At 35.5% G+C, this 72,089-nt stretch overlaps 2 protein-coding genes across 2 annotated transcripts; both read right to left on the bottom strand.

Annotated features, from left to right (window-relative positions):
• Window positions 1-26,054: 26,054 nt before the first annotated feature.
• On the bottom strand, window positions 26,055-31,105 carry LOC146136233 (dolichyl-diphosphooligosaccharide--protein glycosyltransferase subunit TMEM258-like). Its single transcript, XM_083395811.1, has 3 exons — window positions 30,992-31,105; window positions 30,795-30,923; window positions 26,055-26,200 (listed from the first exon to the last, which is right to left on the bottom strand). Exons 1-3 carry the CDS (start codon window positions 30,992-30,994, stop codon window positions 26,081-26,083), a joined length of 252 nt encoding a protein of 83 aa, XP_083251937.1. The 5' UTR covers window positions 30,995-31,105; the 3' UTR covers window positions 26,055-26,080.
• A 1,220-nt stretch (window positions 31,106-32,325) lies between these two features.
• Window positions 32,326-71,096, bottom strand: LOC146136232 (ubiquitin carboxyl-terminal hydrolase CYLD-like). Its single transcript, XM_083394942.1, has 20 exons — window positions 70,964-71,096; window positions 66,438-66,553; window positions 58,480-58,627; window positions 58,098-58,209; window positions 54,236-54,393; window positions 53,654-53,803; window positions 51,043-51,227; window positions 50,845-50,908; window positions 50,627-50,781; window positions 50,356-50,404; window positions 50,168-50,295; window positions 48,907-49,054; window positions 48,126-48,306; window positions 46,572-46,659; window positions 45,152-45,313; window positions 40,383-40,582; window positions 39,453-39,606; window positions 37,743-37,846; window positions 35,892-35,993; window positions 32,326-35,443 (listed from the first exon to the last, which is right to left on the bottom strand). Exons 1-20 carry the CDS (start codon window positions 71,094-71,096, stop codon window positions 35,200-35,202), a joined length of 2,781 nt encoding a protein of 926 aa, XP_083251068.1. The 3' UTR covers window positions 32,326-35,199.
• Window positions 71,097-72,089: the final 993 nt, after the last annotated feature.

Below are 72,089 nucleotides of genomic sequence, written 5' to 3'. Positions count from 1 at the left end.
ACACGAAACAAAAACCATAATGAATTTGTCAGGTTGTTGCTCAAACCAAATTTTGCTCATACAGTAAATGCAATGTAACACAATAAACTTTTGCAAAATACAGTCAATGTGATAAAGCATTGTTTTGTTTTTGTTGCAGTACTTCAAACCTGTTAATTAGGCAGCAAATAATACTATATGACTATTGTCAGTAATGCATATGCATTACTAATACTTGACAATCACACTGTGGAGTAACGTCTCTAAATATTGGCCTGTTGTTTGCCTTGAGGAGGCTGGCAGAATCTTGCCAGTACAGCCTGGGGGGTGCACATGCTTTTCTTACTCTACAGATAAGCTGCTTTTGGGGAAACTAATGTGCACACATGCAGCTCAAAATCAGATTGAAAAGCGAGAAAAAATCTCTTAAATTTGGAGAAATTTTTTTTTGTTGAATTGGGAGAAATTTTTAGTAAAAAAATAACGATATTTATAATCCAAGTTAATAGAAATTGTTTGCCGAGATTAGAGTCACACAGTGAAGTGCAACATGCCATAAGATGAACAGTACCTTTTGGCTGAATAGATATGCTTCAGAGACACAACCATAGCAAAATTAGGCCGAAGTTCACGGGAAGCGCAAATTTTTTCACTACTGTAATTAAAAAACAGCCCAAAAACATAGTTTAAGCACCCGATCCGTTAGAAATCAGTGCATTTCTAAGCAAAAAGGTCTACGACAATCAGGGCATCCAATGGCAGAAAAGTCTAGACTTTTAGACCTTGAGGTCCTGGCAATGCACTGATTTGGACCTTTAGGTAAACTCCCGGCGAAGATAAATTAAATATATTCATTAAAAGTTCAGAAAAGATAACAAAAAATATGAGATAGGATTAATAACACTTGACCCACCTAAACCCTAACGCTAACCCGAATCCTAACCCAAATAATGTGCGTTATTTTAATAATTCTTTAAATGCTGGGGAAAAAAGCCCAAACTCGGATGGTTTCTCGTCCATTGTATTTAAGATTATTACGTCACAAATTGAGGTATTGGGGCCTGAAGCGTTATAATTATTAAATTATCGCACATTATTTGGGTTAGGGCGCTGGTTAGCGTTTGGGTTTGGTTGGGTCAAGTATTGTTAAACTTAATCTTCTTATACACATTTGTTAATGTAAATTAGTGCATTGTCCAAGACCTCAAAGTCTAAAAGTCGGACTTTTTGATCCTTTGAATGCACTGATTGTCGTAGACCTTTTTGCTTAGAACTGCACTGATTTCTGACGGATGGGGTGGTTTAAGCCAGTGTTTCTCAACCTTTTTTACTTGGGGGCGCACCTAGAGACATATACAAACGTGGCGGCGCACCTTGCGAGCGAAGTGAGTGCAAAAGTTTTGAGGTGTACCAGTATTTGTTTTAAATTGCTTGCAATTTTTCATTATATAGGTTTTTTAGTTGCAAATCTTTAAAGGGATTTCAGCCTTGAGACCGGAACAACATCAACTTCGGAATGAAAGACAGTTAGGAATAAGGCGTAAATAGCACTAATGCCTAATAGTCGTAAAAATGACGAAATTGAAATCAGACTAAATGGCCCAAATAAGGCCTAACCTTTTGTCTAATCCCAAATCCAACCCATAAATATTAGTGAGTATCCTAATATTTTCAGCCCTAACCAAATTGCTAACATCACCCATGAGCCAAAACAGGTGCAAAAAATCCGTGACTAAAATAGCTGCGCCCAAATGTCAACAGCGAACGGCCAATGCCAGACAGGTGTCCCCCAATCATCCTATACCCTTTCTCTACAGTCTTAGGCGTTATTTTGTTCATTAAGTCTTATTCAGGTTAACTTTGGACTTATTTCGACATGTTTAGGTCTTATCTAGACTATTTTAGATCTTATTCTGTCGTGGTTATTACTGCACATTTGGCGTTTATGTCGGTGGTCTCATTACTATGGTATCATAGATTATATCTGATTTAGATATTGCTGCTTTGTAATTCTTATTATGTCTTCTAGTATACTGTGAAATCAATGAGCTAAGCTTAATAGGAAAGTAAACAATATATAGATGTTTTATTTATCATTTTTTTCTTTTGCTCGCGGCGCACCTGGCAACCTTCCATGGCGCATCAGTGCGCCGCGGCTCACCGGTTGAGAAGCGCTGGTTTAAGCCTTAGGTGGAGAGGCATGGCCTGGTACATCTTTGATATGCCCATTGGAATGTCATAGAAATGAAAAAAAAAATGTTTACTTTTTTTTGACCAATTTCTTCGGGTTTCTATCTGATTCTTCGGCAGACATAGTCGCCAAGTCACCAGCATTGTGCCATACTGGCCTTGAGTAACGCTAGTGGATTTTGCAAATTTTTCGATAGATCGTTACTTTCGTAATTTAACGGCCTTGAGGAAATTGCGAAATCTCCGCACGCTGGCAGTGGTTCTCAAACTGGGGTCCATGGTCCTTTTGGTGGTCAGCGAGACAATTTTCTGGGACCGCAAAGCACCCAACAAAACATCAACATGACGCTCCAGAAGAAAAACATTTTTTGGGCAATAAAATTTTCAGGCCACTTACATTCTTACAGATGTCATAGTGTTGCTTACTGATGTCATAGTGTTGTCACAGTTTAAAAACTGTCATGGTTTAAAAAAAAAACTGTGTGTAACTAAAAAGTAATGTTCAGATATCGCTGCAATATGTCTAAGGGAGGGCTAAATATGGCACAACATTTTGACTTATGCCTAAACATTGCACTATATACCACTGTATGTTCAGTAAATATAAATTTTTAAAACATGTGATTTGCTTTTTCGCTTTTTCCTGTGATCGGAAAACATGGAGCTTACATAGCAAAACAGCAAAGGTGCTGGTCAATGGTCATACCCTTCGCTGTTTGTGTCTAAAATGGGTTAACTAAATGCTTTCCTACAATAAGACTAACACTTTATAAAGATTCAGCCAATGTTTGCTGAAATTTAAAAAATTAAATTCTTTGTTCACTCGCGACATACTTAAGAAATTTTTTCACACCAAAAGGCACAAAAATTTTGACAATTGTTACTTCTGTCTTATAAACTTATTGGTTAAGGTTACTTTTGTAATAAGTCAGCGGTTTTCAACCTTTTTAGTGTGATGGACCTTTTTATTGGATTGGCTGAAAGCTCTTGACCTAAACAAAACACTTCACACTTCAGGAGAGGATCTAGTGTTTTGTTTGAACACTTCTAACTTCAGGGGAGGATCTAGCGTTTTGTTTGATTTCCTGAAATGCATAAAGTTGCAAGAATATAATTACCTGGTAAAACGTACTAGCCTTGAACAAAACGCGTTACAGAGTTACTTAAGGTAAATATTCAGCAAGGTTACGCACAGCGTAGTTGTCAAGTATTGTTTATGCATTATATACTGACAATAATAAGCTTTTATTATTGCAGTAGAATATTCGACTGCATAACAGATCACGTTGGTCCAAAACATAGAACTAAGACACAACAATAATTTGAAAGAAACAGAGCTGAATTGCTAAAGAGTCCATTTCGTAGTGTTGCATTGTACTCACTTTTCGCAAAAATATTAAGTTTTGGCAACAACCTGGACATGTATTACAAACAGTTGTATTACAACTGTCTTAAAGGGAAGAACAAAAAATGTTAAACATTTGAGAACTTATTTTTTTATTACAATATACACATGTTCGCAATTTGTTTTGCGATTTAGTGCTGTAACTGTACCCTGTAGGGTTATTCAAATTAATCCATCCCCGCAAACAAATATAGGCTAAATAATTTAATAAAAAATACTAGGATTCAATATTCTTGATTCGGTAGTTTAGATTTGAAACCTAAAGTTCTAGAATCCCCTGGGATTCTCAAAAACAACGACAAGTTCTTAAGATAACTTGTTTTGTAATGAAAATTTATGACATAAACAAAAACCCTGCATGTGCTCCTCACAAGAAGAAGCTTGGGTCACAAAATTTATTCAGTTTTATACTTTCCTAAAATTTGAGTCACCATAAAAAAGGGTAAGAAATGCTGATCTAGATTAAACTTGCTTATCTTCCTAAAAGTTTAGTTACTTTATTAGCTAGAAAATTTTGGTTGAAATTGTAAATGCAACCGGTCATTTTCTTTTATTGAAAGAATGCAGTCGGGATTAATTGGGCACAGTAGCTGATGTATTTCCAACAAGATTTAGTAAATTTAAAGATGTACCCGATAGTTTCAGAAGTATTAAAACGGTTAGAACCTAGCACTGATCTTGAATTAATTATTATTTGGGAGGGCCATGAAACATATTTTAAGATTGCGCCGATCCCTGCACTCCAAATTCATTCCATAATGTTTGGCTGCAAAAGATTCACGCCATTTTTTTCCCTGAATCCCACTTTAAAATTATGCAATTTTTAGGCCAATATGCTATTCTTTATTGAACCACAACGATGCAACACGCAACTTCACTGGAGTGGTTTTGGGTAAGCCATTCTCCAACAAATAAATTTGGCAGAAAGGCATTGGAATGCCCGCACAATATCCAAAATATTCATCACAATCTGGCCGATGCCTAGCAGATCCCGAATTTATTTGTGCATAAAGCCAAATTTTGTTATCCAGCATAGTATTTTCTAATTTAATTGGTAAATTTCATAGAAAATATTACATTAAAAAAAGATTAATATGCCTAAGCAAACACAAATTTCTGCCAGTCGGAAAATCGTTATTTATGCCATTGCAGTTTTCATTTGCATCTATTTTGCTTATTTGACCATAGTATACATTTGTGGCTGGGGAACCGAAGTTGGTTCCCGAAGCTGCTGAGCCAAACAGTTTTTCTGGAGCCGGACTTTTCTTTTTGTTTTTGCGAAGCTGGAGTCTTTTGAATATTTTTGTTGACTCGGAGCTGAAACTATTAGGTTAGTGTTTAATGGCTTTGGAGTTAAAGCCAGCACTATCGCTTTTTTACAGTTGCTTCCTTTTATACTTGTTAGTAATGGCATAATTTGGTATAAAATAAGATTGTAATACCTTTAGTCCAAAATATTAAATAATAAAAACTTAGGTGCCATTTTAGCGACAAACTTATTTTTTACCTAATACTTTATTTTGATTTTGAATAGTATTTTGTCTGCAACCTACCCAATTTATAAATATTTATATTATGTCAAAATTTACACGTTGGGTCAAAATTGTTACAAGTCAAAATCGGGTAAAAATGCACATAAATCATTTACAAAATTGAAAAAACAAGAGTTAGATTTTTGAAATTGTCATTCAGTTAACATTTTAAAAATCATAAAAAAATTAATTTTGAATTATATTCAACAACATTTTAACTGCATTATATCTTCATTAGAAAATATACGGTATATGCGAGCCGGCAGAAACAACCACCCTGCCATAGTTTATCGCATTAGGTTCTTCTTTTTTGCTGTATATAAGTGTGTATCTCTGATTTGGGCAAATGTGTTTACACAACAATTTGCTAAAATAACCAGCGTCTTGTTTTTCTTTGGTATTTTTATAGTTGTTTATCTTTTTGATATGACAAAAATATCAACTACGCATTCCCAAAAGTTTTGCATAACTCCCCAAAATAACTGAATTGTGTTTCACTGGTAGGGATGTTCAAAGTAGAATATCGAATCCAATTCTGCCGTTTATTTCGGGTAATTGGAACCGATATAATTTAATGTTTTACCGCCGATTGTTGCGCCTAATTGTACAAGATTAATTCCTTCCCCAAACAAAACCAAGGAATAATTTAATAAAAATATACTAGGATTCGCTATTCTGGATTCGTTATTCTAGATTCGAAACCTATTATTCTATAATACCTTGGGATTCTACTTTGAACATCCCTATTCACTGGTAGCCAGTAAAACATCAAAACGTGTGGTTGACGACATCAAGACACTAACTTTAAACAACAATACGTTCTTTAAACCAATGGATTTCTTATAGGTCAAAATTTTGTCAAAAAAAAAAAATTTTTAGGTCAAAATTTCTCATTTTTTAGGTCTAAAAATAATCGCCTAGTAATCACTAATCAGTAGGGCTATTATTTTTTGACTAAAAATTTACACATTAGGTTGAAATTTGTCAAAATTATGTCAAGTAAGAATCAAATTAAAATGCACAAAAATCGTTTAAAAAAAAATATATATTAAGTAAACTTATTAAAATTGTCATTTAGTTTTTGTGAAATTTGTTGTTCAATTGTATAAAAAAATAGATTTTGATTTATATTCATGGACATTTGAACTGTATTTTATATTCATTAGAGCAATATATATATGGTATACGCAGGCAGAAATCTCCACAGAGGCCTCCCTAATTTAGACAAATGTATTGAACAGTATTTGCAATTACTTTTACCTTGCATTTCAACTGTTTACACCCTTTTTTTCTAATTTGGCATTTTCATAGTTGTTTGTCTTTTTCTTGATTGTTGCATTAAACCGAAAAATAACTGATTTGTGTTGGACCGGTAGTCATTAAACATCAAACACCTGTGGTTGACGATGCAATGACACTAAGGCACAACTTCAAACAACAATAGGTTATTTAAATCAATATATTTCTAACAGGTCAAAAATTTTTTAAAATGATTTTTTTTAAGGTCAAAATTTCTTATATTTTTTTAGGTATTGTGGGTCAAACAATGCGAAAACACATATTTTTACATTGTTTGTTATTGCCAAGTTGAAAAGAAAGGATTCCTATTGCTAAAAATCGTTGTAAGTAATTTAAAACTATATTAAAAACACAATAGCAGTGATACTAAAAAGCATCACTGTTTTTGCTATGATTTTGCAACAAAAAAAACAACAAAACATACCCTCAGTTAAATGATCATAACTCCAAAAGCACTTGACGAATTTCGGATTGTTTTTCAGTTTAGAGTTAATTAAGAATCATTCTAGATTACCTGAAAGTTTTACACAAATCTGAAAGTTACATTTTTTATTTTCTGGTGAATTGACATGGAATGACCCTCGGACATTATTCCATGAATTGTGAAGTCGGGTGATATTCCAGTGTTTTAAAGGTTACTAACAATAAAAAAGAAAAAAAAAATTTCTATTTACAAACCTGGTGCTCGTCTAGAATCCTACCACAACGAACAATATTTAGGTTAGGGTGCGGGGTTGGCGTTTGGTTAGGTTAAGCAATATCATTAAATAATATTACTTGACCCACCCTAACCCAAATACCCGAAAGCCTAACCCAAATATTGCGCGTTGCTTTAATAATTTTTTAACTATGTGGTAGGATTCTAGACCAGCGCCAAAACGGCAATTGCACCAGGGTTTCTCTTTTTCCCGGATTTTTTCACTCACAGGAAACAGGAAAAATGAAAATTCCCGGGAATCTTGGCGAAAAGATTATACCTAATTACGTCAATATACTGTTTAAAATTATTTTATATTAGCTCCAAATATTTAATTAAGCTCATTTATATGTTCTGTTGTATTGCTTCTCATTTTTATTGGTAGAATAAATTGCGCATTTTTATTGGTAGAAAAAATTTAATTAAGTTTTTCCACAAGCGCAAATAAAGCAACTCAGGCAACGACTTTAATAGGTTTGGTAATATATTTTTCTTTATATTTTTAAAGTTTTGCTATGTTGCCGAATAACCGGGATTATAAAAAAATTTACCGGGATTCGGGATCATTAATTCACGGAAAATCCGAAGAATTTCCTGTCGAAACTATCCGGAGGGGAACCCTAAATTGCACTGTGAACAATTACAAAAGTGCGTCTACTATTTAAACAAGGGGTTCTTAACTTTTTTGTATGTTTTACTCTCTAAACAAAAATGAATATCAAACTTACCCTCAATATATAAGTGGTGCTTATTTATTAAAAAATGCTAACAAATTACATCAGTTATAGTCAGTGCGGACGGCTGCCCTTGCTTTTTGGCAACGAGTTTCAATGTCTAGTAAATTAGTAGATAATGCACAACAAATATCAAATTCAACATGTTAAGTCGGTTTCGTGCTTTAGATTTGATAGTAAGCAATGCAGAGAAGCCACTTCTTCGCAGTGTTGCAAACAAGTCATTTTAAAATGACTTAAGTCCCAGTCAAGTTAATTATAAAATAACATAAGTCCAAGTCAAGTCTTTTTGAATAAATAACAAGTCCCTGTCCAAGTCATCAGTTGCGCAAGTCAAGTCCCAGTCAAATCATAATTAGAGCAAGTCAACTTCAAGTCATGTCCTTGTCATAAAAATAAACTAAACTATTAGAATTTTGAGATAGCGTGTGCACTACTTTTTGCAGTGACTAAAGATGTTTTTTGATATAAACCACAGTTTTTTTTACGGGTTTTTGAAGGTTTTATGTAAGGAATGTTATTTTAAACGGTTTAGCAGATATGATTTTTTAATTATTATGGAAATATAATCCAGGAACGGTTGAAAAGCCTTTTTCAATTTGTTCTAATTGTAATTAATAGGAATTTAAAATACCGTAATACAATTTTAACTTTAAAAGTGCTAACCTACGGCAAAAACTATTTTGACAAAATTCTTGCGCAAATTTGAAATTTATCTTCGTGTTTCAATACAGTGCGAAAAAAGTGTATAGAAAGAACCACCCTGTTAATATATTTTTATAAAATAATATCTTTATAAAACTAGGGTGTACCCAGCACTTATGTTGCCGTATAAACCGCTTATTACGTTTCCAAGTCCATAATTTTTCCAAAGTTTTCATTTCATTTGCTCCCGCCATGGTCATAACTGAATTATATAGCCTAGCTTTGACCAGTGCAAGTTTTGCCCGCTTTGTCGGTGGGGATTGCACAGAGTCGATTTCAGGCGCGACACGACAAGTCAACAGTCAGACCAGGTTGGAAAGTAAGGATAAATCCCCCGCGCAGTTTTCCGCTCAGCCGCGGTCATAGCCGCGCATTTTATGTAAAACCAACGCAAAATGCGTTCAGCCGCGAAAAATCGCTCAAACGCGCAAAATTTTCGTGTACGTAAAAATTAATAAAAAAATTTTTTCTTCAAATGCCGCATACCACAACACATATTGTTTGGGTTAGGGTTAGCGTTTGGTTGAGGGTGGGTCAAGTTATTATTAATAATAAACATAATATTACTTCACCCACCCTCACCCAAACGCTAACCCGCACCCTAACCCAAACAATATGCGTTGTGGTATGCGATATTATTATTTTTTTTTGTGCATAACTTTTCACGTACAATAGTGAAAGAGCGCCGGATTTTCAGTATAGTCTTTCAATTTCAGCCGTGCAAGCTTTGCAAATAACGTTATTAATTACAGCCGCGCAAATGTTATTACAGCCGCGCAATTTCAAGCTGCAAAATCGTCTCCCCCGCGCAAAATTCAAAGTTTCCAATCTGGCAGTCAGACATGTTTCGTCGCGTCGTGTCTTAAGTCCGGTGGGGATCCAGCTTAATATAACACTTACGACATATTTGAATAAAACAAAAAAAGCCTAAAAAGCCAAATTTCATTTGGATTTTTTTTTTTTTTAAATAAAATCCAAGGATGTTTAAAAAAAGCCTAAATTTTTTAAATTTGGCTTTAAAATATCCCAACTGGCAACACTGCATTTTGGCTACAAACAAATTTAGAGAAGCGCGATGACACGCTTCACTGCGCGTTGTAATAAGATGTTTTATAGTTGTGATCAGGGTGGATCAAAGAGTTTTTATAAGAAAAACTTTTTGGGTGGATCCTGGGTGGGCATCAAGCCATGGCCCCCTCTAAACTATATTTTTGTAAACTTTCGCTTTGTTTTGTCAGTCAGAGTTTTTAATCGTTGGAAGCCCATAACTTAGTAACTATTCAGGTGTTAAATAGGTATAGCGATCTTACGCCTAATACGCTGACAGCGTTCAATTCGGTGTTACAGTCTTGAACATATAGCGACTCTGGTAACCGCAATCCGAACACGTATGAAGGCCCTTGGAGCACATTAAGTTTGCGAAAATCCGCCACCAGTTTGTAACTTGTGTTAAATTTAAGCCGTGTGAAAAAAGAGACTCGTAACAAAGTTTTTCTGAAAGAAAATAACATCACGGTAGCTTGTCATTTATTGATGGTGAGCAAACATAAACCAGATGAGAACTTAACTGATTCCATGTATGCTTTGCATTAGATACCTAAATCCTGTAATTGCAGGATGTTGATGCAGTTACTCATCGCCAAGAAATGGCTCGCGACTCCTTTATTAGTGGCATGGTAGTCTCTGACATCCGACAAAGACTTGTTACCTATCAAGAAAGCCTTCGATCAAGCTTTGGTGTTAGAACGAGCAAGAAATGAGGCCGTAACCTTCATTTATGGAAACAGCAAATATGACCGTTGCAGCTTCAAAGACTTCTGAGTCTATTGCTTTTCAATAGTGAAGAAATAATTTTTCTACTGTGGAGGTTCTATGCATCCTGGAGGCCGCTTCTTTTGTCCAGGTATAGAAGCCACTTGTAATTCTTGTGGTCTCAAAGGTATGCTTAAAAGTGCTTTTCAAAAATAATAAAAAAGTAATTCGTCTGCTTCAATTACGCCACAAACAGAAAATGGAAAGTCTACTTTTGCACAGTGGCGTATCCAGGGGAATTGAAGGTTAGGACCCCCCCCCCCCCCCTTTTTGTACGGTAAGTGTTGTTATCGTTTTTTGTTGTTTTTTGTTAGGGTTTAGCAAACTGTCTGAAGCGGCAATGTTTTTTTCATGTGATTGGGTAACGCGTCTTAGGTTAATGCGAAACCTAAATCAAACATAAAACGTCGTTTTTGCTTTTGTAGCGGATTCTTTGGAACTCTGTGACCCCGTCAACTCTGGCCGCCTGTAAACAGCCTGCCGGCTGAATCGCTCATGCTGTCACTCTAATTTCCCGTCGCGTATTGTAATTTCGTTGGTCGTATGGCCGATTTCCTAAGTCATCTGTCCGATGTAGGCTATATAAGAAATGTTGTAAATCGTTAGTTGAGCGGTGCTTACTGTTCATTGTGGAGTCCAGATCGCGTATGTAGAGAAACGACGCATGTCTGTTTATGCTTGTAATTATAGCGTGTTCGCCTGGTAAAGTGTTAAATATTTCACCTAGATACTCATTTCCTTTCGTGGCCGTTCTGGCAAATCTAGCCGACATTCGACTCAGCTAATCTCCATTGCAGTCGCTCTTGTGCTATATAGTGTCACGCTGCTGTTGGATTAAAAACTACAGTCAACTGATTGAAAAGCGAGCTATGCTAAATTATTTGAATGTACAATAAATCTATAAGCGACCTGACAGTATGCACTTTGAAATGCTATGACAGTTTGTTTAGTTTCGATTTAGTGGAATTCAGATAGCACGGTGGTCATGTCTTGGCCCTTTTGCGCCAAGGTTATTATGTCTGCTTTAGGGAACCCATCTAATGTGGACTAGGCGATGTAATTTGTTTTCGCGTTTTTGAGATTAGCACCTTACCCCCTTTTAATTGGTATTCTAGAGCAAAAGACTCTAAGCAACTAACTTCAGTTTTGCGATTTGAAATTCGAACTGCGTTTTAAGACGATAAGTTTCTGCATTATAGGCTATTCAAAAGTGTTTTGCATTGTTGTTTATTGTGCCTTTTAAGTACCATTTCAGACTTGCATCGTGTCGTACGATCAGCTACCCCTGGAATTGTCTGTTTGCCGCCAAGACATGAAATTCATGAACATTTTTCGCTCTATTGAACACCACGATTTCTAATACGTGCTGGATCGATATTGCACAAATGTCAAACATTCTTCGTTTGCTGGTCGACTCGTGATCGGATCCTGGGAAGATTTTAAAGAAGAAGCGCGGCCCAACGAACTACTCGAGACCTTTTTCGTTTTCCAGGGAGGAAGGAAATGATGTAGAGAAACGACGCATGTCTGTTTGTGCTTGTAATTATAGCGTGTTCGCCTGGTAAAGTGTTAAATATTTCACCTAGATACTCATTTCCTGTCGTGGCCGTTCTGGCAAATCTAGCCGACATTCGACTCAGCTAATCTCCATCGCAGTCGCTCTTGTGCTATATAGTGTCACGCTGCTGTTGGATTAAAAACTACAGTCAACTGATGCATGCCTTACTTGCGAAACCTGTTTTACTGCGCTGTAAGCTCTTTTATTGAAAGCGAGCTATGCTAAATTATTTGAATGTACAATTTAATCTATAAGCGACCTGACAGTATGCACTTTGAAATGCTATGACAGTTTGTTTAGTTTCGATTTAGTGGAGTTCAGATAGCACGGTGGTCATGTCTCACCTGTTGAAATATACACGTACGTTACGGAGGTAATTATTGTACGTATATCGTAAGTACCTGTAAGTACTGATTGTCGTTTGTATATTTGCAATAAACATTATTCCATTGTGGCTGCGACCAACACTTTGTTGTTTGGACGACCGTAAACGCAGGATTTTTTTCTCGAGCGTTATTCGTTTAGGTTGGCTGATTAACAAGTGCGTATTCCATTCTCACTAAAAACGTCGAGTTAGGCGCAGTTAATGTTCCTTGCTGTTCGCTCTCTGCACTAATATCCGATGTTGGTGTAACAACGGGATTTGTTTTAACTCAAGCGGTTTCTTAAAACGTGGTAATGCTGACTGTTGTGCGCATTTTAAAGTCGCCATTTTTAAGTTATGAGAGTTAACTTATTTTGTATAATATAATTCTAAGACCACGTGGTTTTAATTCTAAGACCATGTGTTACGATTTTGCTGGACGTTAATTGGCTGTTTCTGATTAGTTTTTTTTATAAAGTCATTACAATCACTATTTAATAATGTCATACCCGTCACCTTCTCATGACGTCATAATTTATTACGTCAGATGGAAATAAGGGGAATTTTCTAAGTTGAAAATTCGGGGCCTCCTTTTTTTAATTTTCTGGATACGCCCCTGCTTTTGCATCTATCTCAAGTTCTTTTGTATATAACATGATGAATGGGCACCCTGGTCCACATTCCGGTTTATGTTCTGCAATTGTTAAAGTATCCCTTGTTGCCAGGATGATAAACGATTCGGTGGATTCTGGAGCAACTGGATGTTGCTTGGATAGTCGCGTATGTCAGGAACACCACTTGTTTTGGGGCAAATATCCAAAGTAGGTATGGCTTCACGGAAAAGGCTTTGGCAGAGGTAATTAGCACTACTTGGCTAAACAAATCCCGCTATTCTTTAACATTTAAGGTGGTTGATGAATTATGTGCTGAAGTTATTCTCGGAAATAAACGTTGCTCAAGCGCTGTCCCACAAATGTTCACTTGTTGTAAATTGTTATAACATTTAATCATTGTATGTATCGTCAATACAGTAAAATGTGTAACCGCTATGAATATATCGCTATGTATGTAATTGTATTGAATCGCAAAAGATGCAACGTGAGTAATTACAAATTACAGTAATTAATTGTCTCAAACTTTAAATATAACCTACAGCGCCTATATGTATAAATATAAATATATGAAACTATAACCAAAATGTTAATAACCTGAACCGCAAAATATTTTGCATTTTTCAGAAAACAAACAAACGTTGGACAAGCGAAGAGATCCGCACGCAGCGCATAAAAAGACAGGCTTTCCGGTGACGTCAGAATTGCAACGCACTGAACAGGGACTTCCCCTGCAGCCGCACAGATTTCCTGAAAAGCAGAAACCACAGCAATGCTATGGCGTGTCAAGCACACAACAATTTCGAGCGAATCAGCGAACGCTGACATCAAAGTCCTCGGTTGCCAGTTCAGGCACCTAAGAGAAAACTTTCTCGAGGAATCAGGAATCTGACCAAAAACAATTGCGCAAATGCGTTATGTGAACGAACAATTTTTGCGTCCAACGTTCCACAAACATTTCACAACAGCTAAACATAACTCACAGAAACAATTTGGCAAAGAAAGTCGTTCCTTTATATTCGGAACGACGAAAAAAAGATTTGCAAAGGGAGTGATTTGTAGCGACACGTCATCACATTGTTATTTATCACAGAGAATTTCTTGTATCGCTGTTTCACTGTAAAATGTTTCATCATGGAAAAATACTGTAAAAAAACATCAATTGCCGATCTAGCAAGATTTTGCAAACTAAGCTTTCTAAACACCATTTTTCACTGCGTCAGGGCTTGCCGGCTAATACAACATCCGTTTAATGTTAACGCATGTTTTGAAATTCGCAATATTGTCAACAAATAACCGTTTTATTGCGTATGTACATCTTGCCTTCTTTATGCACATCTCTTTTTAAACTTCTTTATAAGATTGAGCGTTATATGATTTGACAATCATTAACATTATGATTATTATGAAGCTCCGTATCGAATATAGCAACCACTTCGTTAATTGTTGTTTTGCTACAGAGAATTTTTGTTTTAATCGCTGTGTCGCGTAGTTTTCGGTAAAATTCCGTTGCCTAGATTTATTGCACCCGCATTACAATGTTTGCGTTATTTTTGCAGCCAATGTGCAAACGAAACATTATTGACCCCAATTTTATGCGTCAGATCAGTTTTGAAGTAACGTTACATCCGTTCCATAGAAATAACATGTGTTTTAAAGCGCCGTCCAGCGCCGTCGTGCAAGCAAAGTTTATGTTTCCAAAGCTCGTGAATTATATATTGTTGATGTTTGTGCGAGTCGAGAAATGATTTTGCAATCGTATTTTGACGTAAAAATTGTATGTTTCGCGTCAGAAATAAGTGTAAAAAAGGTTTTGAAGGCACCGCCCTTGTCACGTGACCTTTTGTTAGATATTGTAAGAATTAATGACGTAAATTATTTTTTGTTCACAGAAATTTTGTTAACTGATTCTCGTCTATAAATAGCGTGTTCAATCGATATACAATGGCTTTTACTCAGACAGCAAACTCGAGTGCTTTTGTGACTGAACCAGATAGGGGCTAATCACCTCATCCCGCAGGGAGCGGACAGAACAGGCTTTGTACGCCGAGTATCAGAGTTCTCGCCAATCAGTTCTGCAAGCTCAGACTCAAGCAGAAATTCTCCAGTCAAGAAGATACGTAAACCTTTCATAGATCTTGATAGACTTCAAGCATCTACTTCAGCAGCTGCTAATTATACAGCTTGAAAACGACAATTGATTGAAAAGACAATTGAGGAAGCCATCTCGAGGTCCTAGAACCCCACCTTTAATCAGACGAATTTCAGGATCCAGATCGCCCAAAAGATCTAGATCACCACCAAGCAGAAGATCACCACCAAGGAGAAGATATCCATCGGAAAGAAGAAGCACTTACAGAAGAAATAGCCACGAACGTTCTCCGGAGTCCGAAGATTCTTACGAACTGTATCTTCCGCCAGCTCCAAGACCTTCCTGGCGAATTCACGTCCCGTTCAGCGCAGGCACATCAAGAGAGCAAATTGCTTCCGATCGTCTACTTGAAAACCAGGAATTGTGTCCCTTTGTCGATTCGTATTTCAAGGCTCGTGCAATAACTACTCAACAGATTAGACTACAGGACGGCTCATTTGAGGCTATTATAAAGAGGACGGCATTCGACCATTTTGCTATATCTAGCATCAGCGAATTTCGGCATATCAACGATATTGACAATCTTGGAATTACGGCTGTGCATTCTCTGCAAGCCAACAACAAACCAGGAAACGTGTTCGTGTGGCAATCAAGTCATACTCCAACATCTATTGAAGGCAAGGTCTTGATAGAGGCATTCTTGGCACTAAGAATGTTCCTTAGTGTTCCATTACGTCTTATAACAAGTCTTGTAACTTCAGATGCAATAATTTCAAAATAGAGGTTAAGAAAAACGTTTGCATACCTGGACAATGTGACTGTGGTGGGAAACTCACAGGAGGAACATATGACAGAAATTTTGAAGCTCAAAGGACTCTCAACGAAGAGAAGTCAAATTTGCAAAGAAGGAAATTCAACTGTGGGGATACCTGGTAAATTAGCGTTTCTTAAACTTAGGACGAAGAACTATGTTGCGGAGATCATTACCATACTGGCTACTCCAGCCTAAAAAAGTTTTAAAGAGACGCTTTGTGACATAATTCGCCTCCCCATCCTACTAGGCCAGTGGTTCTCAACCTTTTTTCTTCCGTGGCCCATTTTCATTGCACAAAAATTCTGTGGCCCAATAATTTTTTAAGAAAAAAAAACAACTATAAACTAGGTTTGGAACAAAAAACAGCTGACATGTTCCAAATAGACTATTTCTTTAACTGCGCCATTAGTGAGATATTTGCTTCTGAACAACAAATTTACATTCCTTCTCAATTTCTCCCCAAGCCATTATTCTTGTAAAATTAAGTATAGTGACATAGGCCTAAATGAAACTAAATTCTGTAGTAAATCTAGCTTTTTTAAATGTGTATGTGGCCCACTCAAATTGTTCCCATGGCCCACCAGTGAGCCATGGCCCACTGGTTGAGAACCGCTGTACTAGGCCAACAACAGTTACAATAACAGAATCTGTATTGGACAAATCATCGCTAGAAGATGTGGCTCATTGTACAAATGAGATACCTCTTACTTCATCATATCCTCCTGCATTTTCCAGCTTACCCTACTAAATTGTTTAAAGAAATGATGCTCTTTTTGGTGGGTGTACAGCGTACTTTCATTATTTAGAGGGGAAAATGTGATTAATTTGTGCTGTGTACCTTATGTTATGTTATTCATTACGTTATGTTTATTTGTGCCTTGTTGTGTTGCAGGTGATGTACACTTAAAACACAGTTATTAAGAGCCTAGCAATCCCTAGGTCAGCACATAACTTAAGTCCCAGTCAAGTATTTTTGAATATATAACATGTCAACTCATCATTAGAGTAAGTCAATTCCTTGCCATAAAGTCAAATGTTAAACTAATAAAATTGGTAAACTCTTTCGATTATTATGAGCACTTGTAAAAAACAACAAAAATGCAACATATAGCAAGCAAATTGTCTTATTGCCAAAATTGGAATAAATAATAATCTAATTTTATTCAAAAAGTATGATTAATGAAAACAATTAATCTCGTCCCAAGCCGTTTGTTTTACAGACTTAATTAAGCCAAGTCAAGTCATTTTGCCCAATTTTTTTGGTCGTATATCAACCGAAAACCAATTTTTATGATGATGTCGATTTACTCGGCCTATTTGGATTTAACATTCATTTTCAAGCTATATTAGAGATCTGTACATAGTTTATCTAGAAATAGATTATAGTTATATTTAGAGAGCGAGCATCTGTATTTGTTATTTAACGTGTTTGTTGAGCGTGTTTCGAGACACTTCTATTTCCCGTATGCCCTGCTGAAACCAGTAGCTACACAGCACAAAAGACCAGAAGCTACCAGCACAAAAGCCAGCACAAAGAAATACAAAGGCCAAAATAAACATATTTACGACGAAAATTAAAAAAAAAAAATTATACCACAATACTAAGAATTGCCTATACATTATAAATTTAATAAAAAATTATAAAAATTAAAAAAAATATTAATATTCATAATTAATATTTGCAATAAAATAAGGAAAAAAAGCTTGATCCATTATTTTAACTAACAAATTCGGGTTGCGCAAGAAAATACCTTTCCAGTGATATAAAACTTGCTATAAGTTTAAAGGGGGAAAGTATTTAATAGCGCCGATAACCGATATTAATATTCATAACCGATCGCGGCCATCTTGATACTGCTCCAGACTGCTCGATTCTAATCCTTATCGCGGCGATTTTTAAGCGGCTCCAGTCTAGTCAATTCGACTCGGAATCGAACAAGATTTTACACGCTGCTTTTGTCTACTCTATCTTCTTAGAGAAAGGAATTTTGAAGAAAAAAATTAAAGTTTAAAAAATTCATATTTACAACTACACAGACGAAATATCATGATTTTTCATCCTGGTAACATCCGGCCAAAACGATTCGATATTGCCAACTGCCCCAATAATGACCTATATTAAGAGAAGGACAGTGGTCACACCTTTCTAATGATATCCCATTTGTCACAATTTTGGCTTGGATAAGTGGTTCAGTCGGCGATAGACGATAATCGATATTAATATTCATAACCGATCGCGGCAAATTTTCAAATGGCTCTAGATTGCTCAATTCAATTTGAATTTGAACGAGATTTTCACACGCTACTTTTGTCTACTCTATCTTCTTAAGGAAAGAAATTTTGAAGAAAAAAATTAAAGTTTAAAAAATTCATATTTACAACTACACAGACGAAATATCGTGATTTTTCATCCTGGTAACATCCGGCCAAAACGATTCGATTTTGCCAACTGCCCCAATAATGACCTATATTAAGAGGAGGACAGTGGTCACACCTTTCTAATGATACCCCATTTGTTATAATTTTGACTTGGATAAGTGGTTCAGTCGGCGATAGACGATAATCGATATTAATATTGATAACCGATCGCGGCAAATTTTCAAATGGCTCTAGATTGCTCAATTCAATTTGAATTTGAACGAGATTTTCACACGCTACTTTTGTCTACTCTATCTTCTTAAGGAAAGAAATTTTGAAGAAAAAAATTAAAGTTTAAAAAATTCATATTTACAACTACACAGACGAAATATCGTGATTTTTCATACTTATTGAAGCAATAGTGTGGTTGATTCGTCGAGGCAAATTAGTTTAATGAGACTTGCAAATTAAACCCGCCTGCTTCAGCTCTCTAACGGAATTAAGTGTAAAAAAGAGTTGTCGATCCTAGATGGCAAGAACTATGCGCTATTTCCGCAGTTAAACTCTTTTCTTGATAAAAGTGAACACAAAATATTCTCGAAGTGACGATTTGTTTCAGTTCGATTTAAAAAAAGGAAAATCTAGCTTGAAACTGGTTGTTCGGTTCTCAACTAGTACAATTTTAATCACCAGAATGTCTTGTGGTTGGCTCGCGACTAAACGAAAGCGTTGACCAATTAGAATGCTCTTCAGTTGAATTAAAACAGTTAACTTGTAAATTCAATAACTTAACTCAAGCTTCACAGTATCACAGAAATAATCAAGAAACTAAGATGACCCTAAACTTTTTAGTAAAAAAACACAAATGTGACCTTGCTAAATATGGTAGTCGAAATTTCCGGTCATAGAAAGTATTTCCGTAAAACAAATACGCTTTTTTTTCTGACCAAACGTATAAAGAGTTTTCTTCTTTTAAAGGTAAATTTCCGAAAAAATATTGCTTTAAAATATATATTATTTGTCTTCATAAAGCAATGCCAATGGGATGCTTTCTGTTAAAAGGGAAGCGCGGGCCGATTTAGATGAAGTCGCAAATGTTTAAAGAACGAATTCCCAGTCAGGCGCTCGTGGAATGCGGAACGAAAAAAGGTATTAGTAAAAGAACTGTATAGAGCAGGGTTTCTCAACCGTGGTCCTCGGCCCCCCTGGGGGGCAACGGAGCGGTGATTGGGGGACCACGGGCATAAATCTCTAGCTAGATATTGCGAAAACCAAAGTGTTACTATTTTCAAAATTTACCAGTTAACTTAATTTTGTGTTTTTTATTATGACTGTAAACCTTTCTTGTAACGTTTTGTAACCCATTTTAAGTGGAATATTGGTCATTTTTATTAGTTTTATCGCGGAAACGCCTAATTGATCGTTCGCGAGTAACAAGTTTGGTTAAGGTCTGCCGCTGTGGCGAAACAATTACTGTTATTCTTCATAAATTGCCATGCAGTGCGGTGTCAGCGTTTTTTGGGGCCGGCAATTATTACTTGCCAATACCTTTGCCTAATCATTAAATCTCCGACAAATGCTGTTAGGCGAGCAACTAGTGTGCAATGCCAGGTGCAACGGTTTCGCAATTTCCTTTAAGAGCGTTCAGTTGCAAAAGAAACATCCATCGTAAAACGCATGAAGTGCGCTACAGGGTTATTCAAATATTCAAAGTCATTTTTAGGCCAACATTCAGCGTTCCATGCACAACTTATTTATCAAGTAGGCTAATAGTAACGCATTATTCAAACGAAAATCGAGAAATCATCTCGAAGAATGTAGTGACACTCGCTTGGCTCAGTACAAAACAAAGACGAATATAAAAAACACCTTGGCGGCGTCGAAGAACAAGATTTGCAATGACTAACTAAGTTAATTTAAATTAAAATGAGTTATTTGTACATTTTTTAAAAGTAAGGACATTTATTCGTTGATTAATGGCTTTATTTGTTATTAAAGTGAAGAAGTATTAGAGAGGAAACACTAAATCCTATGAAAAGTATTAAGTTTCAACTTGTTGGAAGAGGACACAACACAATGTTGATACAACTTGCTCCAATGGATAAAATGTACCTACTGTAACTCTACACAAAGCTCTGCGTAGCAGAGGTAGTCAAATATTTTAAACCATATGAAAGTGACAAGATCAACATCGACGCGACTCGCTGCGCCGGGCCACTATTAACTCAGCGTTAAAATATTTTTGCTCAATAAAATAAATATTTGCCCAGTAGAAAATTTTCTTAGAGGGAACACTGATCGCGAGCGACCCACTTGAAACGTAGCGCCGTCGAGAACTTTGCTTCGCCTCTCCGTTTGCGACTTGCGAACATAACGAAAAGTATATATTAAGATCACACACGATTTCCATTTTACCAAGGTTAAGAAAACCACTGGTATGTTATGTGGGCCAGCAAATGTAACGTTTTTTTTATAAAATAAATTTTCATAATGCACGAGTGTATTTCAGGGCTTGGCTAAGTTAATTATACATAACCCACAAAAACAGTGACTATTCACGTATTTCCCTTTTTTTAGTACCATTTTTGGACCCTTTAGTCCAGATTCCAAAGCAAGAAAATGAAAAATAAAATCTTCTGTAAGGAGTTTGTGAAACGGTTGAACAACATTACTGGTAGTTATACCAGGTCTGCGAAGACGGTAAAAAACTTAAACGCGACTCTCCCTTTCGTCGAGTCGCGAGTCCGATTCTGCGCCGACTCTACCGCCTGTATTCCGACAATTTACGTAACTAAATACGGTTGATATTCAGCAATTTACTTATAGGGGTGTCATATATATTAATCCACTCCACAATACATCGGACCACCACATGCCATTCCACCTTAACAATTTACAATTGGCGGCCATACCACTTAAAAATTTGGTACTACCATTCGCTTGTCGGACCCGGGACTCCGCTAGTTTTACTAGAGTCCTACCCCGATCCTGCAGCCCTGCTTTATACAAACAACTTTACATGCTAACCTACGACAGAAATCTGATATAATTATGGCCAAAGTTTTACAATATTACTTTATTACTACACATAAATTCCAACCCATAAAAGAAGAAACAAGATTCCAAAACCATTAAATACAGAACCGACAATAGACATCAGCAGTTCTTTGTGAAAGTCCCTTGTGTACTTTGTTGAAGTAACCTAGAAAAACAAGCATACATTATTATTTTAGCATTGCAACTATAGTGTAAAAACAGATGTACCAAAACACCTAAAAAAGCTTTATTGCTGCATTACTGTAAAGACTAATCAATGAAATTTAGCAAATTTGTTAAGGGAATTAGGATGCCCACCAGAAAAAAGTTGCCTTGGTTGTCGTGCCTCGCACAATGATTATGCTAAAATAATTACTTGCCCTAGAATGTCTGAATTTCGTACAACATTTCAATAGAAACTCTGCTAGATCTTGTTTATAAATTAACAGTCCTAGTGGTATCAGAAACAACTAATGTTTAGCTTTAGCTAAACAAAGCTGCAATAATCAAACTACCATTTGCATAATTTGCCAGTTTTACATTTCATCGCCTTTTTTCACTATCTGTGCGGTGTTTTCGTTTACCCTAAAACACCTCTTGTATAATACAGATTTTTGTGGGTATTAGGGATGCTCAAAGTAGAATCCCAAGTGATTTTTACCCAAAAACACCTCTTGTATAATACAGATTTTTGTGGGTATTAGGGATTCTCAAAGTAGAATCCCAAGTGATTCTAAAATGAAGTTTCAGATCTAAAATAGCAAATCTGGAATATCAAACCCTAGTATACTTTTTTATTAATTATTCCAACTCCTATTTTAAGTGGGTGGGTGATTAATCATAATATTTCCTATTGTGACGGTAATTAATCACAAAACAATTACAAATACCTGTAGTTGCCAAAAGTTAATTTTTTGCCAATATACAACGCAACACAAAGAACTTTTCAGCAATTCAGTCTGTTTTAAAAACTTATGTAGTGTTTTGGTTCTATTTTGCTACGAATTCGATCTGTTATGCAGATAAATGTTGTGCTGCAAATAATGCAAAGTTTCTAGTGGCAGTAATGTGCAACCAATACTTGACAATAACGCTTTGTGTAACCTAAATTAATATTGGCCTAAAATTGACCTTGAGTAACCCTATAGTGCAATTTGTTCAATGATCGCATGTTATATGATTGCATGCATAGGCGCCGAACTTTAAAAATCCCAGGGCGTTTTTTGAACCAGTTCTTAAAAAGACAGTCCCGAAATTTCAACATAGGGAATTCCCCTATTTTCCGTCTGAAGTTAATGAATAATGACGTCATAAAATAGTGACGGGAATGACGTCATAAAAATATAACCAGACACAGCCAATTAACGTCCAGCAAAAGCAAACCTTTTAAGACGCAAAGCCAATCGTGCTTTGAAACCGCTAAGTGTGCAATCGTTAACTTCAGGCGAAAAACTACACCAAGACGGTGAATATGTATGATTGATTAGAATCATGTTTTGACTATCAGCAGCGCAGTTTCCCAAGTTTCATGTACAGGACCACGCTAAATTGCAAGCACGTCTCTCGCCACCTGCAATACTAAACGAAGATTGTTTTTCCCGGTGTTATTATGCCACGATTTGCGCAACATCTGCACACTAAACATGTGGTCTTTGGATATGAAAATAATTTTGCCGTAAATATCATTACATAAAAAAGGGGACTTTAAACAGTCATAATTAGACCACCTTCAAGAGAATTTGTGTTAGTTACAAAAATTCCGTTGTTCCACCAAAATCGGATACTAGCGCGCGACCCTAACTTGATGTTTTTAGCGAGAAAAAAGGACGAAGGCTTGACTTAGGGTTGTCAATGGCAGAATAAATTTTTGCTAATCAACCAACCTGAATGAAAGGTGAAAGAGAAAAAACATCCTGCGTTTACAGTTGACCACACAAGACACGAAAAACGGCGTTTTACGTTTAATTTTGGTTTCATATTAGCTTAAGACATGTGACCCTACTGACCCAATTACATTAAAAACATTTCCGCTTTGGACGGTAAGTTAACCCTGACAAAAACGAACAAAAAACGATAATATCACTTGCGAAAATGGGGGGGGGGGGGCCGGCCTCAATCCCAAGCCCGGCCCTCAATACGCCACCGCTCGTCACCAACAAAACGTAGCAAGTCTCGCTAACTGATTTTGCAATTCGTATATTATGTTCAAAACAACCGTTATATCTCATGTGATTTCGTCAGAATTAATTGTACTTAAAGCTAATGCGTGCTTTGTCCTGTATTAAAATGATGAAGGATGAAGGTTAGTGCCAATATACTTTAATCAGTGTTTACTTGCAGAAGGAGCGAGCAAACCGAGGGCGAATTTTTTGGCTATAGCGATATTAAAAATTAAAGAGACTTGTGCGAGAGGAGTCGGCGTTATTGAACAAGGATTTTTATATGTGTTTGTCGTTTAAAAGCTTGTGTTCGGAATGTTATGCTTATTTATCGATTTGAGTGACCAAACGTCTCAGCATATTAAACATTAGGAATTGTGACGCTAGACAAAGCACTGTGTTATATGGCGGTTAAAAGTTAGGAAATAGGTTAACACTTATCTTTTTTAGCCTCAGTAATTGGCTTGACGCATCTTTTATCACAGAAGATTTTTCACTAAACACCAATTTCTTATCAGCTTAAGCTACGTTAGCACGACCTGGTATTTCGTACTTTTAGCGCAGCTTCGGTTTATTAATAAGTTCAAACGAACACTTTCGCAGATGGTACTTCTCCCCATGTTATTCAGGAAAGTCGCGCATACTGTTAGTGAACCACGATTGTGCTACTTGTGGTGTACATTGCACTAGCTGTAATATAGTGTTTCACAGAAGTGGAGTTGCACATTAATTGCACGCGAAACTTCGGCAAAATCCAGGGCGTTTTGACGCCCTGCAAGAAATCCAGGGGGTCAAAAAACGCTCTGCACACCCACATTTGGCGCCTGATTGCATGTTATATGATAGAATATTACTTTTTAACTTAACACATTTAAGGAAATTGCAAACTGCATCTGGCATTACACATTAATGCAGCGCCTCTTAACCGGTGGTCGCATGAGGCCTAAAATATAGAAACGTGTAGGTATTTTATAAGAATACCAGCCTAACCAGAAAACTAGAGATTGTTTTGCTCGCCAGATGCGCTGTGAGGTAAAAAGATTGAGAAACCATTTAGAAGCACAAATGTGAAACATTCTGCCTCAAAGCAGGCTTTTCTGCACCCAGCGTACTTTAAAGCCCAAACCTTTAGTTATTATTTTGTTACACACATCTTTGCGAGCAAGTGCCTGAGGATATATTAGACTTTGTTATTGACAGAAAGTTTTGCCATTTAAGTCACTTTTCGCAGATATGGTCACAGCTGAGCAGGCAACCAGAATTATTCCCCTGCCCAGGCCTTAACTTTTCGACCTGGCCTTTTTCTCACGATTCTGCTTGTACTTGGTGCATTGTAATTCCTTTCAGTCTGCATAGTATGGCAGGTGCAAACCACCCCCAATTTGTTTTAGGAAATTAACATATGGCTATACATTCTTCGCTCGACCATTACTAATTTAGGCCTTAATTTGTTTATTTTGCTTTAAGGCAATTTGTATGGATAGCCAATAAGTAAATTGTACACCTATAAATGTTCATGTGGTGTTAACATGAAACGCCTATGAATGTGTATAAAACTAAATAAAAAAAAATAAGGAAAAAACATTAATACATGTGTCAAGTGTTTCCTCTAGGGTGCGCAAATGCGCAATTCCGCAGCCACACCAGACAATTTGTGCAGAAACTTGTGCGCATTTACATCATTCTCGAATTCACAATAACAAAATCTTTACATTTATTGCCACAACAGTTTTGAGCATTTCACATTGGCCATTTTTTCATTGAAGCTGGTATAGTTCAGTTAAAGTTAACATATCAACTCAACTACTTGCCCTAATTCTAACTTGCCAATCGCGTATTTAAAATTTGGCGCAACTTTCCCCAGTAAAACGAATAAATTATATTGGGTTCCAATTATCATTATAAACGGCAAAATTGTTTGAATTCAGTTTGGATTTGAAACGAAGGATCCAATATTGCGACCCACTTGAAACGTAGCGCCGTCGAGAACTTTGCTTCGCCTCTCCGTTTGCGACTTGCGAACATAACGAAAAGTATATATTAAGATCACACACGATTTCCATTTTACCAAGGTTAAGAAAACCACTGGTATGTTATGTGGGCCAGCAAATGTAACGTTTTTTTTATAAAATAAATTTTCATAATGCACGAGTGTATTTCAGGGCTTGGCTAAGTTAATTATACATAACCCACAAAAACAGTGACTATTCACGTATTTCCCTTTTTTTAGTACCATTTTTGGACCCTTTAGTCCAGATTCCAAAGCAAGAAAATGAAAAATAAAATCTTCTGTAAGGAGTTTGTGAAACGGTTGAACAACATTACTGGTAGTTATACCAGGTCTGCGAAGACGGTAAAAAACTTAAACGCGACTCTCCCTTTCGTCGAGTCGCGAGTCCGATTCTGCGCCGACTCTACCGCCTGTATTCCGACAATTTACGTAACTAAATACGGTTGATATTCAGCAATTTACTTATAGGGGTGTCATATATATTAATCCACTCCACAATACATCGGACCACCACATGCCATTCCACCTTAACAATTTACAATTGGCGGCCATACCACTTAAAAATTTGGTACTACCATTCGCTTGTCGGACCCGGGACTCCGCTAGTTTTACTAGAGTCCTACCCCGATCCTGCAGCCCTGCTTTATACAAACAACTTTACATGCTAACCTACGACAGAAATCTGATATAATTATGGCCAAAGTTTTACAATATTACTTTATTACTACACATAAATTCCAACCCATAAAAGAAGAAACAAGATTCCAAAACCATTAAATACAGAACCGACAATAGACATCAGCAGTTCTTTGTGAAAGTCCCTTGTGTACTTTGTTGAAGTAACCTAGAAAAACAAGCATACATTATTATTTTAGCATTGCAACTATAGTGTAAAAACAGATGTACCAAAACACCTAAAAAAGCTTTATTGCTGCATTACTGTAAAGACTAATCAATGAAATTTAGCAAATTTGTTAAGGGAATTAGGATGCCCACCAGAAAAAAGTTGCCTTGGTTGTCGTGCCTCGCACAATGATTATGCTAAAATAATTACTTGCCCTAGAATGTCTGAATTTCGTACAACATTTCAATAGAAACTCTGCTAGATCTTGTTTATAAATTAACAGTCCTAGTGGTATCAGAAACAACTAATGTTTAGCTTTAGCTAAACAAAGCTGCAATAATCAAACTACCATTTGCATAATTTGCCAGTTTTACATTTCATCGCCTTTTTTCACTATCTGTGCGGTGTTTTCGTTTACCCTAAAACACCTCTTGTATAATACAGATTTTTGTGGGTATTAGGGATGCTCAAAGTAGAATCCCAAGTGATTTTTACCCAAAAACACCTCTTGTATAATACAGATTTTTGTGGGTATTAGGGATTCTCAAAGTAGAATCCCAAGTGATTCTAAAATGAAGTTTCAGATCTAAAATAGCAAATCTGGAATATCAAACCCTAGTATACTTTTTTATTAATTATTCCAACTCCTATTTTAAGTGGGTGGGTGATTAATCATAATATTTCCTATTGTGACGGTAATTAATCACAAAACAATTACAAATACCTGTAGTTGCCAAAAGTTAATTTTTTGCCAATATACAACGCAACACAAAGAACTTTTCAGCAATTCAGTCTGTTTTAAAAACTTATGTAGTGTTTTGGTTCTATTTTGCTACGAATTCGATCTGTTATGCAGATAAATGTTGTGCTGCAAATAATGCAAAGTTTCTAGTGGCAGTAATGTGCAACCAATACTTGACAATAACGCTTTGTGTAACCTAAATTAATATTGGCCTAAAATTGACCTTGAGTAACCCTATAGTGCAATTTGTTCAATGATCGCATGTTATATGATTGCATGCATAGGCGCCGAACTTTAAAAATCCCAGGGCGTTTTTTGAACCAGTTCTTAAAAAGACAGTCCCGAAATTTCAACATAGGGAATTCCCCTATTTTCCGTCTGAAGTTAATGAATAATGACGTCATAAAATAGTGACGGGAATGGCGTCATAAAAATATAACCAGACACAGCCAATTAACGTCCAGCAAAAGCAAACCTTTTAAGACGCAAAGCCAATCGTGCTTTAAAACCGCTAAGTGTGCAATCGTTAACTTCAGGCGAAAAACTACACCAAGACGGTGAATATGTATGATTGATTAGAATCATGTTTTGACTATCAGCAGCGCAGTTTCCCAAGTTTCATGTACAGGACCACGCTAAATTGCAAGCACGTCTCTCGCCACCTGCAATACTAAACGAAGATTGTTTTTCCCGGTGTTATTATGCCACGATTTGCGCAACATCTGCACACTAAACATGTGGTCTTTGGATATGAAAATAATTTTGCCGTAAATATCATTACATAAAAAAGGGGACTTTAAACAGTCACAATTAGACCACCTTCAAGAGAATTTGTGTTAGTTACAAAAATTCCGTTGTTCCACCAAAATCGGATACTAGCGCGCGACCCTAACTTGATGTTTTTAGCGAGAAAAAAGGACGAAGGCTTGACTTAGGGTTGTCAATGGCAGAATAAATTTTTGCTAATCAACCAACCTGAATGAAAGGTGAAAGAGAAAAAACATCCTGCGTTTACAGTTGACCACACAAGACACGAAAAACGGCGTTTTACGTTTAATTTTGGTTTCATATTAGCTTAAGACATGTGACCCTACTGACCCAATTACATTAAAAACATTTCCGCTTTGGACGGTAAGTTAACCCTGACAAAAACGAACAAAAAACGATAATATCACTTGCGAAAATGGGGGGGGGGGGGCCGGCCTCAATCCCAAGCCCGGCCCTCAATACGCCACCGCTCGTCACCAACAAAACGTAGCAAGTCTCGCTAACTGATTTTGCAATTCGTATATTATGTTCAAAACAACCGTTATATCTCATGTGATTTCGTCAGAATTAATTGTACTTAAAGCTAATGCGTGCTTTGTCCTGTATTAAAATGATGAAGGATGAAGGTTAGTGCCAATATACTTTAATCAGTGTTTACTTGCAGAAGGAGCGAGCAAACCGAGGGCGAATTTTTTGGCTATAGCGATATTAAAAATTAAAGAGACTTGTGCGAGAGGAGTCGGCGTTATTGAACAAGGATTTTTATATGTGTTTGTCGTTTAAAAGCTTGTGTTCGGAATGTTATGCTTATTTATCGATTTGAGTGACCAAACGTCTCAGCATATTAAACATTAGGAATTGTGACGCTAGACAAAGCACTGTGTTATATGGCGGTTAAAAGTTAGGAAATAGGTTAACACTTATCTTTTTTAGCCTCAGTAATTGGCTTGACGCATCTTTTATCACAGAAGATTTTTCACTAAACACCAATTTCTTATCAGCTTAAGCTACGTTAGCACGACCTGGTATTTCGTACTTTTAGCGCAGCTTCGGTTTATTAATAAGTTCAAACGAACACTTTCGCAGATGGTACTTCTCCCCATGTTATTCAGGAAAGTCGCGCATACTGTTAGTGAACCACGATTGTGCTACTTGTGGTGTACATTGCACTAGCTGTAATATAGTGTTTCACAGAAGTGGAGTTGCACATTAATTGCACGCGAAACTTCGGCAAAATCCAGGGCGTTTTGACGCCCTGCAAGAAATCCAGGGGGTCAAAAAACGCTCTGCACACCCACATTTGGCGCCTGATTGCATGTTATATGATAGAATATTACTTTTTAACTTAACACATTTAAGGAAATTGCAAACTGCATCTGGCATTACACATTAATGCAGCGCCTCTTAACCGGTGGTCGCATGAGGCCTAAAATATAGAAACGTGTAGGTATTTTATAAGAATACCAGCCTAACCAGAAAACTAGAGATTGTTTTGCTCGCCAGATGCGCTGTGAGGTAAAAAGATTGAGAAACCATTTAGAAGCACAAATGTGAAACATTCTGCCTCAAAGCAGGCTTTTCTGCACCCAGCGTACTTTAAAGCCCAAACCTTTAGTTATTATTTTGTTACACACATCTTTGCGAGCAAGTGCCTGAGGATATATTAGACTTTGTTATTGACAGAAAGTTTTGCCATTTAAGTCACTTTTCGCAGATATGGTCACAGCTGAGCAGGCAACCAGAATTATTCCCCTGCCCAGGCCTTAACTTTTCGACCTGGCCTTTTTCTCACGATTCTGCTTGTACTTGGTGCATTGTAATTCCTTTCAGTCTGCATAGTATGGCAGGTGCAAACCACCCCCAATTTGTTTTAGGAAATTAACATATGGCTATACATTCTTCGCTCGACCATTACTAATTTAGGCCTTAATTTGTTTATTTTGCTTTAAGGCAATTTGTATGGATAGCCAATAAGTAAATTGTACACCTATAAATGTTCATGTGGTGTTAACATGAAACGCCTATGAATGTGTATAAAACTAAATAAAAAAAAATAAGGAAAAAACATTAATACATGTGTCAAGTGTTTCCTCTAGGGTGCGCAAATGCGCAATTCCGCAGCCACACCAGACAATTTGTGCAGAAACTTGTGCGCATTTACATCATTCTCGAATTCACAATAACAAAATCTTTACATTTATTGCCACAACAGTTTTGAGCATTTCACATTGGCCATTTTTTCATTGAAGCTGGTATAGTTCAGTTAAAGTTAACATATCAACTCAACTACTTGCCCTAATTCTAACTTGCCAATCGCGTATTTAAAATTTGGCGCAACTTTCCCCAGTAAAACGAATAAATTATATTGGGTTCCAATTATCATTATAAACGGCAAAATTGTTTGAATTCAGTTTGGATTTGAAACGAAGGATCCAATATTCTACTTTGAACATCCCTACTCTTCATAAATGCAATTGCTGTCAAGAATACAGAGTTTAACATTTTTTTGTGCTTTACGCTAATCTATAACCTCATTGCAATATCGTCATTGTATCAATCTTGAAATTAGCATTTTTTCTTTTTAAATTTTAACGATTCGCCCTCATACACAAAACATTCATATGCCCCGGTTCCCAGCTAACTCAGTCTTAAAATATTTTTGCTTACTAAAAAATGCGGCGCTCTTTCACTTATGTACGTGAAAATTAATAAAAAAAACTTTCTTCAAATGCCGCTTACCACAACGCATATTGTTTGGGTTAGGGTTAGCGTTTGGTTGAGGGTGGGACAAGTTATTATTAATAATAAACATAATATTACTTGACCCACCATCACCCAAACGCTAACCCGCACCCTAACCCAAACAATATGCGTTGTGGTATGCGGTATTATTTTGTTTTGTTTTTCGCATACCTTTTCACGTACATAAGTGAAAGAGCGCCAAAAATGCTTCCTTAGAAAATTTCTTTAGAGGGAACGCACAGCGTTTGAACAATCGTCAACTAACACAGGAGCCAGTCAGAACGCTAAAAGTTTAAAACGCTATATGTGTATAGGCTTAGCCCAACTTCATGCACGCTTTACCTCGTAAACGAAGAACCACGCAGTAAAAAAAATACCGATCCCAAGAAGAACCAAGGTGAGGTGAGGATATATAGCTGGATTTATTGGCGATGCATACCGGCTCATACTTTCCAGATTTAAAAGGGCGTCCTAAAATAAATAGGTACCGTTAATATCAAATGTTTTATTATTTGCAGAGCAGAAAATCTTTTACATACCATTATTTCTGTTTCCTTTTGTACTTTTCGAATAGAGCCTCAAAAACTATAACATTAACAACAATCGAGACAAACTGTTGTAACTAAACTATTTCTTTTCTGTACTTGTCAACGTGTCTATAATTTCATAGAATACTTATAAATGTTGGACGTAAAAAAGGTTTAAAAAACTGTCTTAACTGACAGGTATTTTTCTTGATAAACCTTTTAGATGTTTTTAAAGGATCAAAAAGAATAAATACTCGGATAATTAGGGGAAATCGGAGCAAAACGGACCCCTCACTCTTCTCGTTAACGAAAATTGCCAGGGTCAATATTTGGGTTGTTGATACAAGCCTAAGGGGTAGCACAGTAAAATTATGTGTTTGTTACTAAAGCTCAAGTAAAGGCAAAGTTACTTGTTTGGTAATTAGTGTTTCTTTCGATAGCTTTTTAAGTTAAAAGATTTTAAGGAAATTAGGGTTTCTTTCGATGCATAGTGTCGGGGCAAAACGGACTCCAATAAGGTAGTCCGTAATTCAATTTGTTTGAATACTTTGAGTTGGTATGCTACGGTATAGAAATAACTCTCCATCTCGAAATTTATCAGAATAAACAATCTATTTTTCGTGCTTTGCGCTACTTTTTTACGCAATTTCTTAGCAGATACAGCTGTGTGGTCAATGTCCCTAAAATATCGGCAAATCACCTTCATAAGTGCAAATGACCAAGTATAGTCCACAAATCTCGATTATGTGCTAAAGGAATCACGTATCCCATCTTTCGAAATTGGACGATTTTTCAATTTACACAGAATAGTTAAATCGGATATTTTTTCGAGCGACCGCTTTGTTGCCACATCCTTAAATCTCTTTAAACTCGGCTATAGTTGCACATCTCCGAGTTTAACAAGTTTCTTGAGAATATTTGCTTTGTGACCTCATCTCTAAAATTTCACGACTCGCCTCATACAATAAGCATTTTGATCATCTTTTATAAAAAGGCAACTAAAGTCCGACCAGGCGGTATTTACGGTTGCTTATGCGGTGCAGAACATCGTCGTAATAATAGGTCAAAAATCCTTGTGGATAACGATATCGACAAATTTCCATTGCCAATCATAAGGAAACCCACAGAAAATTCGAAAAAAATGAAGGCATTTTAGGGCTCGGTTGCCCCAACATATTCCAAAACGACATTTTGTGCGATAAAAATATTACCCAAAATCGTTCCTATTTACTTTTCTAACGGTCCTGGTGCGTGGAAACGCTTTTGAAAAGCTGGTGACCTAATCAATACGAATTTTTACAAAATCAATATGTATTTAACAATTGAACATAATAATAATTGCGATACATTTAAAACAAATTCACAGCATAAAGTTCACAAAATAAAATAATAAAAGCCTGGTGAGATAAGTCTTCCACCATTCTTAAAAACACAAAATTATTTGCGTGAAACTGTTATGTCAGAATAACATATTCGGTAACTAATGATGCTATACAGAAAAAGTGATCATATTATTATCTAAGTTGCTCTAGTGGGGAAAATGTTGTTACAGAGTTTTATTTTGTGTGACATAACTAACTATGCTTCGGCCATTGAATAAAAACAATACTAATGAATGACGTCATGAACAAGACACCAGCCCACTAAGGCAAATCCCATCAACACAATTTTCAGATTGGCGGTAACTTGATTAACAGGGTTTCGACAAATGTCCACTGATTTATGCAAACTACTTCATTGCTTTTTAAAAAAAAAAATAGTTTTTGTTTAGTGGATTTTATCATGGAAAAGCTTAACATTGCATTAAATTGCTCATTTCTATTTTTCTCTTATCGCTTTGTATTTTGAACGTTGTTTTATCGCTGTGCAGTTTGAACGTGTCTCGCACATTTTTATCTCCTTTTTTCTTTGTGTCATTTTATTTTGCGTCCTGTTGGCTATGTGTGTCAGTCCCTGACGAAGCCTTGCCGTATAGTAAACCGAAACGTTGGTTGAAAAAACCTTTTTGAAAAAAAAATATATATATGCCAGACGAACCTATTTTAAATATACTATGCCTGGTAGCAACAGCATATTTATTGCTCATTTGTGTTGCAGATAAACAATCATATTGGTTAGTGTCACAACCCCACTGCACGTAGAGCATATCATAGTGAACTATTTTCCTCACCAAGTTTATTTTGCACATCAGCTTATGTTAAGAGAAATTATTTCTTTTTTATAACCATGTTTTTAAAAACTCAAATCCAACGTTTTTTTCGCGATTTTGCGTTTACCATGGCTCGAATAATATGGAAATTATGCAACTTAATTCAAATATTATCCTTTTTTTCAGTTTTGCGCAAACCTTCAACGTATCTACAATACATGGAAATATTGCATCTCGATTAAGCTCGACGTGCAAAAGTGCTACCTATGTGGTCATGTAATTTTAACTATCTGTAAGTGTGACCAATGTGTATTGGATCCATCAAATTGCAAGATTTGCAAACTTAAACCAGATAAATGCATGCTTTACAATGCGAGAAATATATACTTGGCAGCTTTGGCCTAATATGTACTTAACATTATTTAGTGTGCATTCATTTATGTGTCCGACCGCCAAGCTAATCGCAAAAAAAAAGAAAAAAAGTGTAATGCTCTGTAACCGGTATGCCGCGAGAACACGCATGGTGCGCTGCGGTATTCCTGGTTTTTGCTAGCATCTTGTAAAGCAAGTAGGTAAGTTTCACAGGACTGTACATATACTTACCATTAGAACTCCAAGACTGGCGTTTTACCATAAGTAAAACACAATAAGCCTTTAATATTGAACCATTAACTCACGATTAGCGAGTATAACCTACTTACTAAACAGAACGCAAACCATTAAACACATATGCTTGGACATTGTCGAGGATAGGTTTTGTTCTTACAACTGTTGTCCGTGTTTCGCAAGATAAAAATTATTCCAATTGTGTTCCGAAGACTATTTAAACGTTACAATATAAAATTCACTTTTGTGAGTTGCGAATGCCACTTCATTATAAGCCAGGGGTCGGCGACCTACGGCCCGCCAATGTAAATCATCCGTCCCGTCGCCATTTTGACAATTAGACACAAGTCCATTTCAAATACTTTTTTTACTATTTTAACTACGTAAGTGCGAAAAATGTTCGCGCTTTGCGCGAATGATCTTTATTTACATCCGGTTTGTTTACGTTTTGATGCTGTCTTTTGAACTGGTTCCCGTTGCGCCGAGGAAGGCTGCCAAGTTCGTCGCGGACAAACGGAAAACGTATTCAAAAATATTGGACATATATTTTCTACCATTTTTTTTCGGCAATGTAATGAAAACTTGCAAAAAATGTCGGTATACCTAAAAACACCGCGCTCGCTTCACTTGCCAGGTGTGCCCTGACTTACAAAGGTTAAAAAACACTGAACTAGATTATTTATTAAAATTATCGCGTTTCTTCAAAGTAGTTTTATTACACTTATGGATGACAAGGTGTGGATTTTAAACCAAACAAACGTTTTTTTTTCGCGCCTTGTGCCAACACTTTTACTGCCTCCTTAAATGTAATTAAACAATTTTTTAAGTGCAATAAAAGATCCGAGGCTCGCCTGATTCACAGTGGTTATAACATTTTAATAACACAATTCTTAGTTAACATTTTGTGCGGCCCGCAGAGACCTTTCTGAGTTGGGTTTTGACCCGCGACTAGAAAAATGTTGCCGACCCCTGTTATGAACCCTTTATATACATACTCCGCCACCTTGCGGAAATTAAAAAAAAGCAAGTTCTAGGACTCTTCGGACAAGACATTTCAATGTTAAAGATAACGGGTTTTTGGTAAGTTTATTTGCTTTCAATTTAGTAAGTTCATTTGCTTTAAACTACCTTAAATATTTTCTAATTTTTTGTTTTGTCTTATTCGTTTTTTTGCGTGTTTGGAGACAATTTGGTTTAAGCTTGTAAGTGCCGCACGTGAAAAAAGGTTGAAGCACTGGTTTAGAGCAGGGGTCATCAAACTACGCCCAATCCCACATTTATTGATGCACTTCCTTCAATTAACGATATAATCAAGGTAATAAACGAACTTCAATCTTTACAGTTATCAGTATCCAGCCATTTATAAAAAAAGTTTGGCGACCCCTGGTTTAGAGAGCAATGCATCTGGGCCCTAGGCGGACCGTTTCGTCAATCTGCCTATGTCTAGTTTAAACGGCAATTAACATCAAGTATAAAACATCATTTCTGAACTTTGATAAAGACACAAATATGCGTCACACAGCAGCCGTCGCATGTACTCTGGCATCTCACGTTGGTCCATTTCGAGTAGTTTAGTTGTGTCCGTTTTAAGCCACTCTTCAAATTGCTCACAATGTGTAACCGCGGGTATGTTGTAGCCACTTTGCTCGCCAACTCTGTCTGCCATACTATCAAAGAAACACCATTTGGCATTTCGACCCTTTCCACACCTGCGGACGTTTGTGAAACAAGACAACCGTTATAGGTTAAATAAGTGTAACTATATAGCATTGTTTACCGAGGTTAACAATTACTCATTGTCATTAGTCTATTAGTTTTTAATTGTGACTTTTAAATCCTGGTTTCTGCCAAACGCATTTATCACAGGGTTATCCAAACCCAAGCCCGTTAGGCGATTTATCAGTTGCCAGTGGAATTATTTAATTAAGTGATTTCAACTTTTTTATCAGCGAAACAACTATATCCAGAAAATATGAAAAATGTTCAATAAAAATAAAAACAAAATAACAAACTACAGTATATGCTGAAGATCTTAGACCACCCTGAATTAAAAGAGGTAATGTGATAATTTCAGGAATTCCAAAAGTAAAAAAATTGAATATATAAAAGGAGACATAACAAATATCGTTTTTTTTTATATAAAACATTGCCACTTACTTAGCAAACGAGACATAATGACTTGTTTCAATGCAAACCACGGCATACAACTCAAGTTTGTGTCTTACAGCCGGCCTTGCTCCTTCATGGGCAATAAACGATCTAAACACAAAAGCAAGTAAGAAACGTATACCGTACAACGCTTTTTTTCTTATCTTCAGCTGAATAACATACTGACCACGGCTGGGAATACCGCATTCGGTAACGTACGATATTCTAGAAATAAAAGAACACTTGCCCTGGTTTGAAACAATTAATGTATTATAAATATAAATAACGAAAAATAATAAAACAAACATACATATACGTCTACAACAAGGGTTCTTAAACTGGGGTCCATGGACCCCTTGGGTGTCCGTTAACTAGTTTTAGTTAGGGGGTCCGTGAAGGCCAAATTGAAATACTAATGTATATTCAAGAAATAATCAAATTTTCTAAGAAAAGAGTTTAATTAAAAATAAAACGTTTTTGCACTGAATGTATTTAGATTCTATTTTCCTTTCACATTTTGTGGACCTAAAACTGCAGATTTTTAAAGTCTATTTGTATTGTGACGTCAATTTATGACGTCATTTTTAAACATTTCTTGCTTACCGTGGTCCACGCGAAGCAAAAAACATTTTTAGGGGTCCGCTGTGAAAAAAGTTTAAGAGTCCCCTCTAAAACTAATGTGATATATGATAATTAGGGCGATTATTTTTTGACCAAAGAAATTGGAAATTTTGACCTGAAACATTAAAATTTTGACAAACTTTGACCGAAAAATAATTTATTTTGACAAAATTTTGACCTGTTAAAAATACATTGATTTAAACGACCTATTGTTGTCTAACGTACTGTACTAGTGTCTTGGCGTCGTCAATCACACGTTTTTGATGTTTTACTGATTACCGGTCCAACACAAATCAGTTATTTTTAAGGTTAATGCAAAACTCATGAAAATACTCGTTGATATTTTGGCATTTCAAAAAGACAAACAACTATAAAAATGCCAAATTTGAAAAATGTAGATCCAATTTTTAGAATAGGAAATAGGCGATTGCAAATCACAAGCGAAAAAATACAGAAAATACTGTTTAATACATTTGTCCAAATCAGAGGCCTCGGTGGTTAATTCTGCTCGCGTATACCACATTTTGATCGAATGAAGATATTGTACAGTTAAAATGTCGTTAAATATAGATCAAAACTACATTTTTTTGATAAAATTGAACGACAAATTTCACAAAAAATTGAACGACAATTTTAAAAAGCTGACTTAGAGTTATTTGTTTTTCATTTTGTAAAGAATTTATGCGCATTTTTATTCGATTCTGACTTGTAATAATTCTGACAAATTTTGACCTTTCGTGTAAATTTTGACAAAATTTTGACTTTTTTTGACAAGTTAAAAAATAATCGCCCTAATGATAATCTAACCGTGGAGAGTCAACCTTTTTAACGACGTTAAGGTACTAATAGTATAATAGTACACCGATATTTAAAGGGACTAACCGAATCAGTCGATCGATTACGCAAGCAAGTAAAAAAATCTCAGTCGATACACGTATAACTATGTAGGATTCGTTGACCTAAAATGGGGCTGTAGATTGCTTTTAGAAGGAAACTGTTTGTACTATCAAGATGCAGCAGACAATGGTGTCATGGTTGTATCTCGACTCGCTTCGCTCTAAGCCTGTGTAGCCCAGTTGGTAAAGCGACGGCCCCAGTATGGCCGGAATTATGAGTTCGAACCTCACGACAGGCTAGATTTTTCTAGCATTGCCTTGCTGCTCGAATAATTTTAATTAATTGACTGATTTTGTATGTCTCTTGAATGTTTCCGGCGAAGTACAGAAACTATTGAATAACCTGTATTCGTCAGGCAAATCCATTTTTTTGAATGCATGCTTTTTTCGCATAGGATGTTGATGACATATCTTGGCGCATTGTTCGCAGTAGGAGCTTATATGATCCTGAAAAGAAATATAAGGCGAGTAATTCTTTAGGTGAAAAAGGGGCGTAAACTTTAACAAAAACTGCAACAGAAGGTTTGTTATTCATCGTCTCCCCAAAAGTTCACTGGAAAATTATCGTGTATCTATAATCCTTATGAAATACAAAAAAGGTTCGAAAAAAAATTGGATATTGGTCTCTCTCTTACATAACAAGTTTATGGTGTCTCTAACAGTACATTGCTGTAAGAGACGTGATATTTGCGATTTAGAGCAGACACATAGGATTGGTTACATGTGGAAGCTTAAAAGCTCACAATTGGAAAGTAATTAACCATTTAGAGTAGACATAACAGTTTGTCAAAAAATATAAAGCTGGACAGGTCACAATATGGCGATTAGGCGTTCTAGTTTTTATATGCACAAAGATAGTTTGAGAAAATAAAATATTACACTGAAAAGGCAGTGAGGCGCATATGATGGAGAACATCGCAAAATTATGAGTTTATGACAGTTTTAATAGACCGTGCAAGTCCAACATCATTTAACAAACAATATAAATTTAGCTGATTTACTTGCGTTTAGCTGATTTACTTGCCCTTAGGCGTATTGCTTACAAGACCAAAATTAAATCGTCTTCATAATTTCTGTAACATCGCAGTAAAAGTCCTTTAAAAGAAAAACGCAACCTTTTTCACTAGCGGCATATCATTAAACCAGATAAAAAATTCGACGACACACCTACAAAGTATATGTTAACCGACAAAACATTGCCGTATAACATTTTCTTATCTTTTAATTTGCCGCTTTTTTTTGGAACAGCAGCCAAGATTAATTTAATTAATGGCAATAAGAGTCTTAAAACTGCCTATAATTTTACAATTTCATGAATTTAAAGCAAGGGACAAAGTAGTAATTAAAGCAAGGGGTCATTAAATATCTTAGATAAGGTATAATAGGTATTTAATTTAAGTAATTATTTGCAAATAATGTCAGACTGTATAATAATTTCAAATAACCAAAAATACATTAACGCTTAATTAAAATCTATTTAAACTAGTTTTTATTTTATTTGTTTACGCGGGAAATTTGTTAAGCCCTCGACAGAAAATTCGATTTTCAACGTCATATTTTAAAGTTGTTATGCCACATCCTAATTAAGCACTTTAAATCCAACCCCGATTTTGTTGTAACATGTTTTTTTTTAATTTCTTTTTCATATGGTTTCTCATTCAGCGATATGTGTTGAATAGGTATTTAATCAACTGCAGTGATATTTAAAACAAATAGAAATCATTCGCGGTTAGGTTTAATAAAGATTCGGTAACAATCTATGCCAACCGTAAGAAAAACCCGTGGGACGTTTTTGAGTAATGTCGTTTCATGGTGACAAATAAACAATAAGCAGGCTGAATTTATGCCATTTAAAGTCACACTGAAATGGTCATCGATAATTTTATGTCGACCTATATCAACCAACCAGACGATTAAGTTCAGTTGTATGACCAGCAGCGATTTCATTCGAACTGCTTAATAAGGCAGTCAAGTACAGGACCTCTCAACAACGAGTAAGAACGTTAACTTACCAGGCTACGTATAATAAAAAGTCATAATTGTATGTCCTTACCTGCATAGAACGTTCAACTGAACATTGTTTGCATTCGTATTCGGCGAGCCCGCCGCAAACTGTACAGTTTCTTGGCAGTCTTTCAACCATGTCGGTCACGTCAAGACTAAGGCTCGGCCGCACCCGGTTATACATGCGATAGTCTTTTCCAAATCTCAAATAAATAAAATGAAAATAAATACATTTAGTTACTACATGTTGTATCCTTATTGCATAACGTATAAAATGCTTATGTTTTGGTTTCGTAGCCTGATACACCTAAAATTTATTAAATACTTTCGGTAGGGGCGTTAGATTTCACAATGCGAATCCTTTATTAAGTTAGGTTTAGGTGAGACAACTATAAACTATCTATGAAGAGTTTCGCAATATAAGAGTATCTATCTAGAACGCCTGTTTATTAAACAGAGTTGCTGAAGAGACTCATGAACCTTAACAGTAACCAATTGGATAAATGTAATGGGATACATTTTCGTAATGGGATACAAGGTAATGAAAACCAATTTGGAAACATGTGTGCATTCTTAAATGAACATCACAGTAAAAAAGATCAAGTCTGACCAAACGTTTATTGTTACATTAGAGCTAGTTATCAAAACAAAAACTAATACACTTTAACAAGGTTTCAAACTGTATCCCCATCTAAGCATTTACAAAGTTATTGTCGCTTCTTGAAACAATTGGTTAAAGGTTTATTTCACTGAACTACTACAAGGCAAAATGGTTGGGGTATTCACTTATTTCAGCATGTTCATGAATCGTAAAATGCCACAGATGTCAGGACAATAGGACATCTACCCTAGGTATCTTCATTTACACATCTTGGGTAGCAAGATTAACCAGATGCAAACATTGTGAAGCTGGCACTACATGATATTCATTGTGTATGTTTAACAGTTCTTTTGTGATACTGCCAACTTTAAAAAATACCTTGGCATTTGTAAAATGAGACAAACAGGAACTTCACGGAACTTCAAATCGGATGCTAAGAAGGATTGTTCAAGAAGAAGTTGTGTGCTTGGAAGAACCATTTTTTCATCTTTATCAGTAAATATTTGATAAAAGTGGCATTCTTGGGTGTGGTCAGAATTACCTTGTCGAAGTTCTATCAAAGGTTCTGCTTTGAAAACCTGACCAATAAAGCAACAATAATTAAATACAGTTGTATAGTAGAATCAACAGAAAAACACAGGATTTTCGTCATTTTATAAATAAATGTTATATTGGAGTTAAGCTATGATTTCCAGATTGTGTACACGCATAATATTCAAGAACTAAAAATTATACTGCTTTCGTGAGTATTACAAAAATAGTTAATTTATGTCAGGCTGTGTTAAACAAAAGCATTTTCCTAAAATTTCGTGGTTATATGTTTAATATATTCAGCAAAATAAGTTCTAGTTTGACATTTGTTTTTTTAACATTGCCTTGTAGGAATGCAATTGCTGTAACACAGCGGTTCCCAAACTTTTTTAAAAATTTGCCTGGTGGACCATTTGCATTTATTTTGATATTTCGCGGCCATATTAAAATCAAAGAATGGTATAGGAAGAATGCAAAAACCACACGAATGAAAGAAAAAGCAAAAACTATCAAATACGGTAAGCGTTTAATGAGATGGGAGCACTTGTTTTGCTGCAATTAACTCATCAATGTTTGGTTTAGTTTTAGATAGCGCAACTCTCATGTCGTGTACTACGTCCAGTCGGTTTCGGTATTTGTTTTAATATTTAGGAGAGTGGAAAAAGATCCAAAAGTCACTGCAGCACATTTCTCGGTGAAGAAGTTTTGCAACTTGGGTGTAAATTAGGTGTTAATAAAAAGGTGCAATTTGTCAACTTCATTTAAATTTGGAAAATACTGTGGGATTTCTTCACTGAGAATGGACACGTGTTGCTTCATCACTTCAATAATATCATCATTTGCTTTAATTTTGTTATCATCCCAAAATTGATTAATCTCAAAAGGGGCAAAGTTTTTTTTTTCAATTTGAAACGCCACAGCATTTATTTTGTATTAAAAGCTGTCAACTTTTCATGAGAGTAAAGAGCGTTTATTTCTTTTCCTTGCAGAGCCAAGTTGACGAAGTTGACAGATTCAAAAATGTCAACCGAGAATGCAAGAAGCATTAAAAAACTATTGTCAGAAAAGCTATTGTGTAGTTCTGGTTTCCGTTCTCTCAGAAACTCATGTGTTTCTTTCCTTCAAAGGAAGACTCTTTTCAGAACTTTTTCCTTTGATAGCCATCTGACATGTGTATAAAGCAAAACGTGTTGTAATGCAGAATCACTCTCTTCGCACATTTCTTGAAAGACGGGAATTAAGTGCATTCGCTTTTATGAAATTCACTGATTTAATTACAGTGGCAAAAACGCATGACAACTTATCGGGCATAGTTTTGACCATTAATGCTTGACGATGGAGAATACAGTGTGTCCCAATTGCATTTGGGGACTTTTCTTCGACCAGAGTCTGGAAACCAGAGCGACATCCCAGCATTGCTGAAGCACCATCAGTGCAAACACCAATTATGAGCTCCCATTGTAGATCATGATTCTTAAAAAAATTGTCAACTTTGTTAAATATATCTTTTGCCTTTGTAGTTGTGTCAAGAGGTTCGCAGAACAAGAATTCATCTTGCAAATGTTTGTCATGTACGTAACACACATATACGAAAACTTGAGCTAGATTAGCAATGTCTGTTGTTTCGTCTAGCTGGATTGAAAAATTAAATTAAAGTTGAATTGTGCATCTTTGAGACCAATTGTAACAGAATGTTATTTGACATATCAGCTATTCGCCTACTAACACTGTTGTCTAATAGGGACAATTGCTTTAGTTTTTCAAGTTCAGAATTTCCCAGAAAGTTTGAAAATTTTACAGCAAGGCAAAACTATCTGTTCTCCGAAAGTGTGTGGATTTTTTGGCAATTGCTATTTCAAACCAGCTACATTTTTCTTAAAAAACATTCCCTTGCTATCAAACCTGGTATATTTTAAACTTTGACCCTGATGTTTGAAGAGTCTACACACCTTTGTGTTGCAAACTTGGTTTGTTTCCAAGTGTCTCTTTAACTTGCACGGCTTTAGTGAAGAAATTGCCAAAACATTATGGCACAAAACGCAGTGGTTTTTCTTCACCACCAGAGTTTATCACAATAAACCCAAATTGGATAAATGAATCGTCATATTTAAATTTCTTTTTAGGAGGCATTTATATGAATAATATTCTTTACAATGCAGATATTATAGTTTACTGAACAACATTAATAAAAACTCATAAACAGAACTAAATTAATAGCTAAAAATGTGAAGGAGCTGAGTTTTCCAAAGGACACAAGCTCTGCTTTCTTCAAGTGGTGGTTTCCTAGTATGAATGAATGGTAGGATTACTTGAAAGTAACTCTCTTATCAACTAACACTAATTGCTACCAACTTAGTCTGCTACTACATCTACATAGCGAAAGTCACTCCTATGTTCAAGGGTCAGTTGACCCATGTTACTTGTAGTACGCTAGTGCGGTCCTATTCTTTTTAATGTAACAGCTTTCTTACTAATGCGAACGATTCGCTGATAGCAGGTAGTACAGCATACTAGATGATGGTGTCACAATAGACATCATAAAACACGCTATGTTTAAACAATAAAGCGTAACTAAAGACAATAATGAATGTTTAAAAACATTTGCTAAAGCCTGATGATGAAACTTTCTCCTTGCGGACTCTCTGAAACTGCCGTACAGACCCCAGTTGGTCCGCGGACCCTAGTTTGGGAACCGCTGCTGTAACAGAATACATGTGAAGCACCTCAAGTTAACTTGCCTGGTTGTAACTAGGCATTATTTGCAAGTGTTTTTTTTAATATTTTATTGTTGGTTTCAGAGTGCTAAAAAGTACATTAGTATGTAACCTCGTTACTTTAAAATACTGAATGGATGAGACCATGTGCCAGGTTTGGCACGACGTTCCCAGAGGTGTGCTACTTGCGTTTTAAGAATAGTTTTTAATAATCAGTCGACTTAACGCAAAAAATATTATTATAAATATAATATTAGCAATTTGTGATTTTTATGATTTCATCACAAATGGCTCCTTTTTCTCTTGGCTGCTTAGGATATTTGCAAATGTTCTCTTTGGTCAATCGACATATATTTCGAAGGTTTGCCGCCAAATTGTTTTACCTCTGTTGGTGTGCCGCAAGTCAAAAAGATTTGCACAGCACTGGTATAAAGTACTTAATTAGTGGGTTGACATAGTCAACCAAGCGTTTTTGATGGTTTACTGACTACCGGTCGAAAACAAGCTATTTTTTTCAGGTTTATGCAAAAAACTTGAAAATGGTTACTTGGTATTTTTGTTATTTTAAAATCAAACAACTATAAAAATGCCTAAGAAAACCAAGATACTGGTTATTTTAGAAAAATGTTATGTAAACAGTTGAAGTACAAGGTAAAAATTATTGCAGAAAAATATGAATGACATTCCAAATCACAAGCAAAAGAGACAGACCAAATACTGTTCAATACATTTGTCCAATTCAGAGATACACTACTATAAAACAAAAACATAGTCCGAGCTAAATCTAATGCGACAATTTCTAAAAGCTGACTATAAGTTTTTTAATTTTGTAAATGCTTTTTAGGAATTTTTAATCGATTTGGCTAATTTTTAACTTTTTTGCTCAAGTCAAAAAAATAATCGCCCTAGTGATCATGTTTTCACAACTGGAGATCAAGCTTTTTTCATGATTATAGGGTATTCACAATTTGTAGTCTGCGAGGTCTTAAACAAAATGCATCTTTTAGTTGTCTGCTTTTCTGCACTCATTTGTCGAAGTGCTGTTAATGTAGGCCTATACTCGTCACCCCTAAAACACTTTTGCACGACCCACAGATTGGTCAGCCCTGATTTAAACAGAGAGACAAGTGGGTCATAAGAAACTGTGGTGGGTCACTTTGTGACTTGCGGATCAGCTGTTCGCCATCCCTGTACTAGTGATTGATACCACCCTTTCTTAGGTCAGTGTTTTCCAACATTTTTTGAGTCATGGAACACTTTTAAAATATTTTTGTGAGACACCAAACGGAAGTTTATAATATAAATTTAAATACACATCAAAACAACACGTTATTCACTTTCAGTTTTTCTTAGTGCGATATCTGGGCTTGTTGGGATGAGCAGCAAATTGATATACAAGCTGTTGTGTATGAAGCAACAGGCCCACACAAATACAATATTTTTATTTAACCTAGTCTTATTATAATTACACAACAACAAATGGAGCAAATCCTGATGGAACATTTATACTGGTGATGGTCATCATAAAGCACCAGTGATTTTCGACCGCTATTACATGGAACATTGGTCAAAAACTCAAAATAATTTAATTGTTACAGAACACCTGATGAAATTTTATGAAACACTGGTTGAATATCACTGTCTTAGACTTGTGGTATAGAAATCTATAGATACATGGTCAATGACAATTTTGCCAATATTTAATATGGTTGCTATCATTATCGCATATTAAATATAATATCTAGTTTTCCAGTTACTGGCAACATTTTCTCTACAAATATTTGATGGCACACTCATTCCTACAAAACTACAATTATTGTAACTCTCTTATTAAGAATCATCCTGATGTGTAAGATATTTTCAAGAAACCTCATTTCGCATTTCATTACCATTAAACCTTACATGATTTAAAAGTGTTTGCAAAAATTCCTCTGGATCTTTCTCCTCATTTGTTAAGCCAGTTACTGAACTTAAAGCATCCAAATGTTTACGAAGTTCCATAATTTTGTCAGCTCTGACAAAGTTTTGTGTACGAAGAGGATTAACAATAAACTCTTTTAAAACCTAAAAAGATGCAACTTAAGAGTTAGGTATATTAACAAGTATTAGGCAGGGATGTTCAAAGTAGAATCTCAGAGGATTCTAGAATAGTAGGTTTCAAATCTAGAATAATATATACAGAATATAAAATCCTAGTATATTTTTATTAAATATGTTTTTGTTTTGTTTTTCGGGGGGTATTTTCGTAACTTATCGCACTTAACAAACTGCAAACTCTGCACATGGCATTAAATGTATGCCCAATAACACTTGATTGACACCTAATGAATAGGCGAAGGTTATTGCAAAGTAATTGGTAGCCTGAAAAAACGCTGACCCTGCACACTACATGGATACATTTAAAGCAAGCACTGCAAATGTGTCGCCACCACTACAGGCCTTTATCAAAACTTACCACTCATGTATGTATAATAAGGCACAACCACCGACATTAAATTGAAGATGGCAAATTGGTTACAAATACAATTTGGATTCAAGTCTAAGGATCAAACATTTTACTTTGAAAATCTATAATTATGGGTTTTATTATATCTTTAAGTTAATAGAACTTTGTATTCCCTGTTTTATTACTGATGTTTGGATATATTTTATTCAAATTAACTGAAGCTGATACAATGCGTGGCGAAAGATCTTAATCAAAATGATGTCGATTGACTCAACTTTTTCTCCATTTATTGATGATTAAATAAAAATTAAATATTTTAAACACAACAACTGTTTTGTTGTGGGCAATTTTAGAAGTATTACTGTTATACCATGTAGCATGACAGCTACAGAGGTTTGCAAAAAATGACAAAACTGGACCACAGGAGCTACTATATTGTTTATTTAAAGAAAACTTTGAAATCTAAGTTAATTTCTTCTGGTAGTGCCATTGACTGGATCAACCAAACAAGAATGCACAAATATGTAACAGTGAGTCTGTCAGGCAGCCTAATTCGTGCTTTACAGTTGGATATTAAATATAGCTATGGAATGCAGTCCTTGATTGGCTACAAAGCAATGTTTAGTACATCCCGGCAAGATTCATAAAAAAAGCGTTTGTAAGGGATTCTGCAATAAACAATATGAACCACTGATTACTCCATATATGTCAGTGATGATGCACAGCAATATGGTGACAATTTAAATAATATTTAAAGATGCAACCCTTTTAAAAGTATTTTTGTAATTATCAATTTTAAGACAATTCATTTTGCTTTCTTGTTTTAAATGCTGTTATATATTTATAAAGCTTAGTTAAGGTTCTATGTTCACTAACCTGTTGCACTTGTTGATATTCTGGTAAATCATTTTCCTGTTTTCGTCGCAACAGCAAGGAGTCAAGACAGTATGAATATGCAAACAAACTAAAAAAAAATGTGATATGATCTTGTTACTTGCAAATAAATATCAACAATCACTGAATTTAAATGTTTAGCGTGAACTGACATTCACTCAGTCATAGTCAGTATTTTTTTTGAAGTATTATGACCAGCTTTCATTAGGTTTGAGGTCATTTAGGCATGTTTTTACAGAAATAGTATCTATTTTTCTTTGCAGCTGGTTAGCCTAATACAGTGTTTTTCAACCTTGAGTTGCCGTTAGATTTTTTTGGGTTGCCGAAGGCAGTAGATTTAATGGGTAGATTTATTGAGATTGGTTCTGAGCAAGATATTTCCAATATTTAAAAATATTGCGGAAGCATTATGAAGAGACATGCCTAATATAAAGATTTCTCCAATATTTAAAAACATTGTGGAAGCATTATGAAGAGACATGTCTAATATAAACTAAATTAAAACTGATTAATGCTAATGTCTTATGTTTTGTTCTCTAACGTATAAAATATTACAATCAATGAGTAGTGTGCTGGTAAAAATAATTTGCTGCTAGTCACAGAACACCTTCTACATGACAGTATTAATCTAAAATGGAGATAAAATATCAATTTGTATGCTATGATCTAGCCCAGTGTTCCCCACCCAGTGTTCCAGTGTGCTCTTAAGTTCCTGCAGGTTATTACTTTTGTTCACAGTTACTGTGTAGTAACCAGTAGAATTAACATGGAAAACGTATATTTTTATTGACAATATGCCACAATCCAGACCTAAATATCTGAACTTTTCCTTAATATTCAACTTTTCCAAACACATGTTAAATTAGGTAAAAAAAATATTTTTTAACAAACTCAACTACCAGGTGATTACCGGGTTTAATGTATAACAATTGTTTTCAATCTTTATAACAAGAGTAAGGGAGGCTGATATCCATATGCTCGAAAGCCATAAAAAAGCATTGAAAAACGAATTTGTGTATATGTCCTTTATAATCGGTGAGTTAGTATTTAAAATTCTTGTGACTGGTTATCCGAAACTAAATTAAGCAAAAAATACAAAATTCAACTGTCAAGTTAATTTTCTACATACGATTCACGTTAATTTTCTAGATACGATTCACAATCATGAAATGTTTTCTTATTCAACTTTTATAAAGGAGTACCATTTAGAGGATTATGAGCATTTTCAGATACTTCAGGAGGACTGTAAACTACAAATTAGAAGAGAGGAGAAAGCAATATATGTAAAATCCTTTGCACCTGCTGTGCTTCATAAAAAAGGGGCTCCTTTGCTATCGATAGATTTGGATATTGCACATGTGTCTATTGTCATTTTAGATATGCTTTGTAGATGAAAGGTATGCTTTGTGAAAAAAAGGTTACAGAGCACTGGTCTAGAATTTGTACTGGCCATTTAAATACAATAATTTCACATTCATATATGATATTGATGTTTAAAATTAACAGATAATAGACTTTTTCAATAAAAAATGTCACCTGAATAACATACTGTCTAGATAGCAGGAATTGTAGTGACCTTGGATTCCCTTGCCTTTACCAAGCATTTGCAACGTAAGTTCTTTTGGTGGCTTAACACACCCTTTGACTTGAGGGGCTTTAAAGTCACCAAAATTACATGACTTTTGTTGTTGAACCGAAGATAGTGAAAGAACATCATCTAAAGCATAAATATTTTAACAAAAACAAACATATTGTAAAGTCGTTTTTAACATATCATTTCAGCTGCATAATCAAAATATGTAAAGTAAGGTACACAATAAAATATGAACCTGGAACACGATGATATTAATCAAATTTCTAAGAAAACTAAACATCAATTTTTAAGTTGTTGTTCTTCTACTTAGACATTGTCTACATAGAAATGTGCATATGTAAACATTTTGTAATGGAGTAAAATTACTAGGGGTCGACCGATATCACTTTTTTGGACCAATACCGATACCCGATTTTTCACAATTTTGTCAACCGATACCGATTTTTTTATATACCTAAGAAATGTTCAAAATTTGAATTAATTGAAAATACAATCCAAATAACGTTTTAGATTATAAACCTTTATTAATTATTAAACTAATATTTTGCATATTAACTTGTTGTGATGCTAAAACCCAATTTTTTTTCATTAAAAAATGGGTAATTTGTTTGCTCTACAGGAAAATTTATATCATATTTTCATACCAAAATATCGGCCAAAGTATCGGCTCACATTTACCGATACCGATATATCGGTAGAAGCCTACTTTTTGTATCAACCCACCATATGCAGTAAATCTAGAGTCCTTTTGACAACAGCCTATGGGAACAAAGAGAGCTCTTTTGTCTAAGCAATCAAAATAACGTCTTCCATTCCATTCTCCGTCAGTCAAATCATCACGTTCCATTTCTAGTTCTACACCAGCATATACCTACATAGAATTTATAGTATGTTCATTTTGAGTAAATGCATAAATTACCAGGCTTGTTCTTTGTACTTGCTTCAAAACGTCATGTATCTTTAATTTGGAGCAAGTTGCAATTAGCCCCTTTAAATTTTAAAGTATGCTAAGCCCTGGTCTGTATTAATTTACGGCAGTTCTCTTTTTACTCTGTATTTCAATAAACTATTTTCCTTTATAATGGTATAGGATAGCTAGCGTATTTTTTCATAAAAAACAGTGTCATTAAGACGTTTGTAATTTTTACATGGCAAAAATATCATTAAGTACATCTACAAAAACTACAAAACCGGTGTGGGATACACTGGTTGTTAGCAAAACAACAAGAAAGGCTCTTAGAGACAAACAGTGAAAATACTGTTTAGACATTACATATTCCAAAATTTTGTCATAAAAAGCATTTTAGGTTAAAGTTTTTATATTTTTAGGTTTAAATTTTTTTTTTAATTGCCCAACTATTAGCATATACCAGGTTGATAAAAAACTAAAATCGGTAAGGAAAAAAACAAAAAAACATGTTAAGTTATCAGCCTAAAAAAATAATTTGGTATGATCTCTAATATTTATGTCATGATGTTGTGATTACAAAATAACAGGTGTTCTTAGTTTAGTGGCTGTTGGTTAAAAAACTTTTTAATAACCTTGACACAGGGATGGTGCTTTGTTCCTAAAAAAACACTCCAGTAAAGGATACCTTGGGCTTTAATTTTTTACAACTAATAAACATGAAGGTATTATATACCTACTACCTTTTGCTCTATTAGGTTATTTGAAAATAGTTGCATTGTAATTTCCAAATTGACTTGATATCTCTCAGCCTCTGTCAACGGTATAGTAACTACCATGGGTCTCAAAGCAATTGCAGTCATGAACTCTTTTTTTCTGGAGCAGTATACTTATCAGTCCACTGAATTAAAACTGCGGTTTTTTGTGCAAACAACACTTACATCCTGAAGAGATTTAACTAAATAGCAATAGTAGAACATTTTTACAAACTATTTTGTTTCAATTATTTGTTGCTCTGCCTGGATCTCTAAAAAATTGAGAGGCCCAAGTTATTCAACAAGCAGCCAAACAACATACATTTTGAATGTTAGGAGGCTTTCCAATCCATCGTATGACGCCGAAAATAGGTCCAATAAGAACTTCATTTTGACTTTCCATCCCATCAAGAATTTCTACCATTGAACCGATCTCCAAACCATTGTAATCTAAGCAAGAGCAAATATTAAAAATGCAATAGAAAACAAGTTTAAATATACAATGGTTACCATTAGAGGTGTTTTCACTGTGATAATCTTGTCTGTATGGCGACTTTAGCTACAAAACAAAGCAAAATATGATATTAGAACATGTAGACATGATTAGTATGCTGAGTACCTGGAAGACATCTCTGTATTCAAACAAAAGTTTCACTAAAATAACATAGTTTGTTGACTGGATTTTATTTACAATAACCATACATGTGGGTGCAGACAATTCAAGCTAAGTTTAAACTACAAATAGCATTGTTTTAGTTACCAATGTGCAATAATAACATACTGGGTATAAAGTTTGGATTTCATTTGTTGACAGTCGCTCTCTGTCTACAATAGACTGACCACTGTAAATGTCATCATGAGAGTAGAGGTCATCCTCTAATTCAGCAACAGTACCTTTTCCACTACTAGAATGCTGTAGATTGGAGTTGAAAGATCCTTCGGAATAATTGGGTAACTCAATAACATTTTTGTTTGGAGGCATAAAATACAGCCACTTACTGGTAAAGTATTCAGGTCCACTAAATGCAGTCTGTTCAGTAGCTTCTTTACCTCGTGCCATTTCCTTCAAAAATAAATTTGAACTTGTTTTTAAGTCAACAAATAAAAGTTAAGAATCAAGGATGTAAAGTAATAAGACAAGTAGTTACTCATCCAATAAAATATATAACCCTCAAACTACCAATGTATAGCAACTACCTCATTGTGTGATGTATTATCAAATGTACTTGCGGGAAGAACACCACTCAGTGGAACTAGGGCAGCATGATTTAACTTAGTTTTAAACAACTGTCGTTTATTGAACACTCCACGCCCATTTCCTGATGGATTTACTAACTCTATTCCAGCATATATATCATCAGTAGGAAGTTCATGTAAACGGCCTTGCAATAAAATAATAACAAAAATTTAATTAGAAAATGTATATCAAATGCAGTGGTGCCATGGAGCCAAGCAACACAGTATGGATTTTATAATAGATTTTTGTCCTACCAATGTTGTTTAGAGAAGAAAGGAGTTTCTCCATGAAAAAAGTGCTTTTATGATAAACAATGCTTTTTGAAAATAATATCATGTTTAACATTTTTTACAAACATATGCAAATGGTGCTGTTGTAGTTACCCACCCAATGGCAATAAATTACCACCGTTGATTCAGAAGGGTTTAGCAAAAGCAAGTACTTTTTAACATCAAATTAAGCTAATTATGACAGTGTTCTACTTAACAGTGGATTTAAGGGAGACAATATAAAACATTAATGACAGCAACAGGTGCCATACAGCTACACTCAGTTTTATAAATCAGGGTGGCAACTCTATTACCTTAAATAAATAAAATACTAACACCCACTTTCAACACCCAAGTCTGTCAAACAGGTCTCTCTTTTGACGAGAGTATGGTGTATTTGTTGTTAGTTGCTGCATCAGCTTTGAGGTTTTGAGGTTTTTCCCCCACTTTTAAATGCAAGTTCAGACTGACACCCTCCCTCCCAACTGGTGAGTGCTCTTAGTCAACATTGATCGTTGTATGACTTTTTGGTGATCTTAATTTTTGTTCTGTGGCAAATTATGTTTAACTTTCAATGACTGAAAGGCCATAAGATATAAAAACTATATTACCGCTTGAAAATTAATGGCATGTTAAATCATTAGTCAAAGGGTTGGATTAAACAAAAAATACGCAGATGGCGTGCCAGCATTTTTGGTGAGTCTGATTTAATCTGGGTGAGTGTTGATTGGTGCCAATTTTAATTTGGAGTCGGCCAAGTGTCTTTTCATCAACACTCGCCCAGACAGAATAACATTGGCCCAAAATAAATTTTCGTATTACTAGTTGTTATTTTCAATTATTTAACCTGACTTACTATTTCGGTTGTATACATATTTCGAAAAATTCAAATCAGCGTGTTAAATTAATGATACATTGAATTATAATAACCAATAGTTAATGATTATTCCTTGGGCCCGACTCATAGATTTTTAGTCATTTCCAACAAAAGTTATAAAGATTCATTTTTTAGTAACAGTTCGTGCGGGCATAATACCAAAAACAAGAGAGTGACTTTTAAATCGTTTTTCATGAGTCGTAACTAGGGTTGCTCTTTTTCACGGATTTTTTCACTCCCGGAAAACGGGATTGAAAAATGAAAATTACCGGGATTACCGACGAAAAAATTATACCTAAAATTTCGTCATTATGATGTTTAAAATTATCTTATATTAGATCCAAAGATTTAATTAAGCTCATTTATGTTGTTCTGTAGTCTTGCTTCTGCAATCTTACAAGACCTTCAACGTCACCCCCTTTTTTGTTTTTAATTAAAAAAAGCGCATTTTTTGTAGAATAAATTTAATTAGTTTTTTACCGCTGTAAAGCGCAAATAAAGCAACTTAGGCAACGACTTTAACAGGGTTGGAATTATTTTTATCTTTCTATCAGTCAAAAATGACAATTTTTATTAAGTTTTGCTATGTTGCCGAATAACCGGGATTAAAAAAAAAATTTCGCAGGATTCGGGATGGTTAATTCACGGGAAATCCCGGGAATTTCCCGTCGAAACATTCCCGAAAGGAACCCTCGTCTTACCTACATGTGGCAAGCAAATCATAGGCTGCTCTTGATTTTTAAAATGAAAAGGGATAAAAAAAAAATATTAAAGAGAGCGATCTTTGCCAACAATATGAGATTGTTGCCTTGTCATGTTATTTTTCTTTATCTAGTTTAACCGGTCTTTCGCAACCATTATTACATTTATTGAGCTTTTGTTATGTCATTTTTCACAGCGCAAAATCTCTCCTGAAAATAAATATTAAACAAATCAGATACTCAACTATTTCCTACACCACAAGACAGTTTTGATTGTTTGTAAAACATTGAATGCATACGACTTTTTACCACATACAATGTGTTTGGTCAATTTCTTGGTGTAGTTTCGCACAAGTGTATCGTAAGCCATATAGTGAAATAATTGGCCTTAGTCTATAAAGGTAAACAAATTTGTTCTGGATTAATAAAGTAGGACTGCAAGTCGGTTTAAAAACAACAACCAAAAAGGGAACTCTCCAGCTGGGCGAGTGGAAGACAATCAGTATTCTCCTGGAGCGAATTGCACTTGCATTGGCAAGCGGGTGAGCACAAAATCCCTAGCGAACTCTAACTCATTAACAAACCACCAGGAGAGTGGAGCATCCCCCTTCCAAATGCATAAATCTACACTGGCATTTTATGAATAAATTTACCCAGATGTTTTAACAATACATCAATTTTTACATATGAACAAATTACATTTCACAATGAACTGCAATATTACCTAAAAATCTGACAGTCCCTCTTTCTTGACTTTCGTTGCCATGAACTTCTGTGAAAATGTAAACTTCCATACCAATATTAATGTTTAGTTGATCAAGCTCGTTTTTCTCAATGTTTATGACAGAAGGAATGGTGTTTCCCTGGCTGGGAACTAAAATTTATATACACAATGGTTAAAACATAAAAACATCACAGAACACAGATTAATTTAAAATATTATACTTTAGTCACGTTTCAAACAAGAATTTACACTTACGATGAATTGCTTATTTTTATGTTTAGAATGGTTTACCTGCAGTTTCTCTAATAACAAATATATTTTCAATTTGCTTTTTTTAGTTTTGGTGATGTTGTGTGGGGGGTTGGGGGGTGGGTATACCGGCAATAAAAATCAATTACAACTACATGAAGCGGAATTAAAAAGTACTTGTAGATTAAGTATTTCAATATTAATTTGCATAATGTAAAACATGCAACACATGCTATCTACTTCTGTATGGGCTTTCAAATTCATTCCATGTTTAACTATAACCTGGTCCACACTTCTAGTGAAATTTGTAAAAAAATAACATTAACAAACTACCTGCACTATAAGAAGATTCGGCAGTTTTCAAACATATATTTTTCGGATTTACTTTTCGCGGTGCTGGCACAGGAGCTTGCATTAGGTTGTGATATTCCTTAGAAGTCACACGATTAAGGGCCAAGAACACGCCACAATCCTCTGTACATTCAAAGTACCTACAGATATGTCAGTACAACTTATAAAATAGGTTTACCTAAAACCTATTTTTAGAAAACAACAACTTAATTTAACATGGTACACAAATGATTAAAAACACATTGTGATTAAGGCTATTTTTTAATTTTTTAAGCAGTGGACTAGATCAACTAAAAATTAGTTTATAGACGCAATTGCTATAGATTCATTATAATTATTTTTCCATATATTATCTCCTTATTAGCTATGCTTTTAAATACTCTTTGTTGGCATTGGAGTTTTAATAACAGCGCATAAAGTTAGCAAAATAAATAATTAAGTTACATTGGTCAACAAAAACATTTATTTACTGCCACGAAATATAAGAGTCGTTTTGTGATAGTTCATGGCACTTGATTCCAAAAATGTATTAGTTTGTTAGAAGTGGCTCTAGTTTTAAAAAATTGTGAAATTACTTTTTGCACAATTTTCACTTTTGAATATGTAACACACAAAAATTCATGGGCTTCAGTGTAAAATTTTAGTGTAAAGTAAGCCCAGGTATATTTCTCAGAGATAGAAATCTGTTCCTCTTGTAATTGTAATTCTTAACCAACGTTTAAGTTTGAAAGGGATCAGTGAAAAAAACATCATTGAAGTGCGACTGAAGGGCTCTTAAAGATTTAGTATGCAGTAGACTGGCAGCTTTTAGAGTCACACCTGATGCTTTGTTATATTGTTTGTGAATTATACAAGCATACTAATGCATGCAGAAATTCTATGGCTATCAAGAGGCTAAAGAACACAAGGCTATTGCATTTGAAATATCAACTTGTAATGTTCGTAACTAAACATATGTCTGAATGTGCAGTTTTTTCGCAATTAGTTTTACCTTGTAAAAAAAAAGTCAAAATTTTGTCAAAATTTACACGTTAGGTCAAAATTTGTCAAAAGTCAAATTTGATTAAAAATGCACTTAAATCATTCACAAAATTAAAAAAAAACTATAGTCAGCTTTTGGAATTAAACAAAAAAATAATTTTTAGGTATATTTAACAACATTTAAACTGTATTATATCTTCATTAAAGGAAGCGAGCTTGCAGGAGGTTCTGCTTGAAGACTGGGGGACAATAAACCTAAAATATTGTGACGTCATCGTTTTAGCTTTTTGTAGCTATCTACTCCTACCTAGCGACAGAAAAACTCAATACAGAATTCGTTTATATCGCTTCCTTGGTTCAGCTCGCAAGTGGCTGCTGGCATCCTGCTGCGCTTCATTGTCCCCCGCGTGCAACGTTCATTGTTCGAAGTGGCTGCGTTAGTAAAACTGGGCGCGTGCGACTTGCATTTAAAAAGAGGCTTTACTTAGTAAAATAACTTACTACTCTTACAAAACAACATATTTTAGTGCCGCAAATATAAATGCGAAATTTGGTGGCAGTGTACACCTCTCTCTATTTGCACCTGTTTCGCAGGTTACTCCAATCCAACATATCAACACCAGGCCTACACAACTTAAAATTGTGTGTTGATATTTTGGAATCTAGTAACATACGAAACAGGTGCAAATAGCAAATATTCTTCAAATACGTTTTTTTCAAATATTCTCTAAATCGTATTTCATTTTATTGTCACGGTAATACACAAAGAGGTAAGGCCGTGAATAAACTTTCACCCACTGTGCAATTAACGCAGGGAAGCATTGCGAGTAGGGATGTTCAAAGCAGAATAACGGCGACACATTTATAATGCTTGCTTTAAATTTATTTCTTCTTGTGGTTTTGGGGTAGTCAAATATATTTTTTTAGTTAATAGTAGACTAACAAAATTAAAATTGAATAAGGGCCGCAGCAGGCAAAACATAATTTAAAGGTTGGCGTATTAGGCTTTAAAGGTGGCGTATTAGGATTAAAGGTGGCGTATTAGGCTCATAAAAGAGTTTTGCATTTTGCTCGAAACAACAGATTTAAAGTCTATTTCAACAGTGATTGCGCGGACCAAGCCAGGGTAAAATATTACCAAGTGAAAATTGGCAAAAGCATAGCAAACTATAGGTGTTAAATAATTTTAAGACAATTATTATATCTGCTTTTTTACCAAGTTACCGCCCCAAAATTCAACAACATGGCCGCATGCATTATCTACGTAAATTCTATTTATCAAACATATTTTTCGATCATTTCCCAAATACCTTGCCGTATTTTAATTTATTATCGCGGTATTACATGAAGAGGCAAGGCCAGTATAAAATGAAGTTTCCCCAATCGTAAAGCAGGGAAGCATTGCTAGAAGATTCATTTATATGACGTTCGTGAACTATCTCGCCAGATTGAATCATAAGTTAAAAAATCCTGAAAATTTTCTTGAAGGTAAAGCTTTCAGGCGTCAAGTGCCAGTTTGTGACTGTCTCTGGAAATGGAATTTTTGTTTTGAAGCGGCAAAAAGAAAAATAAATAAATGAATAAAATATTTTGATTGCAAAACGATTCTAAAATTAAGCATAGTCTTTACCAAACTAACGTATAAGAAAATTAAACCCTGGCAACTACCCCTTTCGTATCTAAGACATAAGTTAAGGCGGGTGATTTTCGGCCTTCATTCTGAAAAATAATGCTTTTTGTAACATTCCTTTTATTACATGTCATATAGGTACAATATCATTTCAATCATTGGTAATACCGAGAGCTTTGGCAACCATACATGGGTGGAACAATATAATGTGCAATTTTGAATAAGGGGCCAGAGCTGGATGTCCTCTCACAATTTGTGAAACTGCACAAAATATAGTATTTATTGTGCCAGTAATTGTTTTAAATCGCCTGAACCTTAAAATTAGGTAGGCCGAATTGCATTTTTTTATACCAAGTTTAAGGAGACATATAGTATTAGAACTATGAAAGACAATATATTACCAGGGCAAAGGCAAGTATATCATCGAATTTAATTTTATATATATATACAGGGTTGTTCCTAAGCAAAAATTTACACTCGCCAGCTGGGCGAGCGGCAATCAATCGGCACTCGCCCAGACGAAATAACACTCGACAAATTTGTTGGCATGCCGTCTGCAAATTTTCGTCCTAGCACGGCCCTTTCTTTGGTTATCGTTATTCTGTTTTGTTTTTTTCTACGTAAACAGCAGTTTTGATAAAAGTCTGGTTGTTTATTTCCAACCACGGATGAACAAATTAATGACCCATAAAGCAGTTTACGCTCAAGACAATGTTTTAACGAAATATTTTTAACAATCTTGTGAAAAAAATAACACTGACAATTTAGTAGCCACGGCCGGCCTGTTTTCCATTTTTCTAAAAATCCTTGCGCTCTCTTTTTTTCGTATTCTGTTTTTTTTGTGTTTCTTTGAGTGTTTGCCGGTAAACGATTTTGTTTAAACGGGACAAAGAGTCTTTATTACGAGCTTCAAACGTGACTTCGATTAACCTTATTATTTGCGTAGTGTTGAATGTATTTCCGCCTTAGTTTTCAGGAAAATAACTTGCGCTGAGTATTATTTCGCTTAGTAGTGGTGCTTAACACAAGTTGTCCTACACCAACTAATTAAATTTCTCGCCAAAGCCACTCGCCAGTCGGGCGAGTGGGTGTCAATCAGCACTCGCCAGGAGCGATTTGTATTGCATTGGCGAGCGGGCGAGTGCTTAAGGCCAACCCTGATATATATATATATATATACATACAGATATATAAATCAAACATAATATATATATATATATATCAAACTCCTACTTGATTTTTTTGAGAGTTCCATTCGAGTTACCTTTTTGTCTGGCACTGATAAGTTCAACTCCAAAGTAAGTGCCATCTCTATCAACAAGTTTGCCCTTGTATCTCAATTTTCCTAAATAAGGCAATTAATTAAAACATGCTAAAAGAGTTGAATAACCTTTTTGTTATATAATAAAACTATAGTAAAATACTGCAGTATAACAGAGTGTGATGACAGCAACGGATATAAGTGTAGATATCCGTGTTAACACAGTTTATAAAACAAACATCAACCATAAAAATATACTGCATAAATAGGAAATATTTGTAATACGCTAAAATTTGTTTGAAATGTTTTTTACAAATGCTGCAACAATTCTAACTTAGATGCAAGTTAACATACCCAAAACTTCTCCAGATACTGTTGATAAACGAACAACCACATCACAGCCAGGCTTCATTTCTAATCCATCACGTAATCGTTCCTTATTTCTAAATACCTCATATCGCTCTTTGCAGTTTGAAATAGCAATAAGATGTTCTTTAATTACCTGTTAAATTAAGAAGTTAGATAGATATATACATTAGTTTTAGGTGATTTTAAGAATAATCAAAACAAGACAAATATCCAGCTAAGTAAAACTACTAATATTTTACCACCCAAAATTATTACAGAACTCTTGGCATAATATTATTTGTATGGTATCAAGGGGTGTAGGGGGAGGGGGATCTAGGAGTCTAGACAACCACCTTAGAAATTTTAGGAAACAATTATTACAAAACTAAACCTGGGATTGCTGCGATTAAGGATGTTCAAAGTGGAATATCAATTCAAATGGGATTGGTATCCAAATCTGCCTTTATTTCGGGTAATTTGGACCGATATAATTTATTGCCGATGGTTGCGCCTATTTATACATACGCGAGTGGCAAGTTTAGATAAGGCCTATCGCTGCGCCGATACATTTATAGTGCTTACTTTAAATGTTACATCGTAATGCAGTGTCAGTGTTTTTTGGGGCAACCAATTATTTTGCATCATGCGATAAGTATCAATCAAGCATTATTGGGCGAGCGACTAATGTGTAAGCCAGGTGCAGAGCAATTTCCTTAACAGATTTTCCTTTAACAATAAACTCCTGTATAGTATCATCCACAGAGTACATTATATCCTGGCATAGGTGCCAAACGTGGGTGTGCAGAGCGTTTTTTCACGCCCTGAATTTCTTGCAGGACGTCAATACGCCCTGGAATTCGCCCAAGTATTGTGTACAATTAATGTGCAACTCCACTTCTGTGAACACTAAATATTACAGCTAGCGCAATCGTGGTTCACTAACAGTATGCGCGACTTTCCTGAATTACATGGGGAGAAGTACCATCGCCGAAAGTGTTCGTTCGCACCTATTAATAAGCCATAGCGGCATGGAAAATACGAAATACCAGGTTGTGCTAACGTAGCTTAAGCTGATGAGAAATTTGTGTTTAGTGAAAAATCTTCTGTGATAAATATGCGTCAAGCCAATTACTGAGGCTAAAATAGACAAGTGTTAATCTATTTCATAACTTTTAAACGCCATATAACACAGTGCTTCATCTAGCGCCCCAATTCCTACTGTTTAATATGCTGAGACGTTTGGTCACTCAAATCGATAAATAAACGCAATATTCTGAACATAAGTTTTTGAACGCCAAACATATATAAAACACTCGTTCAACTCGCACAAGTCCCTTTAATTTTTAATATCGTCATAGCCCCAAAAAATACGCCCTCGCTTCGCTCGCTTGTTTTGCATGTTTGCCATGGCGGATAACAACTTAAGAACACTACTCAAAGTATATTGGCACTAACCTTCATCCTTCATCATTTAAATACAGGACAAAGCACGCATTAGCTTTGAGTACAATCAATTCTGACGAAATTACAGGAGACATAACGGTTGTTTTAAACCTAATATACGGCATCGCAAAATCGGTTAGCGAGACCTGCTACGTTTTGTTGGTAATGAGCAGTGGCGTATTGAGGGCCGGGCTTGGGGTTCCCCTTCTTGCAAGTGATATTATCGCATTTTGTTCGTTTTTGTCAGGGTTTAACTCACCGTCCAAAGCGGTAATGTTTTTAATGTAATTGGGTCACATGTCTTAAGCTAATTGGAAACCAAAATCAAATGCAAAACGCCGTTTTTTGTGTCTTGTGTGGTCAGCCGTAAACACAGGATGTTTTTTCTCTTTCGCCTTTCGTTATTCGTTCAGGTTGGCTCGTTAGCAAAAATGTATTAGACCATTGACAACCCTAAGTCAAGCCTTCTTGCTTTTATGCTGCTAAAAACGTCGAGTTAGGATACTGTTTCCCGCTGTTCACTGTATGCGTTAGTATCCAATGTTGGTGTAACAACGGCATTTTTGTAACTAACGCAGATTCTCTTGAAAAGGTGGCCTAACTGTGACTGTTTAAAGTCGCCGTTTTTATGTAATGATAGTTACCGGTTACCGCAAATTATTTTCATGTCCAACGACCACGTGTTTAGTGTGCAATTGACACAACTTATTTTCTCTAAACCACAGCTTGTATTTTAGCTGACTTGACACACAGCTCGGCGCAGATGTTGCGAAAATCGTGGCATAATTCCACCCGGAAAAACAATCTTCGTATTGCAGGTGGCGAAAGACGTGCTTGTAATTTACCGTGGCCCGTACATGAAACTTGGAAAACTGCGCTGCTGATAGTCAAAACATGATTCTATCAAAATCAACCACACATACTTCATGGTCTTTGTTTAGTTTTTCGCCTTAAGTTAACGATTGTACACTAAGCTGTTTCAAATCACGAGTTCGCTTTGCGTCTTAAAGGTTCGCTTTTCCTGGACGCAAATTGGCTGTGTCTGGTTATATATTTATGACGCCATTCCCGTCACCATTTTATGACGTAATTATTAATTTTCCGTCAGAAGGAAAATAAGGGAATTCCCTAAGTTTAAATTTTAGGAACCCCCTGTTTAAATACTGGTTCAAAAAATGCCCTGGGATTTTGAAAGTTCGGCGCCTATGTATCCCGGTGTACGTTCATTAGCATTAAGCCGGTCAAGCGCTCTTCAACGCAGGTTGCTCTTGAGCGTTTTTATTAGCCTAGATCCTGAAAAGGAGTGCTCAGTCACAGTTCTAACAGAATCATTGCACGCTTCTATGAATATTTTATGATAATCATCGCTAATTTTGCTGAAAACTTAGTGCAACAACAATTCCATCACATGACTTCATTTCGTTAACGAAGTGTTGTGTTTTTCTAGCATCGAACAGACAATTTTAAACAGCCGTAAGCTCCTAATAATTGCCGTTTCCAGCGTTTAAAGTACACAAAACATACAATTTTTCGGGCTAAGCCTGTAACCGCTGGGGGCGTTCATACCACACCCTAAGACCCTCTAGGGCAGGGGTTCTTAACCTTTTTTCCCTTATTACCTATTTCTGTCCAGATCAAAGTCCCACTACCCAAAATCTAGTTTTATCCATTTTGACATTTTACCATACTAAAAATATAAAACAGCGTTATTCAACAAAATAAAGCTCACTCATCTCACTAACTCTAAATGCACACTTATAGTTACTGTATACTACTTCAAACAAGTCCACTAAGAATACCTTCAAAAATAAATACTAACAGCAAACTGATTAGGAAAGAATAGCTAGGCAAGTTAGCGGATACAAGAAAAATCTTACTATTACGTCACATAAAAATAAAATACGTAAAAATGATAAAATATACTTGTGCTTGTTTAGTTGTTTTAATTTAAAAGGACTCAAAAACATCAAAAAAGTTTAAGTAATAAAGCAACTTACCACTTACAGCTACGACTTTGTTTGTTACAACCATTATTCTAAATATTCTGGTTCAGCTGATTACCCACCTGCTATCCTGAAATTACCGACATGTGGGTAATTACCCATAGGTTAAGAACTGCTGCTCTAGGGGATTTGGGTTGCTCATTATGTGACACCCCCCTTTGAAACAGCCATGTTACGCGCCTAATGGTAGCCTTCTGGCATTGTCCGGGGCACAAGCACCAACAAAAATGTCCAGAGCATTTATAGATCTTGTTTTTAGACCTATTGGAGAGTTTTAAGACACCCTGGATTTCTGGCAAAGCGTCATAACTAGGGTTTTGAATCCAAAAAACGAATCCAGAATATCTAATCCTATTTTTTAATAATAGACATGTATTACAGTTTAATGATCTGCTTCAAATAACAGTTGTTAAGGATGTTAAACATTTTGGAGAATAATTTTTTATTACAATATACACATGTTAGCAAATTGTTTGGCGATTTATAGCTGTGACTGTAGGCCAGGGGTCGGCAACCCCTGGCACACGTGCCACTTGTGGCACGCAATATGATTTTGCATGGCACGCCAATTGATTTAACGCGCACATTATATCACCTTAAGAAAGTGCAACCATTGCATCACTACCACATCATAAGCATTACTATTACATTACTAACACTAGTGCTAACTAAATGGTTGCACACATTGGCCAGTTCGTGTCACAAGTGTCTTAACTGTGTTGTATTTAATATTATTTTTTGTGGACGTAGGCTACTTGTTGTTTAACACTAACCGTTCGTATTACGTCACAATGCCCCAAATTTAGCGTAACGTTTACTACGTTAAAGCAGGGCATTCTACATCAGTGGTTCTCAACCGCTGGTCCGCGTCAACTTTCATGCCGGTCCGCCAAATATATTACAAATTTATATCTCAATTGCAAAAAGCAAGATGTTGAAGGCGGCTTGTCCATCAAATTTAGAACTTAGCCAGTTCCGTAATTTGCAGCATTGTGACGTAACATAGATTAACAGTCTACTTTGGACTTCATCTTACGTCATAATGCTGCAAGTGTTGTGCCCAACTATTTAAAAGTAGGCTACAACTCGTTTAAATCCCAAACTTTAAGACCAGTTGTACGTGAAAAACTTCAATAGAACCACGTATAACACGTATGATATCAAAAAGAGAGCAGCAAATTTCTCATTACATAGAAGTTTTCGTTATTTGCTTTTAAGTTGCATAATTTTGTCATAATTACATTTTGGGTTGATTTTAATTTTTGAGTGTCCACCGGTTCGCAAAAAATGTTTTAAAATTTTACCGGTCCGTAAGCTAAAAAGGTTGAGAACCACTGTTCTACATTAAAAGTAAGCACGTGTGTTTTTGTGCGACTGAGAAACCAACAAAAAGCGAAACTGATAGTTAACACGCTAGGTATCGGCTTAAAAGCATCGAAGTACATTTCAAAAAAGATACGTAAATTAGATGTCAGAGCTGCTGAGTCGGACTCGGAAGTCGAGTAAGACCAGGTAAAACTACCAGAGTCCGACGTTTGCGGCATGCGCAGTACCAAATTTTGTTAACTGATAAGGCAGCAAACTGTAAATTGTTGTGGAATAGCATATGCTCGTGGCATGTTTTCCATAACCCTAGAGTGGATTGCGGAATATTCACCTTAATTTAGTTAATTGGTGAAAATGCGTAAATTGGTGAAATGCAGGAGCTGAGTCGGACTCGGGACGTGGTGAAATCTGATATTTGGCCGGAGTCGGACTCGGGTTGTTTTTAACCAACTCCGCAGCCCTGATTGCCAATGCAAAACAAAACATAGAAAAATGTTTGGCACGCGAGCTGTTAATATTTTGACATTATTCATAAACTGGCACACTGCGTACGAAAGGTTGCCGACCCCTGCTGTAGGCCATGTAGACAGGGGCGCCCGCAGAAAATTTTCCAGGTGAGGTGCAATCAGGGGCGTAACCAGAAAATCAAAAAAGGGGGTTCCTGAATTTAGGGAATTCCTCTATTTTTTGTCTGACGTTAATGAATAATGACGTTATAAAAAAGTGACAGTATGACGTCACAGATTCATGATTGCAAAACGTGATAAAAAAACTAATCAGAAACAGCCAAATACGTCCAGCAAAAGCGACCACGTGCGTCGTCGACAATCCTTATATGCTTAAAGAGCATAATTTTGCGTTAACCATCATTACTTAAAAATGGAGACTTTGGTCACCATTATACCTCCTTTTAAGAATCTGCTTCAGTTAAACAAATGTTGATGTTACACCAACATCGGATATTAGCGCAGAGACCGAACAGCGAGGAACATACTGCGTATAACTCAATGTTTTTTTAGCGAGAAAAAAAGAAAGAAGGTTTGACTTAGCGTTGTCAATTGTCGAATGCACACTTGCTAATCAGTCAACCTAAACAAATAACGAAATAGATAAACTATCCAGCGTTTACGGTCGACCAAACAAAAGACGAAAACGGCGTTTTGTGCTCGATTTTGGTTTCTCATTAGATTAAGACTCTGTGACCCACTTACTTAAAAAGCACGCCGCTTTGAACAGTTTGTTAAACCATGACAAAAACGAACAAAAAACGATAATATCACTTACAAAAAGAGGGTAAGAACTCCCGCCCCCCCTGGATACGCTACTGGGGGCAATGGATAATGTATAATATTTTTAACCTTCATAGGTAATACAGATTACATTTATAAATAACTCTAATATCGCATTTTGAAATTCCAGGGGGGGGCAAGTGCACCCCCCCCCCTTGCGGGCGCCCATGCACGTAGAGGGTATATCAAGATCCCTCCAGCAAACAAAATAGACGTTAAGTGATTCTTTAATTAACATATATAAGGATTCAATATTCTGGATTCATTATTCTAGATTCAAAACCTTAAGTTCTAGAATCTCTTAGGATTGTACTTTCAACATACAAGCCATGTAGAAAAACTACCGTATTTTACGGACCATAAGGCGCACTGTCAATAAATTGCTGTGATTAGTTTTTTGTTCATACATAAGGCGCACAATCAATTTATCCAAATCGCCCGGGCGTTCGCAATCAAAAGCACACTGAGGCCTCCACAAAAAAGCCGAGTCTTCAGCCAAGTGGTAAACCGCTCCGCTCTTTCTCCTACTCCTCCCACTATTTCTTCGCGCTCCTCTTTTCGTCTCCTTTTGCAACCCAAGGTTGGTTCCCAAAGGTCGCAAGTTGCTTTTACCGTAGTTTATTTTGTAAGACGGTGGTTTATTTATATAATAATAGTATCGCTACTGGTTTTGAGTATAGGCAATAAAGCACTACCGTACTTGTTCATACATTAGGCGCAGCGGCTTATAAGGCGCACAATCAATTTATGAGAAAAAAAGGATTTAGATTGCGCCTTTGGTCCATAAAATACGGTACAAGCTATGTAGAAAAGTTTTGTAAAATAGCTCTAATATGCTAATCTATGTTCTACGATGCCACACTGCAGAACCTAAGTTGAAAACGAATCACAATCATAGACCAAAAAAAAATTAAAAAAATAATATAAAGGTTTTAATAACATAATACAAACCTGTCCAAGTTAATTCCCGCCTTTGTCCAAAGATTAAGTTTAACTCATTATTTAAGGGACTTTTTGGCAGGCCTAGGCTTAAGTAAAGCAAAAACACTATGGAGGTAAAAAGTGGCTAAACTTGGACAAAAAATGTAATAACTTGACAACGGTATGGAAAGTAGGCCAATCAAGCCACATTGCATGCTTATATTGTAAAACAATTTTTAGGGTACAACATATATATAGCATTTCTTTCTATTACTTATATTAAATCACTTCGCAATCTACACAAGCCGATTTAGCAAAGGAACTTTTTTCAAAAAAAGTTTGTTTGTAATTTATAAGTTTTTTCTGTAAGCAATGAAAAATAATTATTAGGCAACCCAACCTCGGATGGCACCCAATATGTTGGGAACACTGTACTTGATTTAGCAAAAAGCAATTTGATATTGCAGGAATTACAAGAGAAACAATTTAATAATAATATGCGGATCACAAAATAAGTTTTCCAAGAGCTGTAGCATTTATTATTAATAAGCATCTTGTACTGCCGTTCTTTTCACTACTGCATATTAAAGTTAGGGGCAACCTTTTGTATTTAAAAATATTTTGAAAGATTTTTTGCGCTTTAGCTACCTGATATAAATGACAAATTTAGATTTTCATCCTAAGGATTTAGTATTCTATTTTGAACATCACTACTAAAAACATTTGGACTGTTTGGATCTATGATAAGATTCAAACATATTGACATTGCAACTGACAATTTTTGTTGCCTTCAGCGCGAAACCAGATTGACAACTTCTGGGAAAAGAATAATGTTTAAAAAAAGAGTTTGGATTAATCCACATTGTAGAATTACCTATGTTTATAAATTAAACAATTTCGGAATATATTTCTAAACTTGCCCATCAGTGAATACACAATGTTTTCCACTGTTTGTATTTATTAGCAAACATAATATACTTACTGTAGTTAATGGATCCACATCATTTTCATCACACTCAACTATGTCATTGGAATCAATTACAACACATGTTAACTTAGATGTTGGAGGGGTTATAGGGATTTCTTCTAAGATGGTGCCTGTTGTAATAAACACATTTTATAAAGTAGTGCATAGAATTGTAATGCAAATTTGCTTAAGAAAACAAAACTTTTTACAAATATTATGTCAATCAACTGTTTGTGAGCGGAGATATGGATTTTTACAAAAAAAAACAAACTTGTGCTGACTGCAAAACTGTTGAAATCAGACTTAAACCCACGTAACACAACCCAATTTAAAGACCTGATCAGTCCTCAACGATACAAAAGTTTGTGAATACCTTCATGACAATGCTAGACATGTAAAAATTTCTATTTGGCTGGAAATGTTGGGCTCACACCATGATATTTTTGCGTCATATTTGCTTTGTTTTTGGTATATTTCTTCAGCATAACTCATCTAAATAAAATTCTTGAGCATGTTCTCCAAATTTTTGGTCTTTTTTTGTTAAATTTATTTTTATTTTAGTTTGATTCTTATAGTATGCCTTTCCCCTTTCCCAGGTGTCAAGGCAAAACATGTTAACTTTAAGTACACTACAACAGGGGTGCACAACCTTTTAGTGATTGACAGCCGCATTGGAAGTCTTTATTTTTCTTATGGTCACCAGTATGCCATATAATATTGAAGCAGGGCCAACCACCACACTATTAACTACATATTTAAAGCAGTGTAATAATTTATGAAAAAAATTTGCTTGACAGCCCCCCCAACCAAACATGAAAAGTAAAAACTATTGCTAGCAAATCCCCTGAAAAAATTAAAACAATAAAGTTTTAAAAGGCATCAATAGGCCCGTGAAAAAAGGCATCAGAGCCAAGAAATTGCCAAAGCACTCTGAATGGGCGCAAGTAGTTTGGGCGACGAAAGGAAGCGAATAGGGATTTTAGACAAAAGCGGGGGGTTTGGGGGTATTTTTATTTTAGTTTGATTCTTATAGTATGCCTTTCCCCTTTCCCAGGTGTCAAGGCAAAACATGTTAACTTTAAGTACACTACAACAGGGGTGCACAACCTTTTAGTGATTGACAGCCGCATTGGAAGTCTTTATTTTTCTTATGGTCACCAGTATGCCATATAATATTGAAGCAGGGCCAACCACCACACTATTAACTACATATTTAAAGCAGTGTAATAATTTATGAAAAAAATTTGCTTGACAGCCCCCCCAACCAAACATGAAAAGTAAAAACTATTGCTAGCAAATCCCCTGAAAAAATTAAAACAATAAAGTTTTAAAAGGCATCAATAGGCCCGTGAAAAAAGGCATCAGAGCCAAGAAATTGCCAATGCACTCTGAATGGGCGCAAGTAGTTTGGGCGACGAAAGGAAGCGAATAGGGATTTTAGACAAAAGCGGGGGGTTTGGGGGTTCGGACCCCCCCCCCTTTTAGTAAGTGACAATATCGTTTTTTCTTCGTTTTTGTCAGCGTTTAAACTCACCGTCCGAAGCTGCGTGTTTTTCAATGTAATTGGATCACGCGTCTTAAGCTAATGCGAAACCAAAATCAAACGCAAAACGCTGTTTTTCGTTTCTTGTTTGGTCGACCGTAAACGCAGGATATTTTTTCTCTCGCATTTCCTTATTCGTTCAGGTTGGCTGATTAGCAAGTGTGTGTTCGACAATTAACAACAATAAATCAAGCGGTCTCCGCCTTTTTCTTGCTTATAACGTTGTGTTAGGCGGTGCTGATGTTTCTCGCAGTTTGCCATTTCATATACTTTTCGACTATTTTAACTACGTAAGTGCGAAAAATGTTCGCGCTTCGCGCGAATGACTTTTATACGTCCGTTTTGTTTACAATTTAATGCTGTCTTTTCAACAGCGCTGCTTTGCCGTTGCGCCGTGGAGGGCTGCCAAATGCGTCGCGGACAAATGGAAAACGTATTCAAAAATATTGGACATATTTTTTTATTTTTTAGTTTCGGCAATGTGATAAAACTTGCAATAAATTTAAAAGAAATGCCATTATATCAAAAAAAATCGTGCTCGCTTCGCTCGCCAGGTGTGCCGTCTCTTAAGGTTAACAACACTGATTTTAGAACTACTTAAGTGGCGTTTTTATGTTGTGCTAGTCGAATAACACCCGGGAAAACGATCTCCGTTTAGTATTGCAAGTAGCGAAAGACGTGCTTGTAATTTAGCGTAGTCCCGTACATGGATCTACCAAAATCAATCACACATATTTCACGGTCTTGTTTTCGATTTACTCCCGAAGTTAAGCGGTATTATTTATGACGTTATCACAATCGCTATTTTATGACGTCACATCGGTCACTATTTTATGACGTCATTAACGTCAGACGAAAAAGCGGGGAATTCCCCAAGTTGAAAATTCGGGACCCCCCATTTTTAAATTTCTGGATACGCCCCTGCTAGAGTTCACATTTAAATTTGTGGCGGTAGAGTATGTTATATTGTAGGAGCAATAAGCATGTTTTACTAAAAGGTGACTGTTCACAAATGACTGTTCACATAATAAAAATACATGTGCTGCTTATTTCCACACTAGCTTATAATTTAAAAAAATACATTTATGCTGGGGGCACCAAAGACTGCTTGGGGGCACCACAGGTTGGGCTAATGATTGAGAAACACTGGTCTTTACTTTTTAAGGTCTGTGGTTCGTCTTTTTAATATTTTTATTATTTTAGGTTTCTTTATACATAGCTATGGGTTGTCTTATTATGTACTTTTAGAACAAACATGTTTTGATCACGGATCTGTTGATTTCATAGTAGTCTCCCGTAGTCTTTATTTTAACCTGGTTATGGTTAGTTTTTATGTTTTTGAGCAGTTTGTTTGTAGTGCGTTTATTCTCTCCATAGAGACTTGTTTTTCAAACGGTATATGGTAAATGTTGGTTGTTTTTTTAGTAAGATTTAAATGTTTTAACAGTAGTTGTGTGTGTTTTTTCACCATATAGCTTTGCTCTTTCAAACCATATATTTACCTGATGAAGTTTCTGTTTAAGACAGGTGTGGGCAACTAGTTTTGATAGTGGGCTGCATGTGAAATAGAAAATGTCATATAGGGCATGGTCAAAAAGAATATTTGAAATACATATATATATATATATAAAATACAACTACAACTTTTTTTAAATAATGGTATAAACATCCTTTTGACAAGCTGGTAAGAATAAGAATAGGTGATAATGGTATACATCAGTCTGACAGAATCTTGTCAGTCTTCTGGTGGCAAGCATTATGGGCCTATATTCTTCAGTTTTTGGTCTTGTCCCTAAAGTTAAATGCTGTGCTCGCCTTTTGAATGTATCTACCTTGCCATGTTTAGGCAATAAACAAAGCAATTAACAAAAATGAAGTAAAGGAATAGTTGCACGAAAGTGTAAAATTTTTTGTGACATTAACAAATACATGGGGGATGTCAAAGTATAACCTGGGGGATGTCAAAGTATAACCTGGGGGATTGGGAGTGAATATGGCTACTTTTCTTACTCAAACACTTTTACATATAGATAAGCTGCTTTCAGGCAAACTTGTGTGCAAACATACAGGAACCAGATTAAAAAGCGCAAAAAAAATCTTTGGTTGAATTGTGAGAGATTTTCAATTTGTATTGTTCGAAATAGCGATATTTTTAGAATTAAATTTTATATAAAAATTGCGTGCCGATGTTATGAGGCACACAGTGCAACATAGTAAGCATAATGGCTTTGGGCTAGATTTACTTGACACAGAGATACAAACATAGAAAAAGTAGACACTTGGAACAAATTTTTTTTTGTGTTAACATATAGTTAAAGCAGACTAAAATTTAGTTATTTTTTTAATTTAAAAATTTTTTTCAAATAATTTTTTTTTGGCATTAATTTTCTTGGTATTGTGGCTGATTTGTCGGCCGACATGATTGCAAGGATTCTGCCATACTAGTATGTAAGTGTAAAAAGAGCGGACTAGGTATTTTCTGAATCTCCTATACACGCAAAGCGAACATTGTTGTTCGCACTCCGACAGGCTCACCCTGCAAAACCGCTTAGTGTACAATAGTTCAATTCAGTTGGAAACCTAAATAAAAACCGCAAATTATGTATGATTGATTTTGGTACATCCACAATTCCACTATCGGTAGAGCAGTTTCTAAGTTCTAAGCACAGGACGCCAAAATCAGCTAAAATACCAGCAGTGGTTAAGCAGTGGTTAAGGGATAAACATTCGGGGCAATTGCACACAAATCAGGTGGTATTCTACTAAGCTAAAGGAGAATTTTACAACAAATACAATAAATGAAGAAACCAATAAAATAGTATAAAGCAAATAGATAGTTTGAGCTAGGTTAAGAACAATTATAAACCTAGCAAATAGATACTAAATGTCAAAATTGTGATTTAGGGAAAAACAAACTAGGAATTCAATAAAACTGAAAATAGCAGGTCTAATTGTATTTAAGATACCTAATAGGAGCAATACAACATAAAACAACTACCTTTTAAATATTGAACTCCATTGAAAGAATCAATTTTTCTTGTAGAACCAAACTCTGTTTGAGTCCTTGTAATACACAAATCGTTAATTAGCAGTAAATACCTTTTTAAATCTATTTGATTTCTACTTTCCATTGTAACCTGTAAAAGAAAAAGATTCATTATATATATAAATACTAGATGAAACACTGGGGGTTATCCGGGTTATTTAGCTTTTTTATTACTATGCAACCCGAAAGCTAGCATAAAATACAGATTTCTTGCAACTAATAGCATTTCCTGGCAATGTTCAGTATTTACTGTTGGAATAACTACAATATTTTTAAGCTTTTGTTTTATTGACATGCTTAAACAAACTGTAAGAAGCCTTTAAGCTTTAACATCTTACTCACTACTCAAACAGAACAAGTAGTGTATTTATAGTAGGTGTTGGTCCATAGGCTACCAGCTTGTATTAATATGTTTTATAATAACGGTTACCTTATGGATTCGTTATGTGAAAAAATACTGGTGAAGTAGTGATTGAGGTAATTGTTGCGCACATGTGAAAATTAAAATGACCAATTGTCTTGTCTGGGCAAGACTAATGAAGTGTATTATGACATAACAAATTGATCTTTAGCAATGTCTTGAAATGTAGGCTAACATCTTTGTTGTTTATGAAATAATGAGTAAATGATCAAATATTCTTTTTATGCTTTTTAAAGTGTAAAATAACTCCACCTGAAATTGCCACTCACAATGTTTAATAATTGCAAATTTGAATTTATTTACAGTATAAGAGTCTCACAAAGACTCGTTCTAGTGACTTCATTACCAAACTGGTCGATCATAGATCTTTAAAAAAACTCAGGGCGCTGGTCTAGAATCCTACCACAACGTTGAAATGATTATTAAGCAATGCATAATATGTGGGTTAGGGTGTCGGTTAGTGTTTGGGTGTGGGTAGGTCAAGTAATATTGTTTAACACTATTACTGGACTCACCCAAACCCAAACCGGCACCCTAACCCAAATAATGTTCGTTGTGGTAGGATTCTAGACGAGCGCCAAACTCAGTTCAACATCAACAAGAGTAACTCTTTGGACAAACACTACTTAACTGAAGAGTAATCAGCCTTTACTCCGC

This window comes from Ascidiella aspersa, chromosome 8 (assembly GCF_963924565.1).
Source record: "Ascidiella aspersa chromosome 8, kaAscAspe10.2, whole genome shotgun sequence".
In the NCBI taxonomy this organism is placed as follows: Eukaryota; Metazoa; Chordata; class Ascidiacea; order Phlebobranchia; family Ascidiidae; genus Ascidiella; species Ascidiella aspersa.
This window is presented reverse-complemented; position numbering and strand designations above follow the sequence as displayed.

Excerpts from the sequence above, each read along its gene's own strand:
- LOC146136233 (XM_083395811.1), bottom strand. Across the intron at positions 26,201-30,794 it reads CGTGGTTCTTCGTTTACGAG|GTTACTTCAACAAAGTACAC; the intron begins GTAAAGCGTGCA and ends TTGTTTTTCTAG.
- LOC146136232 (XM_083394942.1), bottom strand. The coding sequence starts at position 71,096 with ATGGAAAGTAGAAATCAAATAGATTTAAAAAGGTATTTACTGCTAATT. Across the intron at positions 58,628-66,437 it reads ATGTGGATCCATTAACTACA|GTAATTAAAGAACATCTTAT; the intron begins GTAAGTATATTA and ends TTAATTTAACAG. Across the intron at positions 54,394-58,097 it reads GGAACTCTCAAAAAAATCAA|GTACTTTGAATGTACAGAGG; the intron begins GTAGGAGTTTGA and ends ACATATCTGTAG.